The sequence below is a fragment of the Myotis myotis genome, unplaced genomic scaffold, assembly GCF_014108235.1.
Source record: "Myotis myotis isolate mMyoMyo1 unplaced genomic scaffold, mMyoMyo1.p scaffold_m19_p_1, whole genome shotgun sequence".
NCBI lineage: Eukaryota > Metazoa > Chordata > Mammalia > Chiroptera > Vespertilionidae > Myotis > Myotis myotis.
The window spans coordinates 55591648-55663736 of NW_023416313.1; the positions used below are offsets into that span (position 1 = coordinate 55591648).

The following is a 72089-nucleotide window of genomic DNA, read 5'->3' on the forward strand; positions in this document are numbered from 1 at the left end:
TGTTGAAAGTATCACAGATGTCCCCTTTGTTTGTTTTTTTCCCATTGACCCCCTCCCCCTCACATCTATCCCTCCCCCCAACATCCACCCCTCCCAGGCCTTCCCCACTCTATTGTCTGTGTCCATGGGCTATGCATACATGCATATTAATTACCCCCTCACCTTCCCTCTGAAACACAATGCCATTTAATACCTAGTTCATATTCAATTTTTACCAAATTTCCTAACAAATTATCTTTTAAAAATTGAGGTGAAACTTACATAACACAAAATTAACCATTTTAAAGGGTGCATTTATTTTATTTAGTGACATTTAGTACATTCACAATGTTTTACAAATGTCACTTTTATCAAGTTCTAAAGCATTTTATCACCCCCAAAAGGACATGCAGCATATTAGGCAGTCACCCCTCCAGTCACCAGCATCTACTAGATTTACTTATTCTGGATATTTTATGTAAACAGAATCAGCCAATATGTGACCTTTCATGTTTCCATAAATCATCTTCTAGCTATTTTTTTAGGAAGGAATTTAAAGAAGAATACAAATGAAAACTATTGGTGCAGTGTTTCTTTCCTTAATGATCATTTTGAAATGACAAGATTTCATTTTAATCTCACATCTGCCTGGGTACCCCTCTGTCTCCCACCCAGTTCCAACAAAGAAAAATATCCATGTGGAGAAACACACATTCTGCAACTCAGGCAAAGGGGCTGAGGATTTTGCCCACAACATTTTGTGGCTGTTAGAGATATTTGGAAAGGCTGCCAGGCTGAACTTAGGCCATGAACTAGTCTTCATAGTTACTGTGAAGATGTGGGCTAGTGGAGGGGGAAGTGGTGACACCCACTGGCTGTGATTATAGGCACTGCCCATTCAGGCTAGCCCAGATTGATGTGGGTGGGAGGGATATGTTTGCTTAAAAGGAAACATTGCTCTTCAGAACTAATTCTACATGACCATTCTGAATTATAATTCTATGTGATCAGTCTGAATTAGATATTCTCTTTGCTTCAGTTGCCAAAGGTATATTCTGAAATATTCTTGGCTCTATAAAAGAAAGCACATGTAAGAGCTATTGGAAGAACCACTTCCCCTCTCAACCTGCCTTCATCGTCCGTCTTCTGGTGCCTTCCCAATGTGACTTCCTGTGGTCAACAGCATTTTCAACTGAATCCTTTGGCTGAGCCCCAGCTCAGGATTCACCTGTATTATTTTCACTGGGCATGACAGCTTGAAAGAGTGGCAAGGGGTCCATGGGTTGGGTTAGCATTTAAAATTCTCCTGAGCAACACTCTATGGCTTTAAGTTGATATATGTGGTTTGTAGGCCCAGGGTATATAGCAAGAAAGGCAAATACCTGCTATCATCCCCCCGCCTCCTAGTTCCTCTGCCCATGATAGATGCTATTGGTTGGTTGCAGAATTCTTCCCCATTGAGCTTACACACTGGCCCAGGATATTTCTCAACAAAGGGTTGCAGGGAACCATAGCCAACATAAACTCTGAACATTGCAAATTAAAGTGTATCTCAACAGAAGGGCAAGAGTGTTTATGTTTACTGATTGAACTGCCATCTACAGCAAGTCTTCAAAATGCTAATCCTAGAGCTTGCTGTAGCAAAATTTATAGCAGAATTAATTATGTGAGGAGGTAGTGTATTAATTAATATTCAAAAGTAGCTGAGTAAATTTACATGCCCAAATGCTTCACCCCCTGAAGATCTGATACTGAAAGTGGTATGGTATATCCTTTCTAAAATAAAATTATTATAGGATCTTTTTATTTTTATTTATTAAAATTCTTTAAAATAAGTTTTTATTGTTGAAAGTATTATGTACGTCCTCCCCCCCGCCCCCCATTAACCTCTTCCAGTGCGTTTCCATTCTACCCCCTCTCCCAGGTCCTCACCACCCTATTGTCTGTGTCCACAGGTTATGTATATATGCATACAAGCTAATGCCAATAAACCAATGATTCTCCTTGTGAAAAAAAAATTTACTATAGGATCTTATTATCTGAGGTCTTTCTAAATAACAGTGCAGTGTTACATATCCTGAGAAGCATCGATCAGTGAAGGGGTGGGAGTGGAAAAACCCAAGTGCAAGGTGAAAGAGAAGTGTGGATGGATCTTTTAGGCCAGAATCAATGGAGACCACATTATTCTGCTTCTTGATACTTGTGCCCCAGCCACTAAAGTTTATAGGAGCCTGTTTCCTGATAACTGGAATTTTCATGGGAGCAAGAGCAAAAGTCTGTCACCTGAAGTTAAAAAAAAGTACGTTTTTAGTCTTCCCAGGAGTTCTTTTAGTGTTTCCAAGTTGTGTCTTGGCCTTAGTTGCTGTGTATTTGATATGTAGTTCATGAAGAAGAAATACAAATCTTAATCTGATTGAACCACAGTCTAAATGGACTTTTTTTTTTTGTGAAAAAGCAAAACACTGCTTATTTTTAATCTTTTTTTCTTTTTATTTACTGACATGTAATTTTTCTGCGTTTTACTTATTTTTATAGGCCATTTTTTGACAAAATAGGGTATAAGTAAAATATTTATCAGTAGTAATAACAGCAATAATAAGGTACTATTTTATGAATGCTTATTTTGGAGTCTGTTCTTAGTGCTTACCAATACTGTTTTATTCTGCCCACAGTTGTGTGAGGAAGGTATTTTTATTCCCATGTTATACAAGAGAGAAACTGAATCTCAGAGCAGTTAAGTACTTGGTAAGCAACTGATTAGAGATTTGAATGCAGATCCTTCTGACTTGAAAGCCCGAATCCTTTAACTGTTGCACTGGACTTCTCTATATGCAGAGCCATGAATGTTTGTCATTTTGTTTTCCTTCAAGTGCTTCCTGGATCAGTGTAAGCAGTGTGCTTATTTCTCTGAATCTTTTACTGAGAGATGAATCCCATTGGTTTCACCAAAATTAGTTTTTGATATATGCTCTGGCTCTGGTGTAAGACATTCTGTACTATGATTTCTAGATATTATTATGTTAAAATAAACTTAGGGCAGTAATTTATCTGATTCTACTATTTGCTAAAAAAGTTTACATCTAAGTTTTGCTTAATATAAAAAAAGGCCATAGTAAAAGCACTCAACCCTGACCTGACCAATGCCAGGAAGAGTAACAAAATAATTGGTGTATTTACATTTTCACATCGTCCACTAGCCACTTTGTTTTATATGGCCAGCAGATGTTGGGACTTAGAGCACCTGCTAAGACAAGTTGGTTCTTTATGGCTGAAGCCTGGTCCCGTGTCTGTGAGAGTTTATGTCCCCCCTGCTGGCTTGCTGGGGCCCAGTGATCTGTGCTCTTGGTTCATTAGTGCAGCCAGAGTCTGCGGTGGGTCTTGGATGCTCCTTTCAAGAGGATCTGCTGGGCCTGCTTTGATAGCGCAGCCAAGCAACTGCTGGTTGCAATGTCAAAAATGCCAGAGGCTTCTTTTCTGTGTAGAAAAATCATCTGAAAGCCCAACAGCAAGAGAAAAGCACACATTTTCTTGCCATAAAACCTAAAAACAAGTTTGGGAAAGAAGGCTGAGACAACACATGCTCCCTACTTTGGTCTGCTGTTGCCTAGATGAATGCACCTGCATTTGGAAAAACTGCCTCTTCACTTTGTCCCTCATTGAAGACAATTTGGAGACAGGCTTACAATGCCTTGTGAGAGATATGCCAACCTATTCAGTTTTCCTCCATTAGAAGCCGTGTTGGAGAAGCAAATAAGGCCACATCTACTTGTGAAAATGCAAAGAAAATCCAAGACAATATCTGAGTTGCAAGTGACCTTTCCCCACTTTGAATATTAGGGAAGATTGTTTAAATTTTCCACTTTACTTTTCATGTTTATATGAACATTCCCAACTAAAACTAATAATTTCATCCGAATGATCATATTCACTGTCTGTTTCCCTTTTCGCTTAAGAAGGCTTTACATGAAATGAAGAGATTTTGATTATATGGAGGTGAAGGACTACAGTGAACAAAATTCTAAGAATCCTCTAGACATTGTTTTATTTATAAAAGTCATGAAATTATAAGGTGTGCCCTTAAAATAATTACTAGGAAAAATTTCCCAATTGCGTTTCTCATGTGTTATAGTGTTTTGTGAGATACCTATTTCACTCCTGCCTTTCTACCACATGTGTTCAATGGTATTCGTGGCTAGGCGAGGTGGAGCTGGATAAAAACCTGTGAAAGGGAATGAAGTTGGTGACCCGACCCCTTCTTCCTCCAGACCGCTTAATTTTATCTGCTGAGGCAGTACAGGAGAAACATGTTTGAGCTTGGGGGGACTTCTATCCAAGGTGTAGCCTTTCAGATGAGCACGCCAGTTCTGCGGGACAACAGTGTCAGGAGCGTCTGAAACAGAGAGATCTAATCCTTTTAAAAATTTTATCTAGGGCTTCTGGCATATTCAAAGGAGCTGTTATTTTAAATTCGCCCACCATCTGCATGGCATCCTTCCACCCTACAAGATAAAAAGACGCTTCCACTTGGACAAAAGCTGCTGGTTAAAAGTGTTTCACTTGAGGTTTGTTTGTGTTTTTAAGTGGTAATAGCTTCTTTTCCCCCCTACCCCCACCCCCCTCAGTCTTTTAATCTAAGGGCTAGCCACATTTATGTAGCCCGTCTTTCCTATTCACTAATTCAAGATACAGAATGACAGGGAAGAGTCATATCGTAAAATACCACGAAAGCTTCTACTAGAAGAACCAGGGGGAAAGGAGAGTGAAAGAGACTTATGTTGTTGAATAGCACAAAGGTTCTTTCTGAGGTGGGCTTTCAGCCCCACCACCCATATATTTTCCAAGGACAGTTCTAGTTATAGCAGACCTTGCTAGGAATGGGCAGAAGTGGTCAAAATAATGTGTGACTGCAGGGGTGTTGAGGTAGTTTTTTTCTGAACTTGTGTTTGTAGGAGAGGAAACCCATGAAGATGTTTTAGTTTCTCCTTAAGACAACAGTAGATGATTTTGCAAAATGATCACTGAAACTTCCATTTGCAATGGGATACATAAATTATTAGCATATAGATTTTTGTATTTTTTGGAGGGCAGAGAAGATCTAAGCAGTGGTTAATTCTGTGTTACTACAGTTTCTCTAACAAATAAAAGCAAAACTAATTGCCTTGTTGGAAGCTTTTGGGGCCATGATTAAGGAATTAAGACACTGTTCTTGGAATGACAAGTTCTGGTTCCTAGGCCCTGCTTTGCCACTAACAATAAGTATGTCCAATGCTCAACTTATTCATTACAGAGGTATCACTAATGCATTATTTATTAGAGAAGCTATAGTATACAGCAGTAAAAACAAAAAAAATAAATAAAAACAACCTTGAAACAAAAATCCTAATTCCTTGCACAAACAATAAGTTGGAAAACATAATGGGCTTTGGACAATTTAAAATATATAAAAATCAAATGGCTAATAAACTTAAAATAAAATCAAGCTCCAGTAATTAAATAAAAGCAAATCAGCAAGCTACCATTAGTTTTACTTATCAATTAGGAAAGAGTTTCAAAAATAGTGATGACTATTGTTGTTGGGAGTGTGGCAGAAATTAATATTTATACAACTTTCTGGACTTGGCAATTTAAAGCCTTTTACCACTTAAACCAACAATTTCACTTTCAATATGTATTTCAAAGAAATAGGAATGTGCATAGAAATTTCTGTCTCATGAAAACAATGCTTCTAGTAATAAAATATTGAAAATAGTGCCATAATAGGGGACTAGTTAAATTATTGATTATATATTCAGATTCTGAAATACTATGTAGTTTTTAAGAATTATCTATAATAATAAAAGCATAATATGCTAATTAGACCAGACATCCTTCCGGACCTCCTTCTGATGAAGCCGCAGCGGGCAGGGGCTGAGGCAGAGGCAGCCGACGTGGCAGGGGGCCAAGTCCCTTGCACAAATTTCATGCACCAGGCCTCTAGTATGTAAAATAATATTCAATGCAGTGGAAAAGTTTGTACTACAGTATTATTTGAAAACAAAAGCAGGTTACAAGACAATATCTACAACATGATTCTAATTTTGTAAAAAAATATGCATAAGGTTGAGGGCATATGCTAGGGGTGGGAGTGGCTGGGGAGAGGTCAATGGGGACAAAAGGAGGCATATGTAATACTCTAAACAATAGAGAATTTAAATTAAATAATGCATAAGGAAATTATTAACATGTTAATAGTCACTAACTTTGGGGTACATGGATTACCCATAATTTTGCTTTACGTATTTGTGCTTTTATACATTTTCTAAATATTCTTCAACAAGCACATTATTTATCTTGTAATTTGAATAAGAATAAATAAATACTATGGAAAAATGGTCTTTACGTCTGGTTACCTTTGGCAAATCACTTAAACTTTCTGGACTTGAGATTCTAAAATGAGCCAATTGATTAGATGAGCTTGAGGTTAACTCTGTGAGTCTGAGTTACCAGGCTCTTCAGCAGTAGTAATGTCTTTGCCATTTTGGCTAACAGGTATTGAGGGAGAAGGTAAAAGGCATTATTTATTTTTAATTATTTGGCATATTTCCAAAACATTGAGTCAATTTAATGTAATTACCTTTTCATAATTATAATTTCAGAAGTGCTTCCACTTCAATTTCAACTAATCTTTTCGTCAGCTCCTTATATTCTCTGCCCGTGAGCTTGGGGGTGTACAGGATCGTAAACAAACATTTAGGCACATGGATTTCTGCTATTTAAAGAAAACCTGTGGCGAGTACTTATTTGAATCAAATTCTTTGGTAAATTAAGTAATAGCCACCAATGGTCATTCTGGAGTTCCCAGTTTCCCTGAATGGTTCTTGGCCACAAGCCACATGATTTTTTGGGGAAATTCAATGAGAGTAACAAGATGGTATCTGGAATGTGCAGCAAAACCAGTGGTTGTGCTGTTGTGCAGCAGGCTGTTCTGAGGCGGCTCTGTTTCACACGCTGTGGGCAGCTTTGAGGATTAATTACTGGAGTTGTTTTTTATTGTTGTTTTTTTCTTCTGAGACTCAAGCGTATTTTCATTTGCCTTTCTGTATTGCCTGTACCTCTTGAACCATTTTTGGTCTTAGTTCAGTGATGGCTATTATTCTGATGGGTAATGTAATATGTAAAATCTATGTTTCTATCCTGATTGTGACCATAAAATAACTTGTTTTCAATAGTATTAAGAGAGGATAAGGCCCTGCCTGGTTTGGCTCAGTGGATAGAGCATTGGCCTGCGGACTGAAGGGTCCCAGGTTCGATTCCAGTCAGGGGCATGTACTTTGGTTGTGGGCACATCCCCAGTAGGGGGTGTGCAGGAGGCAGCTGATCGATGTTTCTCTCTCATCGATGTTTCTAACTCTCAGTCCCTCTCCCTTCCTCTCTGTAAAAAAATCAATAAAATATATATATAAAAAAGAGAGAATAAGGATAAAATGAATTGTTTTGGGTTAGATTTTTCATTCTTCCTCGTATGCTGTCTGGATTAATTTTATTTTATATTCTGTTAGAAGATATATAGATACACACACACACACACACACAATTTTTATTAATTTTCAGTTAGCCACTTCAGTTTTCACCCTCCATGTTTCTGGACTATTGGTTCTTCAGTTCAAGGTAATATTCTCTGGCACAGAAACCAAGCATGTGTTCTGACATTTCCATTGAAGCATGGAAGAGTGGCTCCTGAGATGCCCTCTTAGAGCACAGGTCCCAGCTGGGGCCAAGGCTGCAAGACAAAACGGTAGCATTTTGATGGAACCAGCACTTCTGCTCTGCATAGTTCCAGGAGCTGAAACCAGTCATCAGCCTCCTACTCTCAGTTACCCCTGACTGACTCACTGGGACTGGGGTGGGGAGGAAGAAGTATAGGAAAATAAAAATCATGCTGTGCTGACTGCAGGATTCTCACAAATGGAATTACTGACTTTGAGGGTAGAATAATGTTAAGAACTATGAAATGTCTAAGATTTTGTTCTATGTACAAGCTAATGTGTTAGCCTGCCATAGTTTCATGGGATGTTGGAGGAGACGTGAGACTACTGGTTTAGAGACAAAAGACTTTACTACTTCAGCAAGCAAGTAGCATGGATTTCATGTTCTTGTTAGTTCCCCTTGACCCCCAAGTCCCATGGGCCATTTGGAGGGGTCCAGATGGATGTTGCTCATGCAATGAGTTTTTGTCACAGCCTAAGAACCCCAGATATTTTGTAATAAGTGCAATCAAACTGCCCAACGTTTGCCCTGTTATATCTTTACTAGTGGCCCTGTGCACGGATTTATGCACATTGAAAGGAAATTAATTAGAAGGTGGTCGGCATGGTGGGACTGGGTGAGATGGGCCAGATATGCACTGGAGCCAACATCCCACAGTTCCTCCCTGGCTGGCCGCACCTGGGGTGGCACCATGGCTCAAAGGGCATCTGTGAAGTAAGCCAGGTCCCTCCAGCAGTTGGGGTTCCTCGACCTGGCCTGTGGGGATAGGGCCAAAACCAGCTCTCCCAAGGTGTCCCTGAGTGCTAGAGGGCACTCCGCAAAGTTGCTGTCGTACAGGGAAAGTGTGCAGTAAACCAGATTCAGGGTCAACAGTGCCCCAGCAACAACATAACCCATGGCCAAAGGTGGAATCGTGCGGTCCCGCGGGGAATCAGACTCCCTCCTCTCTGGTTCTGGGTTGTGTCACCTGAGAACCGCCGCTGCCAAGTCACCGCAGCTCTGCAGCTCCTGCATTGAGCGTCTGCCCCCTATGGTCAGTGCACATCATATGTACCAGCCATTTGGAAGGTTGGATGGTCGGACAGTCGCTTAGCTTTTTACATATATAGATTCTACTGGGCAGTGGGTACACCTGCTCTCATAAGGTCTTTCAGTGTTTTTAGTGCTGCAGAAGTGCCATTCAATTGTTGCTAACAGTTTTCATTTAGAAGTAGAGGCATCACATGTAGATAAAACATTTTCCCCTTGTCCTCAGAAAAAGCTGTGAAGTTACCATGTACCATGCAGATTCTTCAAACTGAGATGTTAAATATTTTAGCTCAATAAATTGGGGGAATCTTTAGCAGGTAGTGAGTTTTCAAATTAGTGGAAATAGTTTTTACTATAATGTAAATTTCATTTGGTTGGTGCTTCACAACTTTCACAGTTCTTGAGAGATGGGTATGTGTATTTTCTCTAAATTTTTGGTGTCATGAGATGGTGAGACCAGACGAAACAAGGAGGAACTTGTATGCTGAGTTCTTCTGGAGAAAAATGTGGAATAGTTGGCTTGACTTTGGCTCAGTGCTACCTAACACACATAATCCTGACTTTGGGAAATGTTTGGCTAACTCGGTGATCATCTTAGATGGGCCATGAATGCCAGGCCAAATCTTCTGAGTGAAGATGGGGGTTTTCTCTGAAAAACATGGGTTGTCACTCTCAGTCATTCTTGGAGAGAAACTATGGCATCTTAGAAGTGGGGAGGGAAAGCAGTACTTTTTCTCAGAAACCAAGCGAGGAGGTAGGGCCAGGACTCTGGGGACAGAGACACCTAGACACTTCTTCTGGTGGCCCTTCCATGTGGAGAATCCGAAAGGAACCCACCCGGGTGTAAATCATTCTGTATTGAATCCCCCATTCCCTTTTAAAAAATTCTTTATTGTTTAAAGTATTACACATAGTATTACATATGTCTCCTTTTCCCCCATTGACCTCTCCTTGGCCACCCCCATCCTCCCCAGCACAAGCCCTCACACCCTAGTGTCTGTGTCCATTGGTTATGCTTATTTGCATGCATACAAGTCCTTTGGTTGATCTCCCCCCCACCCCCTTCCCTGCCTTCCCTCTGAAGTTTGATGGTCGGATCGATGCTTCTCTGTCTCTGGATCTATTTTTGTTCATCAGTTTATGTTGTTCATTATATTCCACAAATGAATGAGATCATGTGATATTTATTGAACCCTTATTAGCCATAAGCTTTCATTAAAATTCTGTGTAATGTTACCGCCTGAGTTTAGCTGGACGTTGGAAAGTTAAAGGAGGGGACTGTGTTCACTGTGAGGACGGAGGAGTAAAGGAGCATGTCTTCTTCACTCAGCCTTGATCCTCTCCTCTAAGCCTGACTTGTGGTGGCTATGCCACTTTAAAGGGATAAGGGGCCCAGGTATCTTCGAATGGTGGTCTGTGCTGGAACAGAGAACCATGGTTAGGAGCCCGATAGGGGTGTGGTCATGGGCTATGACCACAAAGACAGAACTTTTTTTAGGAACAGGTAGGCATCCTTGGGAATTCCCAGATACTCCTGAGTAAGGAAATCTGAATATCCTACATGGCAAGTTGGGGAATTAAATACTGGTCATTTCAGCATTAAAGGAAGTCAGAAACACCTGGATTATATAAATTGTGATATGGCCATGTGATGAGCTACCATACAATGATTTAAGTCATATTACTGTTCATTAAAGTATTGTAAAAAAGAGCCACACCAAAATGTTAACATTGATTATTTAAGAATGCAGGAGTTATAGATGATTACCCCCCACCACTCCCTTCTTCTACATTTTCTATGATTTGCACCATCTCAATTACCACATACATTTAAGAATCAGGGGGGAAAATATGCATTGTGGGAAGCAAAATTTAGTTCTGCTGGCCAAAGCAAAAGGGAAAACTTAGTGAGTTACAACATTTTTTCTTAATACTCAAGCTAGTGTTTCTAGCAGTTATTAAATACAGTCCTGAGGAGGTAGGCATTCTCTTTCCTGCCAGAGGAGGAGGCCTTGCACCTCTGGGTGCATGAGGCTACTGTTTGTGTCACACCCTAACTCTATGTGAGCATTCCGACTCCACCTCCTCCTAGCCCTCAGGGAAAGTTAGCTTCTTTTGTAGGCAAAGCAGCCACCCAGAAGCCCTAATGGCAGGCCTTACTACCAGCAAAATCTCACATGACAAATTCGTCCTTTGTGCTGATACAATTGGCTTGTCACCTCATTTTTACAGCTAATTAGCTCTTTAGTAAGCGATGGCTAGTGTCAGAGGTCATCTGATACCTGATTCTGATAAATTGACCGTAAATATTACCGTCCATCTGTATTTGCTGTTCAAAACACTGCCTAGTGACCAGATTTTAAACTCTTTTTGTGAGAGACCCTGCTTATTTTTGTTGGCAAGATAAAGTTTCCAGATAATGCTCATGAAACTTATCATCCCTGAAGTTATCTGAGGTTGCTACTCAATTAGCCTTTCCAATGGGTCGTGCTACCCACAGGGGTCGGGGTGGGGGGAAGCATTCACAGTTTCCAACTTTTCCCAGAGTTTCTTTTGTTTCCTCAGATAAATCAGAAAATCACTGAAGGAACCCTTGTTTTGATTCTGTCCTTCATTAGTATAACTTTTAGAAACATTGTATAGTTGTTTTTTTTAAAAAAACATTTGTATTGATTTTAGAGAGGAAGGGAGAAGGAGAGAGAGACAGAAACATCAATTATGAAAGGGAGCCACGAAATTGGCTGCCTCCTGCACGTCCCCCACTGGGGATTGAGCCCGTAACCCAGGCATGTGCCCCTGACCGAAATCGAACCCGGGACCCTTCAGTCCGCAGGATGAGCCAAACCAGCCAGGGCAACATTGTATTGTTTTTTAACAACAACGCTGGTAATGCTAAGTGCAGCCCCTACTATAGGCCAGGACTATGCTAAAAGGTTCATGTGCATTAAGCCCTTGCATTCTCACAATACTCTATCTAGAGATAGTTTTAATCCCTAAATAATGGATGAGAAAACTGAGGCTTGGAAAGGCTAAACTTTTTGCCCAATATCATACAGGTAATGAAGGATGGAGACTTTGCTCAAGTCTGCCTGACTCCTATGTCAGGTCTCTTCACCCTATGCCGTACAGCCATATGAAACTAGTTATTACCATCACTAGCTGGTTAATAAACTAATTCTGAAAATATCTCTGGGGTGAATTGTATGTTAATGGTCATTTGTTACAGGCCATTTACAGATCAGTAATATCCAGTGAATATGGAAGAGCAGCAACAAAAAGAGATTAGAGATGAACCTAAGGTCTTGGTTTCCAGGGGAGCCATGGGTTGTCTAGACTGAGGCTGGCAGTTGGAATTGAACTGGGACAAATCAGGTGAGCAGTGCTTCTTCTCTTGGTTCCACTTGGAAGCCCAGGGGTAGCATATGAGCTGTTCAAGTGTGGATAGGGAGCAAGGCAAAGGCAGTACAGTCAGCTCTCAGGTGGAGCTGCTGGAAAGCACGAGCTTTTTATATCAACAAGAGAGAAAAGAGCACAGATTCTGGTTGTGTTCCTGAAATGCCAGTGCACACATTTCTACACAACCAGGGCTCACTTGTTTCCAAACCCAAAATATTTTTTCAGAGAATTTAATAGATTTCTTCACTCCCCTCACCTACTACATCCCCACCTCCGACCTGAGGGACAGTGTGTAATACGGAAGGCTTCTGGGAAGGCATATTAAAAGGATTAAATCATCGATCACTAATGAGATGTCCCGGATATAGCAGCAAGTAGACAGAATCTAGGACTCTAGGCTAGTCCTGTTGTGCAGAGATGGTAATAGAAACCAAAGAATACAGAGACTGCCGTTTCCTTTCTGCTAGGTTGACCAGATACAGTAACAGCATTTGACAATAAGAAAGATATAAAAGGAGCAGACCAGAACGGGATGTACCTGACTGCTATGCAAATTCAGATTGTAGACTTAAAAACATGAGAGGTTAGGTATGCAAATGTGGGACAAAGCATAATCAATCAGCCAACCCCTAAGTGTATTGAATAGCCTTGAGTAATAGAGTCAGCACTGTGTGAGACGCCAAGTGATGACACAGTCTCTGACCTTAACTAGGAGGCAAAGGAGGTATAGAGCGAACACACAAGTGAGACCATATAGGCACAGGAATTTTAGAAGACAGCCTGGATTAGAGGAAAGAGAATTTGATTGGGAATCAAGAGACTTGTATGTTTTCTTCTTGGTTTAAACACTAATTAGCTGTGTGACCTTGAACAGGCAAATTTATCTCTCTGGGTCTTTCTCAGTTTCCTGTTTGTACAATGAGGGAGATGGCAATCCCAGAGGTCTTTCCAGAACTAATATTCTAATATAAGGGAGGAATTTCCATGGGCCTAAATCTATCTCCATGTCCCAGAAATAGGGGGTAAGAAATGGCCAGGCATGGACAATGAGAGTGTGTGTGTGTGTGTACACGCAGTTGCAGGTGTGGGGCTTGTGAGGAAGGGGCGTGGAGGCAGGAGAGGGATTGATTTAGCATTGTGTGAGGTAGAAATGGAGAGGTGGAGCACACTCAGATATGACAGCAAAGGCCAGTCCCTGTAAAACTCAATTTCTTGATGTGAAGCAACTGCACAGTTAATCAAACCAAAAAAAAAAAAAAACAAAAGAAACCAACAACACACAAGCCATCATTTTTTATTCCTCTCTTTCCCTTGCTAATCACATCTAAGTCCATCAAGAATATATACTCAGATCAATCGACTTCTCTCCCTCCCTATCACCACCAACTTAGTCCAGCTGCCAACACTCTCTCTTTTGAAAGAAAGCAACAGCCTTGTGCCTGGTCTCCCTGAATCTCTCTACTTTAGAGTTGGTCCCCTACGATGGGGCAAGAGCAATGTTTGCAAATTATCCATGGGCCCTGTCACTGCCCTGCCTAAATCCCTCTAATGAGTTTGAGTTGCACTTAGAATAAAGCCATTCTAACATCCCTCCCCCGCCCCCTCCCCCGCCCCTATCATCGCCATATCTACAAGGAACTACATGACCCAGCCCCATCCTTCATTGTCCTCATGTCTTCCACCTATTCACTTTCTCCCAACCTCATTGGCCTCCTTGCCTAGTTTTGGGCATTTCTAGCACACTTTTGCCTCAGATTTTTTGCATTTGCTCTTCCTTCTGCCTGGAATAGTCTTCACTGATAACTTCAGAGTTAGTTTTTTCCTATTATTCTCAGGTTGACGCTCAAAGGTCACTTCCCTAAGGAGCCTTCTTCAACCTCCTGTCAAAGATGGGCTGGTCTAATCATATTTTATCATGCTTTATTACAGCACCCAGTTTCATTGTCTCCATAGTATAAGTGGAAAATTATTTATGTTCTTATTGGCTTATTGTCTACTTCCCCCACTAACAAGTAAGCCCAAAGATAATAGGGACCTATTCTGCGTTGTTCAACTTTGTGTTTCTTGCCCTGTAACAGGCACCCAATGTTTGCTGAATGAATGAAAGAATGCGTAAGATAAATAGGAATAAAACACAGTGATATGGTACAGTGGTTTCAGGTACCATGGATCAGCTATCAGGCAGACCTGGATTCAAATTCCAGATTTGCCATTTTCTCGGCAGCCACATGACCTTGGGCAAGTTATATAATCTCTGTAAAGCTCAGGTGTTAAATGAGGAGGAAATGATGTCAACATCACTGGGCTGTGGAGTATATTACATGCAATAATAGCTTTAAAACACTAAGCTCAGTGCTTCATAGAATTAGCTTCTTGTTTCTTTTTACATTTTGCCTCCGGTCTTCCTTTCTTTAGCTCTAGATTTCATTTGAACAGAGAAGGAAAATGATATTAGCACAGAAAGGGATCCTCCCGCCCCTTTATTCCTTCCTCTTTCCCTTCCTTCCTCTGCCTCTTACTCCCTCTTGTTCTCTCTTTCTTCCTCTCACCTTTCCATATCTTTTATTTGTTTATATAGAAGTATATTTATTTACTAGAGGTCCAGTGCATGAATTTGTGCACCTTGAAAGGAACTGTGGGCCACGAGGCTGCAGTGGGCAGAGGGGCGGGTCTTGGCCCATCCTCCGTGCCCCTACCCACCTCTCCCAATGAGGCCCCCAATCCCCTGTCTGCCGGAAGCCCTGCTTCCGCTGCAGTTGCTCCCACGTGCTGATGGTGCCGGCCCCGCTCGCACTTACTGATGGCACAGAGTGATTGGGGCTGGCACCAGCAGTGGGTGCGAGCAGGGCTGGCGCTGTCAGTGGGTGCGAGTGGTGGCTGCTGCCCCGATCGCCCCTCAGGAGCAGGGGGAGGTGGAGAAGCCCTCAGGGGGGATTGGGGCTGGCAGCTGCCGCTCGCACCTGCTGACTGAGCCGAGCGATCAGGACCTGCTCCAGCACTGACTGCGGGCATGAGTGGGGGCGGCACTGGCAGTGGGGGTGAGCAGTGGCTGCCAGCCCTGATCACCCCACAGGAGCAGGGAGAGGTGGAGAAGCCCTGAGGGGTGATCAGGACCAGAACTGGGTGCTGGCAGCAGGTGTGAGCACCCAGCAGGACTGTTGTGCGTGGGAGCAAAGAATTTTCAGTAACCACCAGAGGCTTGCCCTGATGACAGTGACCATCGTCCCACCTTGGTCTGGCGTCCCCGCTCACCAGCTCCACCATCCCGCCACAGCCAATGCCCACCATGTTCCATGCTCTGCCACCTGCTGCTCATGCCCACCATGTTTTGAGCATGACCCCTGGTGGTCAGTGCATATCATAGTGACCGGTTGTTCGGTTGTTTGGTTGTTCTGCTGTTCAGTCTATTTGCATATTAGGGTTGAATATATATAGATAGCCAATTGCTAACAGCATTCAGTAGATAAATGCACGTGTAATATAACTCGTTTTGGTATTGTTCTTAAAATTTTATTTGTAAGAAAGCATATAATTAAATAATGTTAACTATTAAATCTGACATTCAAATAGATAAAATAATGTTTATATATTAATAATAACCATTTATATAGTACTTTGAATAATAAATGGTATTCAGTAGCATTATTTAATCTGATTTTATTTGATGTATTCTCACATTATACACAGAAAACCAAAAGCTCAGGGTAGTGGGTGGAATTGTGTAACCCACTGTGTCCAAGTCCTAATCTTTGGTATCTGTGAATGTGACCTTATCTGGAAGGTAATTACATTGCAGATGTAATTAAGTTAAGGATCTGGAGGAGAAATCATCCTGGATATAGAATGGGCCCTAAGTCCAATGACTAATGTCCTCATAAGAGAAAGGAGGGGGAGCTTTGAGATACAGAGACATGCAGGGAAGCAGGCCATGTGAAGACAGAGGCAGAGATTAGAGTGATGTATTTACAAGCCAAGGAATGCAAGGATTGCCCACAGCCACCAGAGGCTAGGAGAATGGCATGCAATAACTTTCCTCAGATCTTCCAGAAGGAACCAACCCCATGGACCTTGGTTTTGCACTTTTGGCCTCCAGAACCATAGAGAAGAAATTTCTGTTGCTCTAAGCCACCATGTTTGTGGAAATTTGTTAGAGCAGCCCTGGAAAACTAATATATTCAGCGAATTTACGAAGGTTCATTATTGAGACCAGAGACCATCCATAATGCTAGTTGGCAAATATGTATAAGACTCATGGATTTATGAAGATTCTCCCAGGTTGGAGGCTGGTCTTACTCTCATCTTAACAAGTGCTAACAAATCAAATCTTCCTTGACAATATACTTTGAATGTATGTACTTCTATCTCTACAGCTGCCACCCTGGTCCATTTGATGACCTCTTTTACATGGACTCTGAAAAAAGCTTCTAACTGGCACTCCTGCTTCCACTGATGCCTCCCTCCAGTCCACTCTTTGCAGAGCAGCAAGAATGGATTGATTGTCTTGAACCCTCAATGGATAATTTTATTCTAAGTGCAGTGATAGTCATGGCCTCACACCTTCAATGGCTTCCCATTGAAATTAGAGTAAAATAACCTCTTTCTACTGTGAACTCCAAAGCACGTAATGACCTGGTGCAGGCCTTCTCTCCAAATCCATCTGAAGCACCCTACCCTTGCTTACTCTGCTTCAGCCTTTCCTATAGGTTATTTAACATGAGGGAGAGGAGACCACATCTGTCTTGTTCATCTTTGTATTTTCACTGCCTAGTAGAGTGCCTGGCACTTAATTGATAATCAAAAGATAGTTGCTGATTTAGTAGATGAATAAATAGATGGTGTAAGGAGGTCTCCACTCCTTTGTGGGTCTCCTTTTGATAGGGCCCTAGAGTCTTTTTGATATTAGTGCATTCATTTTAGCTGATATTTTTCCTAGGATTCATGTGCTTTCTATAGATTGCCATTGTCATAGTTCTTTTACTTGCATAGCCAACCTAGGAATTGAGCTAGTTGTAATGGTAAAAAGGATATAGCTCATTAAAATGGGAATTGATAAATCTTCTTATTTCTCCAAAAGCTGTCTCTTTTTATTTTCATATTTCAGTTGTCTTGTCCATGGCCTATAAATGGGTTATTTTCTGTTTGGCAGACTTCCCTGACCCCCTGCACACACCCCCCCCCCCACACACACACACACTCCTCCTTTTTTGCTTTGCTCACTGCCTCTGTGGGCTGACCATCATAGACAAATTTACCCTGGCCTCCAAGTCAGCTAGCTTCTGTTCTGTTTGGCCAATGGGAGACTGGAAAGCTGGAAGAGAGAGGGGAGTCAGGGTATTTCTTCCCCATTCCATCTATGCTCTATTCATGGTCTCTGGCAGTGGCTGCATCCCTCTAGGACTATAGCTTCTGTGTGGCTGCTCCTCCTCCTGGTCCTTGAGCTCTGGTGATACTGTTTCTTCTTCTTTCACTTTCAGGAATGAACTATAGGTGGTAACAACTTCCTGATACTGTGGGTTTCTGGGTGCCTCATCACCCATTGGTGGTTCCCTGAACTCTCTACAAACTTCATAAATAGTTTCTTCATTAAAATCTCTTGAAACATCTGTAGGTTCTGTTTTCTGCTGGAACCTGGATTTTAACACTTTATTAACTCTTAGGGCAAAAGAATAAGGGTCTTGAGTTGGACAATATCTACTTGTTGGCTCATGACCAGTTTTCAAGTTGAATTAATTGAATAACCTTAGCTTCCCTGTCATAGAAGAAGCCCAGAATCTGTTTGATATGTTGCCTTTATGTACTGTGGCAGAGACTGTTAACACTCATCCAATATCCATGGGTTGCAGTAGGTTGGGGACTTGTGATGGGATTCTGACCCATGGGAGGTAGGTGTCATTGATGTGTATCAGTGTCTGGGAGGGCCTTTTAAGATTTTCTATCTTCCCACTTATTCTTCCTTGACCAGAGCAACCTCGCAGGTCAATGTTCAGGTGGTCCAGCTACAAGATGGAAGAGGGATGCTCAATATGTTATAGACTTTGCATGACTGACAAGCATACCTTTATGGGCTTAGTCACAGATTTTGGGGTTATATTTGTTACTTCAGCACTTATTAGCCTATTTTGCCATACATGTACCATGCAGATTTATTAATCCCTAATATCTTATGTTTTTTAGGGCCTAAATTAGCAATAAAAAACACCCAACCTCTTACTCCTTCTCCCTGACACCAGGATCATAGTAGACATTGTGGCCAAGCAGGGCACTCTTCAAGGTGAGCCCAGAGTGTCTTCTGAATCATTATCTACACAGGACTCGAAGCTGACACTGGCAACCAATAGACAACACCTAATTCTAGTCCAGTGATGGCAAACCTTTTGAGCTCGGCTTGTCAGCATTTTGAAAAACCCTAACTTAACTCTGGTGCCGTGTCACATATAGAAATTTTTTGATATTTGCAACCATAGTAAAACAAAGATTTATATTTTTGATATTTATTTTATATATTTAAATGCCATTTAACAAAGAAAAATCAACCAAAAAAATGAGTTCGCGTGTCACCTCTGACACGCGTGTCATAGGTTTGCTATCACTGTTCTAGTCCCTATTCTACAGGGTAAGCCTTTCTGTGTGCTAGGTCCAACCACTTACTAAAATGTAATTTGACAATTTTTTGTTGTTTATTTTTGTAACGGGAAACAGCATTTTTATGGTTCATCCATTTTAATTCAAGTTGTTGGTAAATTTTTGAGTGCCACTTCTAAAATATTCATAAATAGATCCCTTATTCTAGGATTAAATAGCAAACCATAAGGAAATGCCCTTTAGAAAAGTTAAAAATATTCCACATAAAACACATTTTAGTAAATTTTCGTTCCTGATATAAATCTGGATATGGAAACAGTTTTGTTTTTTCATTTATAGAACTCCTTAGTCCCACTATAAAAACAACTTAAAATTAAAAAGGCTGGCTTGCAATTCACAAAATCTCTTGTGAACTCAAGTGAGAAGAAAATGAGTAAAGAACTTAGAAAGAATCTCAGGATACAAATACTCTTTAAGTCTAGTCTTGCCTTTGTACTTGATATAGGTACAGTAGGGATTATAGTTCTTTTGTTTTAAAAATATATATATTTTATTGATTTTTTACAGAGAGGAAGGGAGAGAGATAGAGCGTTAGAAACATCGATGAGAGAGAAACATCGATTAGCTGCCTCCTGCACATCTCCTACTGGGGATGTGCCCGCAACCCAGGTACATGCCCTTGACCGGAATTGAACCCGGGACCCTTCAGTCCACAGGCCGACGCTCTGTCCACTGAGCCAAACCGGTTTCGGCTAGGGATTGTAGTTCTTAATTATTTCTAGGACTAATTGAACTTGCCCTTAGAATACATTTTCAGAAGATAGGTCCACTTTCTATAATAACAGAAATACTAAAGGATTCTCTAATTTTGTGGTGTTCCTTAGTTACCCTTTTTTTTAGTATTAAAAATATCTTTTATAGTACTTAAAATTTATTCTTATTTCATTTTTTTAGTATTATAACAAGGGAAAAGTTGACCGACCTTAGGATGATCATGATCAATAGAATCTTTAGAGCAGAGACTGGCATAATTTTGTGGAGTGTTTGGAAGGGCAGAGATGTGGCTCTGGGCTGCCCTCATCAACCAGACTGTTTTGTTTCACTTATTTGATATTCATAAGTTCACTGACCCTAATGGGTTATGCAGCTTGCTTGTATTATAGACAAAAGTTAAAATTATCTTAGTCAAGGTTTCCTTGAGTTTCAGAGTTCATCTGTTTAATACCCACAAAAATGACAGTACATCTGGTCATTTGAAGTTCCAGCCTTTGAAAGAATTTATTGTAAGCATGGAACTTGTCTTTAAGGACCCCACACTGAACATGTGTTCAAGAATGAAGACAAAAAAAAAAAAGGATGAAGACTAGACTATCTTGGATAATCTTCAGACACTAGAAAACAAAATCAAAGAAACTATATTTGATTATCTTGTCACTCAAGAGTTCCTGTTCAGGCATTCCCTTTGCATCACTTTCTCCTGATAACAAACTAGATTTGGAATTGTGCCCCATCTATAGATTCTGATCACTCTTGTCATCTGATATCACTGATGAATCACTTTGCTTTTTGCTGTAATTTTCTTCCAGGTTTCTTCCCACTTGACATCTACACCCACACACTTTTACCCTTCTCTGCCATAGTCTGTGCCACTGGTTGCCTTCTTACTGAGGTTTTCTAATCTTCAACCAGACACATACATTATGTTTGAATAGATCACAGTGCCTGGTAAAATCCAGAAAGTTAGTAGGAGTTCAAGTATGGAATCACATAATCCTAAGTTCCTAATAGCAAAAATGTGGCCTTCACCGACCCTGAGTGCAAGATATCATTTCATAAGAACTAACTATTCCAGCCTAGGATGAGTCAGGATGAGACATTAAAAGTAAATTATTGTTTTTGTTTACCCTTCCCAACTGGTTTCTCCATCCTTGATCTGTGATGGACATAGCTATTAAAAGTGATTTCCTATCACATGATCTCACTCATATGTGGAATCTAATGAACACAATAAATTAATGAACAAAATAGGTCCAGAGACATAGAAGCATGGCACAGACTGTGGAATCTCAGAGGGAAGGTGGAGGTGGATGGGTGGGTGGGAAGAGATCAACTAGAGAGCTTGTATGCATATATGCATAACCTACGGACACAGACAATAGGGTGGTGAAGGCCTGGGGCAGGAGAAGAGGGAGGGCAAGAAGCGGTCACTGGGGGAAAAAGGAGGACATATGTAATATTTTAAACAATAAAAATTGGATTTTTAAAGAAAGGTAATTTCCCCAGGTTCATGGATTAGCTATCATTCCTTATTAGGAACTTCACAGTCATTTGTGGGTGAAGACTGGCCTCTTGCAGCAATGATTTCAGTTAACATTTAGATTGACTCAACTATCATATCCTGGTGTCACCACTTTGCTACCTAACTCTGTGACTTCCTTAAGTTTCTGAATATCTCTATGCCTTAATTTCCTCATTTACAACATTTGGGATGATACCAGTTTTAATACTTAGGACTGTCATGAGGGTTAAGTGAGATAACCTGTATGACACACTGAGCATAGCGCCTGGTACGTAGTGGGCATCAATAAAAGTTAGCTATTGTTAGTAGAAGTTGGTAGAGTTGAAAAACTTTCTTAAAATACATCAGTGGACCCCTCAGGCCAGATCTCTAGACAGAATATCCAGATCTTGTAACCACAGCTGCTTAATTCAACTCCAGAAGTAAAACAGCTGTCCAATAGCTCTCTGAGACACTGGAGAAATGGGGGTAGTCATTATCAGCTACACGTTTCCTCCCACTTAAGAAAAGAAGAAAAATTAGAAACCAGTGTTTCAAAATCATTACGATGTAGCACAATGAGTTATTATTTTGGAAACGATGGGTTTATCACCTACGAAAACCATTCTGCCTCTTTCTTGGCTTATTGCAAAGGGAGGATGTGCCCACTTGACTATTTACTTATTGCTCCCACCCTTCATGCATGAATTGCCTAGAATCCGCCCTCCGAAACTTCCCGGATCCCTCCGAGTTACACAGGCTAGAGGAGAACATTTTTTCATGCTGAATAAGATGGAGAAAAGATCAATGACTGTCACATGGCAGATCCTCTTTTGGAGCTCTCCCGTGCTCTGTGTATTTTTAGTGATAGTATTAAAAATGGGATTTCATGTTTAGCTTCTGGTCTCTGTTGCCTTTGTATTTAATTCTTCTCTATTGGATAATTGGTTACCCCGTATCCTGTATGGGAGGCTAGCGTGCCCTTTCTCAATCTGCTGCTGGGGGGCGGGGGGATGGAGTAGTGAGGAAAGCTTGGGTGTTGGGATGTTGAACTGGCAAACCTGGGTCCAACATTTTGTTTTAACCCTTATAGGCTGTGTGACTTTAAGTAACTGACAACTCCTTGAAGCATCAGTTTCCTCATATACGAAGGTAGGTACTTCCTATTCTTTTGGGAAATTAGATGTCATGTATGTGGTATATTATATAAATAATTATTGCTCAATAAATATTAATTTCCTTTGCTTTCCTCCATGTAAACATTATTCTCCTTGTCTCTCGCTACTTCTAGAGCCTAGGGAATCCCAGAGAATCCTTTTTATGTGCTTTTTGTCATCACTGGTAGATGAACTAGAGGTTAAAAAAAAAAGAGCAACAACTAATGAGCCTCATTCATTTGTACCCTCCATCTAATTCTGGATGCCAGTGACATTGTATGAGATATGACCAGTTCTTGGAATTCCACTCCTCCACCCTTCGGACATTTACAATTCTATTGCATGTGGCGTGTGTGTGTGCGTGTCCAAATAGGAGCTCATTCACTGTGTCCTGTGTGGAGGCTTAATTCAAAAGAAAGAAGGTTAGACTTTGCCATCCAGTCACAAAGGCACACATACAGGGGATGATGGAAGAACGTCTACAAAGCATCAGACAAATAAGGACAAATTACTTAATACAAATCAAGCTTCACATAAGTGCTTTAAGGTATTTAGAGTAGGAGACATTAGCATTGATTCAGTGACATTTATTGAGCAGTTTTTATGTAGCTGGCACTGTGCTTGGAGCAGGAGATTAAAATAAAAATGAATAAGACATGGTCTATGCTCTCATAAAACTCTTCGTCTGTTGAGAGAGGCAGGCATATAACCAAATAAACAGGGCAGGCACACTCAGGAGCACTAATATGACACACAGAAAAAAAGTGGTCTCTGAGCTACTGTTCAAAGGACAGTAAGGTTTGGTTAGGCCAGGGACGGCAAGCTCCAACTCCTAGAGCAACAGGAACAAAATGTAAATGCAAAACACAAAACAGCAATTCAGTATAAGACATTCAATGTTCTTGGCACTTTATTTGTATTAACTCATTGAATTTTCACGATTGTTATTATTATTATCATTATCTCTCTTTTACTGTTGAGGAAACTGAGGCACAAGAAAATTGAGCAACTGGTCTAAGGTCACGTCGCCCTGAAGTAGCATGGCCAGGACTCAAACATACACAGTCTAGATCTGGTGTCCACGGTATTCATTACACTTTCTGCTTTTCCATTAAAAAAAAAAAAACAATCGTGTAAGTGTTATGCAGCCTCAGTGTTCAAGAGATATTAGGGAGTGATGGAGACTCCAACCAATTTTTCTTTTTTCAGAAATAATAGCTAGATAGTCCTTTTTCCCCCTAGAGGAGCCAGAAATCAAACTCCCCTCAAACCTCTCTTAATTATTCAAAATTTTCACTGTTGGAAAATAATTTAATTTAAAAATGAAGCCTTCTATGGACCAAACAAAACATGACCATAAGCTGAAAATAGCTCACCTACCACCAGGTTGACACCTCTAGATTAGGCAGACAAAGAAGGTAGGGAGGATAATTATATGCAAAGAGAACAGGTTACACAAGGCACGAAAGACATCATGAACAATGTGGGCGCCTAGAATAGAACACCAAGAACGCATGCGGCTGGTAAGGCCTTGGTACACATAGTAAGGCGACTATTGTACCCAATTTGCAAAAGGATGCCGGTGAAGAATTTGATTCCTGTGGCATTGTTCAAGTTCAAGGTGGGTTAATCAAGGAAGGGTGACAGCACACCCCTCTAACCTTGTTTCTCCCTTAGCTTCACCTGGCATCAAATGTTCCAGTCACCCTATCTGCAGCTCCTAAGAGCACAAGAAGGACCCACTTTTCTCTGACTTTGTTCACTTCTGCCTGGAATATTCTCCATCCAGCTGGAGAACAAATACTCACCTAGGAAGGTTTAACTCAAAGGGGTTATTCTTTCTAAAGCTTGTCCTGATTTTCCTGGTCTCTGTCCCCTTGCTGCTTCCCAATCCAAATGTGCAGAATTGACCACTCCCTCCTTTGAGCCTTCACTGTGTATTTAGTACTGTGTGTTTAGTACTGTGTGTTTGTCATGGCACCTGCAACATTTTATTGTACTTCTTTTCTGATAGATCTGTGTCCCTTACTAGTGTAAGGTACTAATGTAAAATACTTTCAGGCCGAGGAATATCTTATTATTGTCTGTATTTCTAGAGTATATCCACAGTGTTGGATATGTAATAGACACCAGAATGTTTGACGAATGGATAAATACTTTCTGAGATTATGGAGTACTAAAGTGGATTTTGAACACAGCAAAGGTTCTGAATGTATCATCTCTTAAATATAAAATGTAACAACATACAGTGGATTTTGATCTGAGGGGATGTTTTGGTTATTTTATATTACCTTTTGGGTTCAAACATTCATTCTGTTTCTCTTTCAACATATCAACAAATCTCACAAAACATTCTTTTTCAAAGTTGCCTCTGTGAGATAGCTATTGCTGTATAACAAAGCACCCCCACATTCAGTGCTTGAAACAACAGCAACCATTAGTGCTCATGAGTCAGCTGTGTTGTCCCATTGATTTGGGCGGGGCTCAGCTGGGCTCATTCATACAGCTGTGGGCAGCTGGACTCCATCTGTCTCGGTGCCAGATCCTCCTGACCTCATTAGCTTTATGGTCTCATTGCATTCATAATTCTATTACTAAAAATATGAATCATAGACTAGGACCACCTATGGCAATGACTATTATTTCCTCAAAAGGTGGATCATTTTTTTATGCTTTGATTTATTCATCAAACAAATAGTAGTACAAGGCCAACTCTGTGCCAGACATTGTGTATATTACGAGGAATAGAGAACTAATGCAAGATAAAGTCCCTGACCTAGAGAAGACAGAGTCAAGTGAGGGAGAAAATGTGCAATATAGAAATTATAGTCCCAGAGTGAACGATAGAAGTATAACAATAGAGGAGTTATGAGGTGTAGAGGAGGCAGTGATTACCTATGTCGGGGAGGAGGTTAGTGGCAGAGCAGGTGAGAAAAGGCTTCTTAGAGGATGGGATGACTGAACTCTTATCTGGATATGCAATTACTTAGTAGTTGTGTGTAGATACCTCGGCCAGGATTATTAAGATTAGTTGCATGTAATATACCTTTAAAGTATTGATCTTTCCTAGGTATAATATTAGTTTGTTATTTGAATTATGGAAATGATAAGCCAGCATGCTTTCCTCTGCTAGCCATTTCTCAGTGCCTGGCAGTATAGAGCAGTGCTTAAGAGTGTGGGACCTAGACCCAGATTGTCTGCGTTTGAATCTCAGCTCCAGTCTTTATTAATTGTGCCTCAGTTTTCTCTCCTGTAAAATGGGGGTGGCAGATTGAAGATTCAATGCATTAATACCTCTAAGGATAGGGATTTAACACATAGTAACTGCTCATTAATTGTTAGTTATTTTAAAGGACTTTCCCCAGATTTTTTCTCTTTTCTCCTTCATAAGGTGCAGATAAAAATTGACCAACCTGATAGAGTTGTTGTGATGATTTAATGAAATTAAATATATGGACATCACTTCGAATAGTGCCTAGCACATTGAAAGTACATTGTATGTGTTCATTATTGTTATTCTGTTTGTATCATGTATAACTATTAAAAGAATTGAAGTCATCTATTCTTAGTTTCTGGGGGTTCAAAAACACTTCCTTCTTATTATATAGTCTTCTCTGTCACCAGGCAGTGACCATAATTTACTTATGTACTTTCCTTTGGAAGCATGGTGGATGGTGGGAGGGTTAAGATATCCTGAGAAAAACTCCAAGGCAGTGTTTGGTTGGTGAGGGCTTTACATGATTCTGACGTAGCCCTGTGCCAGGAAAACAGGTCCTCAGGTAGACCTCTTATGACACACCTGCACACACATCCTCTCCCCTGCGGATGGGCACATCCCGCGATGGCCCCCACTGCATCTTCTTGTACCACTTGCCTTTTGATTATGCAGAGAAGTAGCTGATCCCAAGATTGTAGTGTTTACTGTCTCCGACAGGAGACAGCAGTCGGGTAGAAAGATGCTAACAAAAGTAATCAATAGAGCAAAGAAAGATGAACCGCTGAAAAGAATATAATGAGATGGTAGAAGTCACCTCAAATATATTGTGGTTACATAATTATAGAATTTTTCTGGCTAAATGTAAAGTTAGTTGAATAATAGGTAGAACATTTACAAACAATATCTGGCACATCATGAAAACTGACTAACTCTTAGATGAACGGAAGAAGGAATGAATAAACAATAAGGTTATGGAAATGCTTACTAACATTGATTACATGCTATCAAAGAAACCCAATTATGCTTTGATTATTCTACTAAGAGTGAAGAGATTTTTCAGCACTGTGGAATATCTGTCAGAGTTGTTTCCCTAAATACTTCATGAATTTTATAATGTTGTGGTGGCCTGATGGAATTTGTAATTTGAAGACCATAGACATGGGACAAAGGGAGCAGGCTGAAATCATATTCTTGAATTAAGAATCTGAGCATTACGTATGCAAGGTCTAATAGAATTGAAATGTCAATCCATGGCAAAGCCTTGCAGAGTCATTTGTCACTGTGTTTGATTATGCTACAAGGCCTTAGATTCGAAGGCTCTGCAGTAGAAAGAGTACTGGGTTCATGCCCAGCATGTATCAGGGATGCTATTCACACAGACTACAATATGGATGGTCTTCATGGAATCATGCAGAAAGGTGGCTTTGCTTGGATTCATATCCTTGCTTTCCTACCTACTAGCTGTGTGACATGAAGCTTCCTCTTTATTTTATTTTTAATATATTTTATTGATTTTTTACAGAGAGGAAAGGAGAGGGATAGAGAGTTAGAAACATCAATGAGAGAGAAACATTGATCAGCTGCCTCCTGCACACTCCCTACTGGAGATGTGCCCGCAACCAAGGTACATGCCCTTGACCAGAATTGAACCCGGGACCCTTGACTCCTCAGGCCGATGCTCTATCCACTGAGCCAAACTGGCCAGGGCTGAAGCTTCCTCTTTAGTATGAGCACTAAATTAGAAGTCACCGTGGTATGCACTGTGTCTAGAATAGTGTCTTGCTCATATTTGATGATGTTTCCATATTGCCACATGTTAATTAAGTGTAGGAAGGCACAGACTCTGGGTCTGGATTAGTACAGACATTTTATCATCTGGATCTTCTACTTTATCTAAGAGGTAGCTTTGCTTAGTGTAAGGAGTAAGCCGATAAACTCTAGGCTCAGCCCTCCTTGGTTCAAATTCTTGTTTCTGCCACTTAACTAGTTATGTGACTTTGGACTTTGGGTGAGTTAAATAACCTATTCCTACTTCTTACTCTAGCATCTTCTGTAAAATGTGGTAATAGCAGCACCTACCTCATAGAAGTGTTAGGAGGATTAAATGAATTAAATTGTGATGTACTTGGAAGGGTCTCTGATATATATTTAGTACCATATAGATACCTGTTAAAATAAAATTTGATGGGTATTCAGAGAGCTGTAGAACATTGAAAGAAATGTGTGAATTTACTGTGTGGGACTGCTTTTCCCTAACCAAATAAGCTCCTTATATTAGATCATCAGGACATGGAATTTAAATTATTTTGCCAGTTTTTGATAGAAATTTTCATCCTGTCAAAGAAAATGGTGGGTAGAATTATGGTTTCAGTTTGTAAATAGAAGACAAAAATAAAAATAAGTAACCCAGGGCACTGAGGATATATTTTTTACTTGACTTCAGAGAGAGGACGGGGGAGAGAGTGAGAGAAGCATAGGTGTCAGAGAAACATCAATTGGTTGCTTCCCATACACACCCTGACTGGGGACCTGCAACCTAGGTTGTGACCAGGAGTCAAACCCACAACCTTTTGGTGTAGGAACGATGCTCCAACCAACTGAGCCACCCAGCCAGCGCTATTTATTACTTTGAATAGAGGTGTAGAGGGCTGAGTAAATCATATTCCTCATTATCATCATTGGTCTTTGCAAAGGCCATCTCTGGAATATATGTGTGTAGGCATGAATGCAGGTGTTTACATGTGTATGTATATATGTATGTGTGAATCTATGTATTTATTACCTTTTACTTCTGATAACTCTCTCTTTCTCCTTTCCCGTTGGGCAAACATGCTAATGCATTTAATGTATATATTTTTGTTTAAAAGTGTATTGTTGCTCTGTATTTATATTTTTAATTTACGCAGAAGTTATTGTGCAATATATATTTCATTGTGTTGCTTAATTTCCTTCAGTTATTACTTGCCTTTAGGAATGATCCATGTTACTGTATGTATATCATGCTTTGAAGTGTCCCAAGTACTCCATGGGGTTCTCCATCACATTTTGCCTGTTTACTCACCAGTTGATGAACACCTGGATTATTTCCAACTTCCTGTCACCACAATGAAGCTATTATTCTATTATTTTTAGTGTATAATACAGTTAGTGAGCGTTCTCATGACAATCTGATTTTTTTTCTTTATTGATACAATAGAAGCCCTCTTTTCTAAAATGTCAGGGATGCTACTTGGTTAGTTAATTGAAAAAATTATTGGAGCTGGGATTTGTAAAAGTCATACATAATTTAAAGATTTTATTTTAACTTTAAATATTTAAGAGTACTTTCGTTAGTCATTTTAAAAAGTAGACTATAGGCTTTTCTTTTGTTGAATGTATGTATATACTTTATTGTTTTAAAATTCATTTTTATTTTCTCTATTAAAAACATTTGTTTTTTTTCTAGCTTTATTGAGATATACTAGTAATTGACATATAACTTGTGTAAGTTTAAGGTGTACAAATGTTGATTTGATACATTTATAGATTGTGGATTGATTATCAGCATAGCATTAATACCTCCATCCCCTCACTTAGTTGTGTGTGTGTGTGTGAAAAACATTTAAGAGCTCCATTCTTAGGAACTTTCAAGTATATAATATAGTATTATTAACTATAATCACCATGCTGATATTAGTCCCCCAGAACTTACTCATCTTGTAACTGTAAGTTTGTACCTTTGACTAACATCTCCAGTCCCCCACCCCCTGCCCCTGCAATACAGAATGAAACAAATGGAATTCTACAAACATGACTGTATTTTGTTTTAATTTGGAGAGGTCCTAGCTGTTATCCTAGTTTTGGGGTCTCAGACTTTCTTTACATCAGTTACATAGGGGATTAGGCCTAGAAGTCAAATGTTAATATTTTCAATAAGCATAAAACTGTGCTTGGAACTTTAAAGGGACAATAGGTTGGAAAGTATATTATATTTTGCAAAGAGTTATGGAAGACAGTTTAAGTGTGATTTATTTTAAAAAATATTTAATTGAGATATAACGTTGTATAAATTTAAGATGTAAAACATGTTGATTTAATACACTTAAACACGGAGAAATGATTACTACCATATAGTTAGTGTGACTAACCCATGTCATCTTAAACACTTTGGTATTGAACACTGTACGTAAATTATTTCTCTGGGCTATTTCATTTTAAAGAAGAACCCAATTTCTTCTTACTTCATTCTCAGTTGAAACTTAAAGAGTTTTTTCTTTTGCTTTCCTAACAAAAGAGAGAACTGCTCATCTTCTCTGTAATGAAAATTTTACACTTAAAACAGAGGCTGCTAAAATATTTTTTACACAGAATTCTTTTGCACAGAATTGAAAGCTGCTTGGACTACTTTGGTTTTGGAGAGTGTACAAGAAAACTGCAATTAGAATGGGTGTTTATACAAAATTCTAATAAACAAAGAGAACATTAATGAATGGATAGCTGGATGTATGTACTCACATTCTTATTTATTCATTCGTTCAACAAGTATTTACTATCATCCACTATGTCACTATGATTAAAAATATCGATAATATTACTGTCCTCATGGAGCTTACATTTTAATAAGGTGAGAGCGAAAAAAATTGAAGGGAGCTAATATATGAGCAAATATAGAAATTATAATATAATAAGGTCTAGAAAGGAAATAAACAGGGTGTGAACATAAGGAATAACAGGGAAGACTTGTCTGGGATGGTTTCTCTGAAGAAACAAAATTTGTGTTGGGGCTTGAGAGAGAAGGCACCAGCTGGGACCAGGGAAGACCACACTCACAGAGGGAGTCTCAGTTCTATGTGCTCTTGGACGTCTGTCAATCACTTCAAAGAAGTTCTGAGACATATGACATCTTTGTAGTTACCCTGTTTAAAAAAACCAGTTGACATAACTCCTAAATATCAAGGCAACTTAGGTTTTATATAAACACTGTTAATACCTTCCCTCACTACGACCTACCCACCTTTCCAAAAAACAGGTTTAACAGAAAGGTTTTCATGTCCATTTTTCTCTAAACGAATCTTGTGTGTAATGCCTATAATGTTGGAGCTCACTTAAAAAAATGTAGTCTGATAAAGAAAAAACAAAAGGAAGCATAGAGGAATAAAGTATGACTCACCTGTTTAAAAATCGTAATAATTCATTCTCAGGAGATTATGGCCAGTGTCCTAGATTATTCTCTTCTGTTGATTCTCTTATTTTTTCTCTTTCCACCTCCATTTGGCTATTACACTGCTCATTAGCATTTGTATTAAGCAATTCTGAGGAGGGAAGAATCAATCAACTAAAGGAGCTTCAATTTAAGGCTTGGTGGGTGAGAAGTTGAATCTATTTGCTAAAATCAGATTATTTTTGGATTCTCTGTGGATTTCCTTTATCCATGTTATTTCTGTCTCCAATAGCATAGACTAACACAAGCTGATTATATTGTGTAACAGAAACACACAGGTACAGTTTTTTTGGACTGCAGACATATTAAACTAAAACTTCTAAGTGACAGTTATTTGAGTGATTAAAATTTGAAGAGTGTTGTGAGGTGATGCTGGTGATAAAAACAGATTATTATTAAAAGACATGTTGTATAGCCATAGGGTCTATAGCCATAGGGTCTGATACCTCCAGTAAGAAAGTCTTCACATCTTAAAAGTAGCTGACCCTGCATCTTATTCCTGATAATGTCTTTTAACCCTTGCAAGCTGGGTTCTTGTTAGTGAAGGTTTAGGGCAACAGAAACCATACATTTGAAAAATTCACCATAAAGTGAATAAAGCTCAAGCACAACCCTAAATCATGGCCGTCACACTGAATGTTTGTAAATCTTGTAAAAGCCTCTATATATTCTTTTTTTCATGCCTGAAGCTATTTGGTTTTGAATGGCCATTGGCCTACTGTGTTCCCAACAGGGTTGAGGATCTGTACACATTTGGGACGCTTGAGGAAATGAGGGACTAAAGACCAGGATCCATGAGTAGGTCAGAAAAGGACATGGGGAGATTCTGTGTCCTTGGTGAAGATGGATTTGTGCTGAACTTGCAAAATGTACGAGTTCAGTGTCATCTGTTTTCAGTATTTCCTGAACAATTGATTTATTCCACATTATTAATGAACTTTGCAGCAGTTCCACTTGTCAGAGCCTACTCTGTAGGGGTCAATAATGAGAGGAAACCTGATGTTAGTGAATCCAGCTTAAGTGATTCTGTCATGCTAACGATTCAATATATCAGGACAAATGTCAGCTCCTTCCAATATGTTAATTCTTCTGAGCCTATTTGCATAAACTACAGTCAATGAAATACAAGCTCCCCCTCTAAGATAGTTAATGGAGATTTGTAAAGGATTTTTAATTTACTTTTTTTTTTTGTATCCTTCCACATAAATTCTTGTTAAAAAAGGGATGTGGAAGCAAGAATCACAGATTGGGCAGAGAGTGGATGGAAAGTATTACAAAAGCTAAAATATATAGGAATATCAAAATCCATTGGTATAAATGTTCCTTAAAAATTATGTTTATTTACATTCACTGCTTTCAAGAGGAGCAATTACTTTCTAAAGAAACTTGGGAACAAAGCATTTTCTTGCGTTTTGAGCTGACTTTTCACTTTCTCTAGTCTTGTGAAGTAAATTACCAGTTCATTAGTTTTCCCAAAGGATATTAAATCTGGGTTTCCTATCTTTCCTCCTAACCCATGTTATCTCCCTGGGACCACTGACATGTGACAGCAATGTTTATTTTAGAATCACCACTTCCTTTATTCTCAAGTTCAAGGTGAGTATAAATCATAATTTAAAATTAACATTAAGAAATCAGAATTTCTTTTTTCTGGGATGAAATACATGGTTATCAAATTTAGCTAATGAAATAACTTTCTTTCTTTTTCCCTTTCTTTCCTTCTTTTCTTTCTTTCTTTCTTTCTTTCTTTCTTTCTTTCTTTCTTTCTTTCTTTCTTCTTTCTTTCCTTCCTTCCTTCCTTCCTTCCTTCCTTCCTTCCTTCCTTCCTTCCTTCCTTCCTTCTCTCTCTCTCTCTCTCTCTCTCTCTCTCTCTCTCTCTCTCTCTCTCTCCCTCTCTCCCTCCCTCTCTCTCCTCTTCTTTCTTCCTTCCTGTCTTTATTTCTTACAAACTTCAAGATTTCTATTTACTTGGAGTTCTTTTATTACGTTTTATCAGCTGGTTGGCACCTAGGATTTATTAGCTTTCTGTATCTATGTATATTATTAGTAACTGTAATATTCATTCAGATTTCAGACATTTCTCTTGTGTACTAATTTCCTTGACTTTTTATTTTCACTGTAGCTGAAAATTTACTTTTTCACCCATGGCCATTCATATAGACTACTTTATTTATGTAACCCTGGTAAAGATAAAAACAAACAAACAAATAAGATAGAACTAGAATTTTATGTTTACTTTTACTTAAGTAGTTTCCTGCCTCCCTGGCAGTCCCTGAGGTAGTTTTCAGTCTCACTTAAGGTGAGATGACAATATGTAGCTAATGGGAGTGAGCACCATCAGTCACCAAAGAGCAATAGCAGCAATATGGATTGCCTTTTACATTTTTGCTTCATTGCTTACCTGTCATCAGCCTGTTGACCTGTCCATTTGTCTGTGTGTTTTTTTAAAGGTGAGTTTAATAAAGTTATCCAAACCATTTCCCTTATCTAAGTTGCTATGCTTCATCTTCTCTCCCCCACACCCATTTAATTTTAAATACGCAGAGCCCAGTACTTTGAAAATTGGTATAATGAATTGTCCAGACCATAGTTTACTCATCATTTGCCCTAATACATCAATTGGAATTAATTTTCGTGTGTTCACCACCTATGGTGAGGGGGTGTTTTATTATGATATTTATTGTATTTGAAATAGAGGACTGTGTTCCAGGATTAGGGTTCCAGTGAGTAAGTGAGCCATGACCATGCTTACCGTTTCTAAAGGTAGCCTCTGATGTGTGAATAAGGGAAACATTTTGCTGAGTAACTTTAGAGAGTTGACTTATCCTGTGTATTTACCTTCGTGAGTCAGCTAGATTTTAAACTTTATGAGAACAAAGACTGATTTTCCTTTGTTTCATCATGATAATGAACACAGTGCTATGCAATGTTAAATGATGTCTATGTATCTTGTAGAATTTTCTAAAGCAGCTATTTTTAGCCTTTTTTTTATCATGACACACATAAATTATTAAATTCTGCAGCACACCAAAAAAGATATTATATTTTTTGCTGATCTCACAAAAAAATGGTAAAATTTTGATTGATTTACCAATAATAATAATAATAATAATAATAATAATTACCTGTCCTCTTTGCTCCAAAGTGAGGTTGTAAGTTTAAAAAAAATTTTTTATTGGGTTTTAGCGAGGGAAGAAGGAAGAGGGAGAGAGAGAGAGAAACATTGCCGTGAAAGTGAAACATCCGATCGGCCACCTCCTGCATGTCCCCTACCAGGGGTTGAGCCTGCAACCCAGGCATTTGCCCAGATCAGGAATCCAACCAGCAACCTTTCAGTGCACAGCTTGATGCCCATCCAACCAAGCCACACCGTCCAAGGCCAAAGTGATTTTTTACAAAATCAGTTACCTATACTTGTATGTAATGATTTCCGGTACCAAGAATTAACCAATCAGATGCAATCTTATTAATGCAATGTGACCAATAAGATATAGCTCTGTTATATGATCTGTGTATTTATGGTTCGAGGCAGGGAATTAATGCCAGGGGGCTATCATTGTGTTGGCTGTTGTAATTTATTTTATAGAGGTCATATGCTCCTGACTAGATAGTCAGGTATTACAAGTTTGAAAAATTCTTGCAGCACACTGATTGAAAAACACTGTTCCAAAGGATAATGGACTTCCTTTGCTATGTTGCTTTGTAAAATAAATTGAAAAGTAAAAAAAAAATTCTCAAATTGGAATTGGTGTTTATCAGTCTGACCAGAAAACTCTGCCTATTTGAAAGTTAAATCTTACTTCTAGCATTAGCTGAGTCTGTCCTCTAATAAGTTTTAAGGAATAAATAATCTGGGTGCTTACTTTCACCTGCCCTCCCCTGTCAGGACTTCAGGATTCCCCCTGCCCAAGGTTTCCTTCAAGGGTAGGCTTATTCCCTACCCCTGGCCCCCATTATATCCTGGCAGTGCCTGATTCTCTGAGTGTTGAGAAATCAACTCACTCCTTTGATACCTAGATCCAGGCTAATATTCTACCATGCTCACTGAGAGGATATAGGGCTTCCTCTGTTCCCTTGATGCCAATGATCATGTATAAGGGGCCTTGTGGAGACAATGTGTGTGTGTGTGTGTGTGTGTGTGTGTGTGTGTGTGTTCTCTCCTGTTACCTCATGTGGTACATACAATAGGAAGACAACTTGATTAGAAAACAAAGGAGGGAGTTTTGTGTCTTCTCTTTAACACTTATTACTAATGCTTGACTTGGTAAAATGTCTTTATCATCATCTCCTTGATCATTGAATTTCCTCATCTTCCAAATGCAGGATCAAGTGAGGGAGCACCTGGGAAGATGCTCTGCAAACTGAAGTATCTTCCAAAGGAAGGCCCCACCTCGCTCTATACCTTTGCTTCTCGCCTTTGTCTTTCCTCCTCTTTTACCTACTCTCTGCCCCCTTCTCTTCCTTCCTTTCTTCTTTCCCTTTCTTACATTCTGTTCATTTCTCCCATCATTTTTTTCTTCCCCTACACACTTTCTCAGCCAACCTTCCTACCTTCTTATAGCCCTTCAATCTTTCTCACTCACCCCTCTCACCACCACATTTCAGTTGTTAAAGAATAAGCAGTTCCCTAGAATACCTACACAATGAAGTTGGGGGGAGGAAACAGACAAGGGAAAATATGGAGCAAATAAGACAATAACAAGGGAAAAGTTAATGTGACATTGGACAGAAGGAATTAGAGAAATATGAATGGATAAAATATTCTCATTGTCTTTGAAGAAGAAAGCAGACATTCTTCAGGAAAGACAATGCTTTTCCTAGTAATTAGGTCTGAAGCAATTTCTTACATGAATCTTCTTATGGTAGACACACAAATCTTCTCAATAAGATCCTTACAATGAAGGTAGAGGTGGTTTTCTAGATGTTTATAGTGTGCTTTACATAAGCTGAGGATACAGAGCAAGAAGCTCAGCTCTGTTCAGAGCCAGAGCATATTCTCATATTTTGGTGGCTTACCATTCTTGATGAAAATATTTCCCCCCAGGAACAAAATGCAGCCTGAGTTTTGAGTAATAGTAATAACTACTTAATAGTATATAGTAACCCCCGGTTGACTTGTTCTCAGATCCCTCCTGATCAGATGGGAGCCAATCTCTTATAAAGTCTCCTCAGATATTACTTGAAGCACCAGGTCACTCTCACATGTATTTACACACAGTTCATGGACTATAATGTCCACATGACACCTGCTGAGTTCTCGCTCTCTTGTTCTAGCTTCTATTCTCAAGACTTTGTCCTTGAAACTACTTGAGAGTTTGTCCTTTGCCATTTCTACATGAATCTTCTCATGGGCCATTTCTTACATGAATCTTCAGTGCTCTGCATGAGCTTCCTTGACAGTGTCATGGCTAATAGTGCTCCCAAAGGTGACATGTTTATTCAGTATTCCCAAAGGGGCCAAGCACCAAGAGATTTTAGGTGACTCTAGCTCCTGGAATCCTCAATGTGTCAGAGCTCTGGGTTTAACAATGAAGTGCAGAGAGTATCTCTCTCATCTACTGTTAGTTACAATTCCTCACCACGGTACCAATCAGGACTGCTTGTGTCTTGTCTTAAAGAGTCTATAGCAAAAGCAGATCCTTTCATTTCTTACTTCATACTCTTTCCATAGGGGCATTAGTGATTCACAGGGCTGGGTCAGGAGACATGCATGTTTTCTCCTTTCCTCTGAAATGTAGACTCTTTCCTCAACCTCTACTTAAAAATAATCTCATTCATATGAATGCCTGAGGGCACCCACTTCATCAGTTCATTGCATGTTCCCACACATGTCAAAGCCCCCACGATGAACTCAATTTAAGAGCCAAATGGAATCCAGTTAAATTTTCTAGAATAAATATGAGTCTTTTGATTCAATTGACTTGAATAATCAAATTGAATAAAATAATCATGAAGAATAAATAGTCTCCAAATAGTGCTCCATACATATGACTTTTTATACCATTAAAATATATTATTATTTATGGAGGAAATTCCAGGCTAGAAAAAAGAAAGCTTGCTCCCTGAAAATCTAGTGGGCAATGTCGTGGGAAACATGGTGCTGGCATCAGTGATGACGTCTCTGGCTTCAGGTAACAGGACACTCTGGCTCAACTTGCCCAATTTAACAAGGAACATAGGGAGAAGAGAGTTCCAGGTGTAGAAGTTCTCTAGGGTGCTGATTTTCTCCTCTTGGATTCTCTCGGCTCTGCCCTCTGCCATTTGTTGGCTTCATTCTCAGGCAAGATCACAGTATTTATTCCAGGGGTCACATCCAAAGATGACAATATCCAGCAGCAAGAGAGCATGTCATTCTTTATCTCTTTGTCTTTTTCTCTCAGTCTGAGTGAGAACACTTCTCCCTGCCACTGCCACTTTTCTAATTAACTCACACGTCCATTCTCAAACCAAGCACTTGCAAGGGGAACAGTACTAGCTGAATTGGCTTAGATGAATCCCATGGGGTAAAAGAGATATTGGGAGAAGCATCCAGCCGTGGGCAAACTATGGCCCGCGGGCGGATCCGGCCCGTTTGAAATGAATAAAACTAAAAAAAAAAAAAGACCGTACCCTTTTATGTAATGATGTTTACTTTGAATTTATATTAGTTCACACAAACACTCCATCCATGCTTTTGTTCCGGCCCTCCGGTCCAGTTTAAGAACCCATTGTGGCCCTTGAGTCAGAAAGTTTGCCCACCCCTGGATTAGACCATCAAACCTCAGAGGGAAGGTAGGGGAGGGTGGGGGTAAGGGGGAGAGATCAACCAAAGGACTTGTACGCATGCATATAAACCTAATCAATGGGCACAGATACCAGGGGGTGGTGAGGGCATGAGTGTGTGTGTGGGGGACAATGGGGTGATAAGGACACATATGTAATACCTTAATTAATAAAGAGAGAAAAAAATTTAAAAAAATATTGGGGAGTTGACCATCAGGACCACCCCAGTGCTTTTGAAAATGCATTACGTCAATTGTCTGTGGACAATGGTTAGGTGCTCCTGGCCCTTGCCTGTTTGGTTCTGCTCTGATGGACACCTACAGGTACTCATTGTGTCATAAGCCCAAAGCATATAGGTAGCTGCAAACTTCAGCTATATGTCTTTGGGCTCTCTTATTCCTCCTATAAGATATTCAGACAGAAAATTAATCAAGTAAAATGTCATCTCTCTACTGTTTAATATCTTTATCTCTAGCTCCCAACACTCTTGTGACCTTTGGCCATGCTTGTCTAATTACCTACTGGATATTTACACAGAAACATCTGTGGTGGATGTGGGAGTTTGACACTGTCTCCAATTACCTTCTCTTGAGCCTTCCTAAAGTGCAGTCTAGGAAACTAAAAAATTAAAACCAACACACGGCATTTCCCAGATTCCCTTACAGCTAGGCTTCTGGGTTCACAATAGGTTTCTGCCTCCTGGATGCACTCTTGTGAGACTGGGAAGGCAGAAATGAAGCAAGGCCACGCTCCACCTTCTTTGCATTGTGCTGGTTCCAGGCCAGGCCATGGGCACTTGCTCTGTGCCTATGGAGAGCAGCTACAGTGACAGCATCAGCTTCGTGGTTCTGGACCACAGTTATGGTGGTGGGTCTTGACATCAAGAATTACTGTGGCAGTCTCCCGAATCTCCATCATCCTGACCATGGCAAAGGCAACATCTCCCGGGCAGACTGGCTCAGAGGTGTTCCTCTGGCAGTTATTTCTAGAGGCCTAACCTGAAATCCTCTCCTTTAATGCTCCCAATTATTTTTCAGCATTGAATTCCCTGTTTTAAATAATTTTTCTGTTTAAATGAACTTGTTTTCTGGAAGAAACCTGACTGATACAACATTTTATTGTCACTTCAAACTCAATTTGTTTAAAAGGAAACAATATTCACTTCTACCTAGCCCTAATGTTCTGATATTCTTAATCATTGTTATCCACAGTTATCTCTTCCTCTCTATTTTCTTTTTCTTTCCTAGCCAGTCACCTCCTTCAAAATGTATCTTTTTATTTGTAACTTTCTTTCTAGTCCACATGCTAGTATCAAGACCCGACATAACCATCTCTTAGGCCTAGGATATTTAAATCAGCTCTTGGCTATTTTTCTCATTTTCTCTCTACTTTTCAATTGATCTCCCAAAAATGTCAAATTTATCTTCATAAAATATTGTTTTTTTGTCATATCACTGCTCTTCATTGCAGCAAATCTTAAATTATTTTTCTAAACTCCTAGCCTTGGATCCAGTGTTCTCTAAAATCTTACCTCAGCTTAAATTTTTCAAGTGTATCTTCTGGTGTGTAGGGATCCTGCAGTGTGAGAGATGTTGTGTTATGTGCTAACTGGCACTTTCATCAAATCATCCCTCTAAGGTAAATAGAATTACCCCTATTTTCCAGGTGAACAAACTGCAACCTAGGTAAATGACGTAGCTTTTTCAGTATAACACAACAAACTAATGGCAGACCCAGAATACAAACCTATACTGATTGGTCCCAATGCTCAGCATGATATGAATATGTACCATCTTTCCCACCGTCTCAGTGGTCTGAGTGTCTCTGGAACATGCACTTTCCCACTCTTGGACCAATCCTCTTACATTACTTTCTCTCTTGTCTAAATGTGTTCCCTTTACACCTGTTTATTTTACTAAGTTTCAAATCTCAGTACAAATTTTCTTTCCAATGAAGGCTGGTATAAACTTCAGATAATTTCTGAAATTCAACTCATTTATTTTCTGGCATTTGGTCTTATGAAATCTCATATTGGGGACGGTGTTATTTTTACTTACCATGTTTTACTTTTTATGTGTAAGTCTTGATGACATGCTAGCCTTCTACAACCTTTGTTCACTTAAGGCATGTAGAAATTGCACTGAACTTGGAACTTAGGGCTTATAGGGCTCTTAAGAATTCATCTAGTTCATCCCTCTTGTTTTTAAAAAGGGTCTTCCTAGAACTAGTTTAGATTATTATAATAACTCTAAAGAAGAGAATTTCTACAACTCAGACTCACTGCAGTAGGTCACTGTCAAAAATGTCTTTCTTGGATATAAATTAGTAATTCATTGAAGAAGACATACAAATGCTCAATGAATATGTGGGAAAAATTTCACACTAAGTGGTAGATAAAGAAATTAAAATTAAAATCACAGTGAAATGTCATTCTTCATGTATCACAATGTGATTGGTAAATAGAATGATTATAGCCAGTGCTGGTGAGGGAGTGGTATGCTCATGTGTTGCTAGTGGGAGTAACTTGGTTCAAACTTTCTGGAGGGCAATTTGGTAGTAGATAAAAAATAAAAAGCACACACCACTTTATAATTGTGTATCCACTTACTAAGAGGTTCTCTTTTCAGAAATCCCCTCCTTGGTGCACCTCCATCCCCCAGTTTTCAAAAATTGCAAGAATATGCTTACAAGGGTGTTATTGAAGCATTATTTATAAATATCAAAAATTGGAGACAATGTAACTATGGAATTGGTTAACTAAATTTTAGCATATTCATGTAAGGTGATACTATGTAGCCTTTAAAATATTGTGGATAGTCAATAATTTAGAGGGATGTTCACATTAAATTGCTATAAAAAAGCAAACTTGTAAAATGATATGTAGAGTATAGAAGAAAAGAATATATTTTTTATGCATAGAAAACAAAGACAGAGAGGATCTATACCAACATGATAATAGTGGTTATTTCGGGGTGAAGAGATAATGGGAGCTTGTAATTGTATTTTTTTTTCTTATTTATGGTTTTAACTTTTTAAAGAGTAAACACACATTAATTTTATAATAAGAAGCAAGTTGTTAAAATTATGTTTACATATGATCTCAATTATTTTTGCCTTTTCTTTAATTTTAATGAAATGGAGTGTAGTTGATGAACATTTTCCATATAAAACATCGACATAATTTGAGACCTTTTTATAGTTCCTTCTTACATGTGGCCAGTGAAAATCAATACAGGTTTTAAATTTTTTATCCTAATTTGCATCTTGCTTGTCTTTCATAGATTCTCTTTCAGTATTGTACTACTGTACCAAAAACTTCCTTTTGAGTCATTAACCTCTCTGCCTCATATTTTAGGTTTCTTTGATATAAATATGGGAACGAGGGAAGATCCTTTTCCTAAGCTGAGATTTCTATTGTGCACTGAGGTTGGGGTAATCAGTGGTGTACTGTGGAATAAAAGGCAGTCCCATTTCTGGGTATTTGTCTGAAGAGATCCAAAACAATAATTCTAAAAGATATATGCATCCCTATGTTCACTGCAGCATTACTTCCAATGTCCAAGATATGGAAGCAACCAAAGTGCCCATCAATAGACAATTGGATGAAGAAGATGTAGTACATATGTATAAGGAAATATTAGTCATAGAAAAAATGAAAGCTTACCATTTGTGACAATGTGGATGGACCTAGAGAGTATTATGCTAAGTGAAATAAGTCAGACAGACAGAGGATGACAAATACCATGTGATTTCACTTATATATGGAATCTAAAAAACAAAATGAACAAACAGAAATGAACTCATGGATAAAAAGAACAAACTGTTGGTTGCCAGGTGGGAGGGGACTTGTGGGACTGGGTGAAAAAGTGAAGGGATTAAGAAGTAAATTTGGCCCGAGCTGGTTTGGCTCAGTGGATAGAATGTTGGTGTGAGGACTGAAGGGTCCCAGGCTCAGTTCCTCTCAAGGGCACATGCCTGGGTTGCAGGCTCGATCCCCAGTGGGGGGCACGTAGGAGGCAGCTGATCAATGGTCTTTCTCATCACTGATGTTTCTATCTCTCTCTCTCTCTCCCTTTTCCTTCCTCTCTGAAATCAATAATATATATATGTAAAGTACAAATGGGCAGTTACAAAATAGTCATGGATATATAAAGTACAGCTTAGGGAATATAGTGAATAATATTGTAATAACTATGTATGGTGTCAGGTGGGTACTAGACTTATCAGGGGGACCACTTCATAAGTTATATAAATGTCTAACCATTATGTGCTACACTTAAAATTAATATAATATTGAATGTCAACTGTAATTGAAGCATTAAAAAAGACATTAGGAATTTAGAATTTGAATACCTGGTTTAGGATCCTAGCTGAGGGTTTTCCTAGTGATATAAACTTGTAAGGAATCTTTAAATGCACTCAAACTTAATTTTCTTATTTGTAAAAAAGTAATAGTGCACACATTCAGATATACCTAATTGAAGTCAAAGAGCTGGGTTAATAGCTAAAGGAGATAACATCTTTGAAGGAAGGAGCTTTATGAATCCCACTAGAGGCTCGGTGCACAAATTTGTGCATGGGTGGGGTCCCTAGGCCTGGCCGGCAATCAGGGCTGATCAAGGCTGTCTCACCCAGTCCTGATCAGGGCCAGGTTGATCAGGGCCTGCCGGCTGGGGGAAGGGAAGGTGGGAGGGACCGTGGGAGGTTGGCTGGCTGGCCACAGGGGAGGGACTAGGGGAGTTTGGATGACCGTGGGAGATTGGCTGTGGGGGCACACTGTCCACCAGGGGGCAGCCCCTGCATTAAGCATCTGCCCCCTGGTGGTCAGTGTGCATCATAGCGACTGGTCAATTGGTCATTCCAGTCATTCTGGTCATTCGGTCATAATGGTTGCTTAGGCTTTTATATATGTAGACTAGAGGCCTGGTGCAGGAAATTCATGCACTGGTGTGTGTGTGGGGGGTGTTCCTCAGCCTAGCTTGAGCCTCTCACAGTCCAGGACCCCTTGGGGGATGTCCGGGACCCCTCGCTCCTTACCACCCACCTGCTCGCTGCTCCTTGTCACTTGGGTTGCTGCTCTTTAGTGCTACTGCAGAGGTGGGAGAGGCTCCCACCACTGCTACTGCGCTCACTAGCCGTGAGCCTGGCTTCTGGCTCCTGCATTGAGCATCTGCCCCCTGATGATCAGTGTGCATCAAAGAGACCAGTTGTTCTGGTTGTTCCTCCATAATGGTCGCTTAGGCTTTTATTATATAGACTAGAGGCCCAGTGCATGAAATTCATGTATGGGGGTGGGGGCCTCTCAGCCCGGCCTGCACCCTCTCGTAATCCGGGACCTTTAGGGGGATGTCCAGCTGCCAGTTTAGGCCTGAGCCTGCTGTGGATAGGGCCTAAACCGGCATCTGGACATCCCTCTCGCAATCTGGGACTGCTGGCTCCACACTGTTTGCCTGCCTGCCTGATTGCCCCAACCACTCGCCTGCCTGCCTGATCACCCCTAACTACTCCCCTGCCTTCCTAATTGCCCCTAACTACTCACCTGCCTGCCTCATCACCCTGGTCTCTGGTTGTTCTGATCGTTCCACCATTTCGGTTGCTGGGATTTTATGATATAGATGGTACTGTGATACAAGTCTAAGTTGTATTTGTTCTCTTGTCAAGTAGATTGGCAAAGGCATTGGGAGAAGGAGATGCCTCAGAGAACCAGCAAAGCCTCCATCACCCTGAAGACAGAGAATTATGGGTAAATGGTGTTAGTATACACTACAGTTTGGTTCATCATGGCTTCCTATTCACTTCAACTGCTTTTGCCCTTCCTTCCATCTGACTTCATATCATTAAAAATGCAATTAAATATTCCAAGAGGAAACTTTCACTTTTAAAACAGCATATATTGGCACAGCTTTCTTTCTTTCTTTCTTTCTTTCTTTCTTTCTTTCTTTCTTTCTTTCTTTCTTTTTTTTTTTACCATCTCTGAAAATTGACAGGTGACCAAATCATTTTACCTCTGGTAGCAGAGATATATGGGACTATATGCTTCTATATGCCAGAAAGACATAACCCAATTTTGTAGAGGCAAGGAAAGAAAGGAATGGTGGTAAATTTCTACATAAATGGCTCATGTTGGCATGAGACCATCTATAATCCTCTTATTTGTCATATAAATGAATGGAGATTCAGGGAGTTGGTGTCACTTTTCATCACAAAGTTCACGGCAGAATCAAGGCTCAAGCCCAGGTCTTCAGAAAAAAGTTCAGTGCATCATATCATATTTGTTTCCTTGCCTCTGTTTCTGGGACTCACCAAAACCTTCAAGACCAGGGTATATAAATTTGCTATCTTGCACTTTACTCAAAAATGTCACCAGTCCTTCTATGAGTATGATTGTGTGTGGGAATAAGTGGGACTGTAAAACAGTCTTAAATTGGCAGATTTTCCGATATTCCTGAGGGATAATATCATCATGTGATCAAAGCATTCCTTGGGTTCTGTTGGTTGCTTTTAATGCTCAGTAATAAATTATATATCCTGTTCATTTTTCTTTGTGGTGGGTGGATATATCTGATTCTGTTTATTCAGTCAGTGGTCTTACCTTACGTTAGGAAGATGAGTCTTGGATTGCCATCTTGAATTTTTCTTCTTGATTATGCTCCAACTGTCACTTCAGATTTTATAGTAATTAATGCAAAAGGGGCTTTCTTTCCTTTTTTGGATTGCAGATGTGAGTGTGTTAAAGTTTCCAGGGACAGCAAAGATAAGTGGATGCGGCTTTGTTTCCTCTTGCTTCCTCCACATATGAAACCATTCTGATAGATCTGCAGGAAGAGATGTAGTCGCAGATGGCAGAGGTCAGTGTCTTGTGTATTCAATGTAGTCAATAATAAAGTCAGGACTTATGCTAACTGAATGTTAATAAGGAAGCACAAGGACCTTGCAAAGTCATTATGTCTGGTCATTTGCTTCGTAATATTACTCCACCAGGCTCAGGAGACCCATGCAAGGAGATTTTTAAACAAGTATCAAGAAAAGGCCAGAAAAATAAGGAAATGATTAGAATGCTATATAGATTATAAGGTTCATGTGATATACTACAGCTCAGCAGAAGGAGAATTTTAAAATGTAGTTTCAGAGTAGCAGAGGGAATAGTATCATTTCTTACTGAAGGAAATCTAGTCTTTATCCAAATCAAAATGGCATGTTTTTCTTGTCTAAGTAGTATGGTTCCTTCTAAATATAATATTGCTTCTACATGTCCTTTGAACCAAACGAGTTACATAAAATTGGTAATATTTTTCAAGGAAGAATATTTATGCATCACTGCATTTGGATAAGTAGGTGGGGAGAAACTAAGACTGGGCGACTGGTACAGGAAATGCATATAAATGTAAACCAGCTTCTATCTCCCATTCTTTGCATTTTCCTCTTCAACATTTTTTTCATAGCATGAAGATTAACGCTGTATCTATGCATTTAGTCCAGGCTTAAGTTTTACCCTTTGCCTCCTTTCTAATCCTTTGTTCTTTATCCTCAGTGAATAGTTATGCCCATGAAGCCAAGAAGAAAGCCACAATGGCACAAATTAGACACGCACACGTGAAAAAGAATAAACTTGTTACTATGCAATAATAAGACCCAGAGGGATGCATTATCAGTTACACTGTCCATGAGGAGAAAACTTCCCAGTTTCTCAGGTGAGGCAGGAGTATGATGATATCTTTTCTTCGTATTTATTTGTAAGCCCCAGGAGACATTTATTTCATCAGAGGCCCTCCTAATTAATGTTAAGACAGAATCATACAAATTTTAAAATTAATGTTTATTGCTGAAAGTATTATAGATGTCCCCCTTTCTTCCCCCATTGACCCCCTCCACCCCATACCCACCGCTCTCGGGCTTCCACCACACTATTGTCTATGTCCATGGGCTATGCATATATGCTATAGGTTCCCCAGTTAATCTCTCCTCACCCCACCCCTGCCTTCCCTCTGAGATTCGTCAGTCTGTTCCATACTTCTTTGTTTCTGGATCTATTTTGTTCATCAATTTATTTTGTTCATTAGATTCTACATATGAGTGAGATCATGTGATACTTGTCTTTCTCTGACTGGCTTATTTCACTTAGCATAATACTCTTCAAGTCCCTCCATGCTATCTCAAAGGGTAAGAGATCCATAGTATTCCATGATGTAAATGTACTACAGCTTTTTTACCCACTCATCTACTGATGGGCACTTGAGCTGTTTCCAGATCTTAGCTATTGTAAATTGTGCTGCTATGAACATAGCATATAGGAATGCATATATTCTTTCTGATTGGTGTTTCGGGTTTCTTAGGATATATTCATAGAAGTGGGATCACTGGGTCAAATGGCAGTTCCATTCAATGCAATCCTTATTAAAATACCAATGGAATATTTCACAGATCTAGAACAAACACTCCAAAAATTCATATGGGACCAAAAAAAGACCCCAAATAGGGGTCTTTATTATTTTTTTGTTTTCTGTTCAGTTGCTGTGCAGCTTTATTTTTTTTTTTAAATTTATCTTTATTGTTGAAAGTATTACAGATATCCCTTTTCCCCCTCATTGAACCCCTTTGCCCCACCCCACCTCCAGGCCTTCACCACACTATTTGTTATAGTAACTATCTAAAATATAGACTTTAATACTTTTCAGCTTACATAACTTTCTATTCTCTTTTTGTTTTATTGTTTGCTTCATATCATATAGTGTTAAAAAGCATGCTGGCTTGAATTCTGAGGTTTTTTTTTTAATATTTTCCCTATACCCATTTTTATCTAGATCATTTTTTTCTTTGTATCTATTGCTCTGAATTCTGCTTAATTTTGATTATATTCTCAGTAGTTCCCAGTATGAGACCCTGTTTGCAGGAATCCTTATCTGGTCAGGTTCCTGTGTGGGCAGTGGCTAGACAACTCCAGTTTCTTGTAGGTTGTTTCTTGGGCCCCTTGTACAAATGTACTATTTGACTGGGCAAAACCACCCCGGTCACTACTCTTAAGTCGACCTGCCATGATTTTCAGTAATACTTGCTGGCTGTTTCAGGTTCTTCTCTTCTCAGCCCACAGGCCTCTATTGTTTTCCTCTGCTTCTTCCTGCACTGAAATTGGTAACATGTGCATCTTGTGGCTGTTGGTGGTTTGTCCCATTTACTTGAATGTTGGATTCATGTCACCTCATTTTGTTGTAAGTGTAGTCCATGAGTTTTTAATTTTACTATTTAGGTGCTCTGGCTTTTTTAATGGGAGAGTTGGACACATTCTAAGCCTTGGCTGCTATCGCCATGACCACCTCTGCTGAACACTTGCTCTCCCCTCAATTCCTTTAAAGAATACATTTTTTGAAAATCCTTATAAACTTCTCTGCTGGAAGAACTAGTTCTTCACAACTGTCTTGCTTCAGGTTGAGCAAAGTATCTAGGCTTCTGTTAGGATTTGGCTGAAGTAAAAGGTTGTTGTTAGACCATGCAGGTCTTCCAATTGTTTTCCAGCCTGTTTATTCTGGGTGGAGTCCACGGGGGCTGACTTTATATTTCCTTTGGAACTACATCTTAAGATCTTTTCCTGCCAAGTGCTATATGTCTATTGTGGACACTTAATACATGTTGCTTAATTGGCTAGCTGTTGAGGTCTTGGATTTCCTTCTCATTATTTAGAACTTAAAGATAAATTTTAGATGTATTTAAGCTGGAAGTTTAGTTTTAATACAAATTCAAGATTTTATATACATATATGTATATATATATAATCTTGAATTTGTATATATATATGTATATATATATATAAATGTATATATATATATATTTGAATATATATATATATATATATATATATATATATATATATATATAAATAAAAGCCTGAGCAACCATAATGACTGAATGACCAAACGATCAGTCACTATGACATGCACTGACCATCAGGGGGCAGATGCTCAATATAGGAGCTGCCTCCTGGTGATCAGTGTGCTCCCATAACCAACCTCCCATGGCCCCTCCCCCCTGGCTGGCCAGCCCCGATTGCCCGATCCAGGCCTGCTGGCCAACCTCCCACAGTCCCACCCCCCCCACCCCCCCCATGCACAAATTTGTGCACCAGGCCTCTAGTATATCCTATATAATAAAAGGGTAATATGCAAATAGATTGAAATTCAGAACAACCAGTCAAAGTGTAATATGCTAATGATATGCTAAAGCTGCTCAACTGCTTGCTATGCCATGCACTGACCACCAGAGGGCAGATGCTCCAACCAATAGGTTAGCTTGCTGCTGGGGTCCAGCTGATTGGAACTGAGTGAGGTGGGCTAGACACACCCTGGAGCCCTCTTGTGGTCCTTCCCTGGCCTGATCGTGCACCGGTGGGGTCCTTCAGCCTGGCCTGCACCCTCTCACAATCTGGAATCCCTCAGGGGATGTCGGAGAGACATTTTCAGCCTGATTCCGCAGGCCACTCCCCTTGGGAGGGCGCCAGAGGCAGGATTCATGGCTGGCAAGAGCTGCTGCAGCAGTGCGAGCCTCTTCCAATTGGTACTGATTGGATGTGAGCCCGCAGCAGGCACAATGCGGCTGGGATGAGTGGGAGCGGCAGGTAGGAACTGCAGGTGGCGTTGGACTACAGGTTTCGGCCCAATCCCTGCAGACCATCCAGAGGGACCCCACCAGTGCAAGAATTCGTGCGCCGGGCCTCTAGTATATATGTAATCATATCATATCATATCATATCATATCATATCATATCATATCCCTATTAACTTTGTAAAATTCAATGTCGAAGCATCTTTACAAATCCTCTAACATAGACTTTTCGCCTAGGCCAGTGGTCGGCAAACTGCAGCTCGGCAAACCATGGCTCACGAGCCACATGCGGCTCTTTGGCCCCTTGAGTGTGGCTCTTCCACAAAAAACCGGCTCTTCCACAAAATACCAACTTCTGCGCATGAGCCACGAAGTTTCAATTGCATTGTATGTGCATGCCCGCACGTGGTATTTTGTGGAAGAGCCACACTCAAGGGGCCAAAGAACCGCATGTGGCTTGAGAGCCACAATTTGCCGACCACGGGCCTAGGCTCTATGGCATTTTGTGCCAGGTAATTCTTTATCATGGGGGCCGTCCTGTGCAATGCAGGATATTTGGTAATATCCCTGGTCTCTACCCACTAGATGTCAGTAGCACCCCCAGTTGTTACAAACAAAATTGTCTCCAGACATTGCCAAATGTGGGAGGGTAGGGAAGATGGGGGTGGGATGAGAAGGGCTCCCTGCTGAGAACCATTGGTTTGACACATCTATCACTATAGTTGCAGAACAGACCGAGAGAGGAACAATCATTTATATAAGGTCACAGAGCTATGTCAAAGCTGATTTCTAGACTCTCCTGGAAGACATTATTATAAAACATAATTATGCCTAATTATGGTTCATTTTTTGAAACTGAATGTTTAAAAGATTTTAGAAATCAGGACAAAGAAGTTTTTTGGGGACCAAATTATTATTTAGATTATTTCTGTTGTGGATATTTATTGCAAGAAGTGCTTATGGTTGGCTCTTGGAAAGAGCACTAAAATATCACAGGCAGGTATTTGGATTTTGCAGAAATTTGAAAAATAGTTGTTTGGGAAATAGGATCCTGTGGGTGTTTTGTTTTCTTGTAAGAGGATTATTTTGAGAGTGCCTTCTTTTTGGGGCTATTCTTTAATAGAGTTGCCGAAAAAGAAAAAAAAATACTGGTAAGTACTCACCATCTCTAAAGACTGCTAGAAAAGTAGCCAAACCTGTGAAGGAACAGCAAAACCAACATCTTTTTACTAGTGGGAAAAATCCTAAACCAATTTGGTAATGTCTTTCTCTATCACCATCTACTGAAGATTTCTGACAACATTGTTCCAAATTCTGTACTATCTTTAAAATTTGGCAGAAATGAGAAATAGAAGAGTGTGTGTGTGTGTGTGTGTGTGTGTGTGTGTGTGTAGGAAGGGAGAGATGAAAACATGCACATTAATAAGTTCAAAATAGGTTTATTATTAAATATTTTTATGGTAACCTCAATGACTCTTTTTGGTGTTTTATTGAATATTGCTGTTTTCTTTCTCATGTCTTTTTCAAAACTATAAGTTTTAGATATATTAGAAGAAGAATGTGGAGAAGACTTTCAAAAAAGTTTTCTGCAATTAAGCTGACTTGTAATTTCATGTATACTGTTCAGAGATTATAGAATGGTATAGATACACAAAATGTCTTTTTTTAAAATTCAGCAAAGTTTCTCTATAATGCGATCCATGGGTGTCAGGCAATGGTATTTTCTCCTAGGTAAGGTCCCTTAAAAAGATACCTTTTCATTACTTTAGAAATTAACCACTTTCCCCTCTTGGGAATCCAATGTAAATGCTCCTTATGTTATGTTTCACTTAGTGGCAAATTGTGATTGAATAATTTAGAGGGAAAGGAATTGAAAGAGAGGACCAATAACATTTGATGAGCCCACAAAAACATATACTCTCCTGTAACACTTAAAATAACTCTGGGAGTAGGTGTTCTTATCTCCATTTTCCAAATCAGGAATTTTCTAATATATTAATAATATCCTATAAGTGAAGCTCTTATATTTGCTATAGACATTGACTGTGTATTAGGTTATTACCTCAAAGAGTTGTTGTAAGAACTGAATAAGATAATGCACCAAAACATCAGACCCCATGCAGACACTCCATCAGTGCTTAGTTCCTTCTCTTCACTGTCGACCCCTTTCCTGAACCAGCTCCTGCTGTTCATGTACCCATCCTTGGCACCTGTCAATGGCTGGCATTTGCTTGAGACAAAATCTTTAGCAGCTATTCTTGTTATGCTGGGATCAGGTCGCTCCGTCCCAAGCGTATAAATATCTGTTCATTGAAGTAATCAGTGACATCTGAGGTAGCTCCAGTTCTAAAGCCTTCTATATGAAATCAGGTTAACAGATATGATTCCAAGGACTCAAAGCACTAGACATTTCCTTGAATATTTCAGGAGGCAATAGAAGGACCATTTTGGAGGGAAAAAAGGTGGTAGGGAGGGGAAATATTACAGAACCATTTTCCCCTTGGTGAGGGTATTCTTCATTAATATTCGTGGATCCCATTCAGAGCTTTGGGGCTGAGAGACTAAGTCTTTCCCAATATTCAAGGCAAATTCTGTGTTCAGGTGCTCTTGTAGATCTCCCATTGAGTTATAAAAACTGATTTTATTTCATTGAACTTGTCATGCAGCTCTATCCTGGTGAATATATGTCAGAGCGAGAAGCAATTTACTGCACTTTCCTTTTTTATTTTTTATTTCAAGCCTATTTCCCCCATGCATTTGGGAGACAGATGAATCTAAGTTTTTCAATATGTACAGTTCTGTGCATTTTAACAAACTTTATGCCTTCCTGCTTTCCAGTATCATAACTGCTGCATGCATAATAATGAAGAATTGCGAACAGGGGAAAGAGAAAAGCTCTTATATGGCAATTATGCTTGAGAAAGGGAATTTAGCTTTCATCAAGTTTACTAATAATCCTGAATCTTCATATGGAAATGTGACTCATTTCTCTAAGATGCCTACCATGTACATTTCAGAATATTAAAAGGAAAAAAAAGACAGCATATATTTTCTCCCCTACATTCCTCCCCCACCTTCATTGCAAACAGTTTAACACAAAACTGTTGATATTGACAAACTTCAGGGCTGGGTTAATGAGGGTTGATTTTCTATGGAGAAGAAAAGTGAAGAAGGAATAGAATTCTTGTATCTTCATTTTCTGAAAGGAAAGTTATCAAGGCTTTTTGATAAGTTATAATGTTTTTACTTATAAGTTATAATCTATTTGAGGAAGCATTTTGGGAATCATAAAGTGCTGATCAAATATTAGTATATCCAGCCTAAGGTTGATTATTTTTAATACAATTTGAGTTTTGTCCAGGGCTCACACCTTGTACCTGTGGGGTACAGAAAATTTACTTGATTCAACTCATTAAAACTCTAATGTTCTCCTGCCCTTCACACACACACATTGAAAACAAAACAACAAAACACAGTCACAACCCAAGGGCTGTCTCTCACATGCTCAGAAACAAATTTGTCAAGGACGATCTCCAGCTGTTCTTCGATGCCTTTGTTCTTCTCCAAGGTCTCTTTCTCTCCTATTTGCTTTTGAGCTTCTCTGTGGCAGGGATATACTTGATTTGTGTTTGTATTCTCACAATCATCTAGCATATTAGCTGGCTCATCCTAGGTGAGCAGTAAATAACTGTTAAACTGAATTAATGGATTCTGCTTTGTCACCCAATATACTAGCAATGTCATCTGGACATATTATCAGCAGCCTGTCAATACCCTCATCTTAGAGTAGTCCTCCCTTCCCCATGGTTTCACTTTTTGTGGCTTCAATTACCCATGATCAGCTGTGATCCAAAAATATTAAATGGTAAATTCCAGAAACAAACAATTCATAAGTTTTAAATTGTGCACCATTATAAGGAGCACAATGAAATCTCCAGCTGACTTGCTCTGTCCAGCAGGCACATGAATCATTTCTTTGCCTAGCACCGTGGTCTAGCATATCCACACTGTGTGCGCCACCTGCCCCTTAGTCACTTAGTAGCCATCTCTGTTAAACAGATCGACTGTCACAGTATCACGGTGCTTGTGTACAATTCACCTTTGTTTTACCTAATAATGGCCCCATAGCGCCAGGGTAGTGATGCTGGCAATTCAGATATCCCAAAGAGAAGTCATGATATTTCTCTAAGAGAAAAAGTATGTATGTAAAGGAAAAAAACATAGTTTATAGAGTTCGGTATTATGCTTGGTTTCAGGCATCCACTGGGTCTTAGAACATATTTTCCCATGAATAAGAGGGGTACTAAGGTAGTTAACGATGTAAAGATTCTTCCATGGAATTTAATCTTGCTTAGAATAGAACAGCGATTTTCAACCTTTTTCATCTCATGGCGCACATAAACTAATTACTAAAATTCTGCAACACATAAAAAATATACTTTTGCCTATCTGACAAAATATATAGGTATATATATGATTGATTCACACCAAATGGCTATTGTATTGGCTGTTGTCATTTTTTAATTTGACAGTCTAAGGCAGTGGTTGGCAAACTCATTAGTCAACAGAGCCAAATATCAACAGTACAACTATTGAAATTTCTTTTGAGAGCCAAATTTTTTAAACTCAAACTATATAGGTAGGTACATTGTTATTAACTTAATTAGAGTACTCCTAAACTGGCCTTTGCTAAAAACGTCCTCAATCTGAGGGGTCAACCTCAGTGAACATACCCCCACTTCTTCTAATGCCACTTCTTCAAAATTGACTCACCCAGGCTGAAAACCGATTTCTGCGCATGGGCCATGAAGTTTCAATCGCACTGTACGTGCGCGCCTGCACGTGGTATTTTGTGGAAGAGCCACACTCAAGGGGGCAAAGAGCCACATGTGGCTCACAAACCGCAGTTTGCCGACCACTGGTCTAAGGGGAAAGAGGTCAGTGCCCCTGACTAAATAGTCAGGTATTGCATGTTTTAAAAATTCTTGCAGCACACCAGTTGAAAATCACTGGACTAGAGCCTTAAGAATGTATGAGCAATAATGTTCCTTACAGCTTCACTTTGTATCATTTTTGTTAATGTGGATAGTGTGTGAATCCAGCCTTGGTGTGAATCCAGACCTTGCTGCCTGGCTGTGGTGTTGCCTTTGTGAAGTCACTTAACTTTCAGGGCCTCAATTGAAATTGCTCATAAATGTATGTTGAAAGAACTAATAAATTAATGATCTCTAAACATTTTTATTATCCCTAAACTGGGGAGAACATACGTACCTAACAGTGCTGTTAATATACCCTATCTGGCAAACTCAGGAAGGTGGGAAATTATTCAGATGTTTTACAAACATACTTTTGCACATTCATTTGCCATTTCTACATACTTGTAATCTTCTGAAGTATCTATTTACACATATTTTTAATTTCTGGGAAGAGTTAACCTGATATTATTTTATATTAATACTAGATGCCTGATACATGAAATTTGTGCAAGAGTAGGCCTTCACAGCCCCGGCTGCCTCAGCTCTCACAGCCCTGGCTTTATCCAGAAGGTCGTCTGAACCGTGTTCCGCTGTTTGGCTGTTCAGTCGATTTGCATATTATGCTTTTATTATTATAGGTTAACTAGAACCCCAGGACAAGAAATTGCGCGGCCCCACCCACCTGCGTGACCTTGCCATGCTCGCAGCCCTACCCACCCACGCACATCCTGCCCACCCATGCCAATCTTTGGTCGTTATGGTGTTAGGACCATGGGCTTTTTTATATATATAGATATGGTCCCATATGTTCCTAAAACGTATTGTTTAATTTAACGTTCACAGAAACTATCTGATGTTGTTATCATACACATTTTAGAGACTATAAACCCCGAGTCTCAGAGAGAATTTGATTTACCCGAATTTGTGGCAGTAACCAAAGTATGACTAGAATCTAGATCTTCTGACTTAAAATCTGGTAGGCTTTGCCCTTGTCCGGTTGTTCTCTTAGTGATCAGTATTTCTAAAACAAACCATTTATTTTTCTCTGCATCCTAGTTCTTTTTGATGAAACAAAGAGCAAAGGAAACTGAAGTTCCAAATTATGTGTAGCTTTTATGCTAATACATTTAGTTACTTCTTTGATCTTGATAGTGTGTTTGTGGGTGGAATAAGGAAGAAGAGAAATGAGGAAAGAGGCCATTAAGCTTGACAGGTATGTTTGTGTTTGCAGCTGCTGCAAGGAGACCCCGTTCACTGGCGGACTAACTAGCCTCATGGTCACTAAATATGTTAGGTCTTAAGAGAACCACAGCCTCTCTTGTGGGTGTTTCAGGACTTGCTAGAACATGAGAAAAATTGAGAAGAAACGTGAAAGCCCTAGTCAATCTAGGATTCTTCAACCTAAAGCAAAGCCACTGCCCTCTTTTTTTCTTTCTTTTTCTTTATAGTTCCTATTTTTTATCTTTTTGTTTTTTTTAAAAAAAAATCTTTATTGTTGAAAGTATTACTTATACATACTCCCCTTCCCTCCACTGACCCCTTCTAGCCCTCCCATCCCCCGCCCCAGCCCGACAGCATCCTGTTGTCTGGGTCCATGGGTTATACATATGTGCATAAAAGTTCTTTGGTTGATCTCTTCTCCTCCACCCCACCACCCCTGCCTTCCCTCTAAGATTTGACAGTCTGTTTCATGCTTCTATGTCACTGGATCTATTTTGTTCAACAGTCTATTTTATTCATTAGATTCCACATATGAGTCAGATCATGTGATACTTGCCTTTCTCTGACTGGCTTATTTCACTTAGCACTATACCCCCTAAGTCCCTCCATGCTGTCTCAAAGAGTAAGAGACCTTCTTTTTAATGGCTGCATATTATTCCATGGTGTAAATGTACCACAGCTTTTTTATCCACTCATCTACTGATGTGCCCTTGAACTGCCTGCTTTTTAATGTTAGACATATTTATACCCAACAGGCTCAGTAATAAGTTTAGCTGTGGTGGGGCTGGGGGAAGATGGGGTGACAGAAAATACTGATCGTTTCAAGCAGTAGAATAGAATATAGGTTAAAAGTGTGGAATCTGGAGCTAACTGAGCACCTACTATGTGCAAGGTACTGGGGATATATTAGTGGAAGAAAATCCCTGCTCTCATGGAGCTTACATTTTAGGGGGAAGAAACAAAAAATAGAATAAATAAGTAATATAGCATATTAGAAGATTTTAAGTGCTGTGGAGAAACATTGGTCAGGGAAGGGGACAGGGAGTGCTTTTTATTCTTCTTTGGTCCATCCTGGTAAGTTTTCATGATTCAACTTTTTAATGTGTCAACTTCTAATTCCTGGGTTGCCTTGGTTCTCCTCTACCAACTCTATCCCACTCATGTTTGTTTGTTTTCCAGGCAAGAGCAGGTCTCATAGTTTGCATCTGGTGTGGACAGAGACAGTATTCACCAGCATGGCATGAATTTAGGAGTGAATAAAGAAAATAAATAAAAAGAAAAAGAATTATTTAGAGGTAAGCAGGCATTAAAACCTGTATTAAAATTAGGCTTTTGTTCTTAATTTTTGTTTGCTATTTCCTGCATGTCATATATCAATAACATTGAATTGGATTGTGATTTATTCACCAAATTCTGCTAGGTAGGCACTGGGGGTCTAGAGAGGGAAGAAACAGTTGTAGAGAACCTTACCGCCCCATGGAGTGATATTTATATTTTCCATGCATATCTTTCCTCTTTTCTAAAGAGGTTTAGGCATCTGTCATTAGAATGGAGTAAACACTGCACCCCACGTGAAAGGAAGCCAGGCCTCAGGAAAGGATGGGGCTGACCCACCTCAGTGACAAGGGTCAAACAGTCCACAGCCTCCCGTTTCCCAGCAGTTCTGGCCAAAGTGGAGAACACCTACCAATTTATAGAGGAGGTGAAGGATTCCTTTAATCTAATTTCTCAGGGAAATTCTTCATGTTGGAGAGTCAATGAGGAAACAGAAAATAGTAGAGTGGGGAAGTTCCTCGTTAATAGCTTTTGGAACAAATGCAGATTTTTGTTGTTGTTGGGTGTGCTTAGTGTGGCTAGGAATCTTCCTCCATCGTTAGATTTCTGAGGAAGAGGTCAAAGGACAGGGCTTTGGAAACCTGGGCGAAGCCACATGGAGCTACAGGATCCCTTTGCAAAGACAGGCAAAAACCTGGGGCCTTTGAAGAAAGTGGGAGAGGTAATTTTCTCCACCATTCCTAAGGACTAACCTCTACTCTTGGCCCTTAATGTCAATTTTGACCATGCTTTCAAGTTAGAAGTACATGTTACACACCAACTAACACACACACACACATACACTCCTGAGGCAAAAATTCCCTCAACTTTCCAGACTAATATTTTATCATATTATGAATGAGACACTGATTTTTAAAATTGTGTTCAATTCTACCTTTCAATTGCTGCTGTACCAATTAAAAATTAATTTCAGCCCTGGCTGGTGTTGTTCAGTGGTTGGAACATTAGCCAGGCACCAAACGGTCACGTGTTGGATTCCTGGTCAAGAGTATGTACCCGGGTTGCAGGTTCTATCCCCAGCCCCAATTGGGCAGTTGCAGGAGGCAACCAATTGATGTGTCTCTCCCACATCAATGTTCCCTTCCTCCCTCCCTCCTTCCCTCCCTCCCTCCTTCCTTTCCACTCTCTTTAAAAATCAATGGAAAAATATCCTTGGGTGAGGATTAACAAGAAAAATTAATTTCAGATTCCACAAATTGCTTAGAGTCTGTAGTTTGAAAAATAATACTTTAGCCCTAACCGGCTTGACTCAGTGGGTAGAGCATCGGCCTGCAGACTGAAGGGTCCCAGGTTCGATTCTGGTCAAGGGCATGTACCTTGGTTGCGGGCACATCCCCAGTGGAGAGTGTGCAGGAGGCGGCTGAATTGATGTTTCTAACTCTCTATCCCTCTACCTTCCTCTCTGTAAAAAATCAATAAAATACATTAAAAAGAAAAGAAAAATACTTTAAATCATTTGTTTTCAATGAGGAGAACATTTCAAACTTTACCCACAGGTATATCCCTAAATGATTTGCTGTGTTAGGAGGTAAAATCTCCCTAAATGATTCTCATGATCCCCTCCCCATCCAAAGTGACAGATGCCAGAAAAACAGAAAAAAGGGAGAAGAAGGAAAGATCATTTCCTAAGGCTCAGAGCAGAGCTTGTTTCCCATATCCTGGGGGTGTCACATCCTAATAGAAGACATTCTGGGTTCCAATTAAGACATGAGCTTTTGGACTACCACAACTTCCCGGAGACAAGCTGTAGGGGCTTAAAAAATATTTTTTTCCTCCCACCTTCTGAGTTCTTCTGGCTGAGCCAATAAGCAAATTAACATGAGATAGATTAACAGGAGAAAATGTCTAAAGTTTATTTAATGGATGCCCATTCGAGGGTGCCATAATGAGACCCAAAATACATTGGGTAGTTGGGTTTATATGCTATTTTGGAGCTAAGGAGAAAGGGGAATTGTGATTTGGGACTTCTTAGGGCCAGAAGGCAATTCACATGGAGGTAAAAAAGTAATTGTTTGGAAATAAATGTTTGCTGGGCCATTTAAAAAATTATTTTTCATCAGAAATACTATTACAGGTGTAGTGTCAGGTTAGTGGCAGTCCATTAGTCCATTGTGTGTGGGGTCCACATGACTGTGGGCCATTTGGGCAAATGCAGGGGCGTGTGTCCCAAGCAACAAGAGTCCCAAGGGTCCCCAAAGCACAAGAGCACAAGAGGAACCAAGAGCAAACTCCTTTGTGTAGGGGATTAACTATCCCAAATTTAGAGACCCTGTGGTGGCCACACCCATTCTGGCCAAGGACCTTTGTTCTCAGGTGTGAGAGATAGCAAGCACCTTCCCTATGCCATCCCAAAGTTACTGGGCAGCTGTCTGTCTCCCCTTTGTTGGACCCCTGGTGAGTGTGAAGTTACAGCTTCCTGGTGAAGCTGAGCAAATGACATGCCTATAATGGCTGGCTTCCCTCTTTGCTCCTTTCCTGTTATTATAAGTAGGTTAATTTCAGTGGTATCAACTTGAGTAAAATAAATCCTATTTTCACATGAACTTTCAAGAAACTGGGAAATTAAAATATGCTTAAGACTTTGAACATTTGCATTTACTTTCTAGATTGGAACAAATGCATATGTAATAAAGAAAAAAGTTCAACAAGTACAGTTGATTTATGCCAGGGCTAGCTAGGTCCCAAACATAGAATTCCTAAAAACAAAAGTTTGAGTTTATGATTTAGCTCATCTATGTTAGGCAAAATTTAGAAAAATTTGAGATAAGGTAAACAAGTCTCTCTCAATAGAGAAGTGGATTTTGCTAGTGGTAAAGCAGGGGAAGGTCATTCCAGGCAGAGGGCCAGTGTGAGCCAAGGCACATGTTGGAAGGCTCAGGGTATGTGGGACCTGAAGGAGAAGAGGCGGAAAGAGGTTGCAGGGCAGGTTACCAAAAGCCTTAGCTCAGTGGTTCTCAACCTTCCTAATGCCGTGACCCTTTAATACAGTTCCTCATGTTGTGGTGACCCCCAATTTCATTGTTACAAATTGAACATAATTAAAGCATAATGGTTAATCACAAAAACAATATGAAATTATATATGTGTTTTCCGATGGTCTTAGGTGACCCATGTGAAAGGGTCGTTTGACCCCCAGAGGGGTCATGACCCACAGGTTGAGAACCACTGCCTTACCTGAATGTTAAAGGTTTAGACTGGTCCAGGAGCAGTGGAGGGACAACAATGCTGAAGCAGAGGTGAAATGCACTCTTGGTGTTGAAATGCTAATGGTGCTGATTGCTGTGGGCCCTGAGTCTCCTGGGGAAGTAAACAACACACTTTCTGCAGAGCCTGAGGGGGTACTGGGGACAGTGTAGGAAGTGCTGACTGGTTGCTGGAGGGTATGGGAAAAGGAGCCAACTAGTTTTGAGTAAGGATATCAAATGGAGTCTAGCTAAAGATGAAAAATTATTGATTTGTCATATAGCTAATTTGCACAGTCATACCAACCTTTTGTGGCAACATTCAACAATCAAGGTGAAGTCAGTTGATATTATTGATAACTGATCATTTCATAGACACATGTTTTTTGATTCTCCCCTACCCCCCCCCAGTCCACCAAATGCCTGTCACTCATCTTTGATTAAGATTTATGATAAAGGCCAAACATATGCTGATGTGTCCTGAAGGGGTGGAGGTGGAAATATTTACCATGAATAGACATTATGCCTTTTTGACAAGAGACAAATGTTTCATTCAAATGCTGCATTTCGCATATTGGAAACTGTAATGAATTCTTGTGCACCTCTCTGCCTAGTTCACAATGTCAGGCCCAGGCATTGAAACACCCCAGGCTTTCCTCACAAAATTAAATTTAATGTTACACCCTCCAGTAGAATGGTGCATAAATCAAGCATTTGATTTGCATGGACTATAGCAAGCAGCTCCCTTCTGGACAAATATAAACCCAACTCTGAATATTATGTCAGGGACAGGAACAAAGCAATCTAGGACTTCCAATAAAAGTCTGGTACCAAGTGTAATTCATGTTGGTATTACACTGCTCTGTGTCAAGCCTGTTATTAAAACTCTTGTTTTAACCTCCTTTTTTCATTTCAAAAGAAAATGTTTTTCTTGACCTTCCTGTATTCAGAAAACCAGTGCACAGTCAAACCAGTACTATTTATAAACTGGTGTCTACTAGTGACAACCATGGGCATATTTATTTCCTTTTTCCACCTACCCCTGTCCAACATAGAATATGGGAAGGGGTACATATGAGTAATCAAATGGAAAGAAACCAAACAAAGGGCATGGAATAAAATACACCAGGGGAGATTCGGTAACATGGATATTCACTAATGTTTACCTCTGGCCACAGTCCCAAGAGAATGCTAAGAACAGTTTCGGAGAGACAAGTTTAAAAAATGACTCAATAGCCAAAATTAATGTACATTTGGATGCAGAACATGCATTCAATTCAAGAAAAGTGATCCTAAATATGCGTCATTTGGTCTTGTTTCTGGCCTCCGGCATATGCCGGGTTATGCATTTTCCTTACTCATATTTTCCCCATCACAGGGTATCTGAACCATTTTTTACTAAAAGTAAAATTACTGTGATCTGAAATTGAGTAAGGCCCTAAGATAGGAAGCATTTTTAGAAATGCAAAATGAGTCCACGCTAACTTCCCAGAGCACATCAATAGATCACAGACTTGCACATATTCTACACTACATCAAGGCTCGTCTTGTTTTTTCTGGAATGCTGTAGACACAGTACGAACAGAGCCTGCTCCTAAAGCCAAGTGCATTTCCAAGAAGGCACAGCTGTCTGGAACACATAACCAGGTGAAGATGTGAGCCTGAGAGCTATGCTGATGATTTGGTATCTGCAGTGTAATTTCTCCCAGCTGTCCATGAACAGCTGTTAGAATTTAGAATGCTTCAAGTTCTGAATAGGTGAAAGGAGGTGTCTGAAAAAATAAATTTATGATGGTTTAAGGACAGTAAATTAGGATTCATCCCCACTCATTTGTGAATGGATTATGTCAGTAAATATTTATTAAATGGATACAATATACCAGTCACAATGAATTGAACTAGACTTCAGACTAGATTCTAATATATATATATATATATATATATATATATATATATATATATATATATTCTAATTCTATAACATATAATTATAGAATTATTGTATAAGGTAAAAGTGTCATAAGAGTAATAGATACAGTTCTATGGGCTATGAGAAAAGGATGCATTATTTCCAGTCGGAAAACATTAAGGAAGACAGCAGGCAGGATTTGGTCATGCAAGGTAAACTGGGGCAGGAAAGGAATACCAAGTGAGGGTGCAGGAGGGGAGCATGGCCAAATGCTTAGAAAGGGGAAGTCCCATGCAGAGACCCTGAGTAATGAATAGTGACCAATCCCACCTTACTGAACTGCTGAGTGAATGAAGACGAGTAGAAGGAAATAAGATGGAAAGGTAGATGGGATTGGGGATGGCCACTAAACAGTGGCCTCTGTAGTTTAGACTTTTAAAATTAAGCAATATGGAGCCATTAAAGGTTTTTGAGCAGGGAAATTACATGATCTAATCTATGCTTTTGGAAGATTAATGTCGTCATAGCATATAAAGTAGATTAAAGAGCAGAAAGATACGGTATTAAGGAGACAGACTGGTTAGCCCTAGAGAGAAGTAATGAAGGCCTAAACCAGGCGAGTAGCAGTGGGGATAGACAGGAAGTGACAGAGTATTATACAGAAAAAATCCACAAGATGTGGCAGCAGATTGGTGAGCCAGAGGAGAGGGCTGATGGGGTTTGGGAAAGATTGCCCCAAAATATGGCACTTTAGCATATGGAGTATTTAAGCTGAGTTTGAGAAAATGGCAGAAGCAAGAAGGTCACTTTGACCTTCCCACTCTTCTCTCCTGAAACAGGCCATAAACCCTCAGGGGAGAGAGGCCTTCTCTACAGGAACAACCTTATCTCCGAATACAAAGGGATGCCAAGAAGAATCCTCACAAACAGGCCTTGCTAAAATTTTCCCAATTACTGTACTTAACTTCATACTCCTGAACCTCTCATATTCCTCCATAGCTGTGCACGCCTCATCAAACCTAGTATGAAATACTCCGGCCTGTTCTTTGGGTCTTTATTTCCTTATGAAGCCTCCCATGTCAAGTAAAGCTTATATTAAATATATGTGTATGCTTTTCTCCTGTCAAGTTTACTTTTCCGACCCAGCCAGGGATCTTACCAGGATCATGGGTAACTTTCTGAGGTTTTGATTGGGTGAACAGAAAAATGACAGAAGTTAACATTAAAACCTCAAGAAAACCCTTACATTATTTTTTCCTTTTTCTTGAAAAGATCAATGCTTTTATAAGACATAATGTGATGCAGATGCTTGATATCTTTTACCTGAGCTCCAAATGTAATGTAAAGACACCGGCTATTGTAACCTCTCTATTCTACACAGTAATTGGGATAAAGCTGAATGATATGCTGAGTTGGAAGAAGAGGAGACATAAAGTGTTTCTAAATGGTTCCTGTGGCTATAAAAGCAGCATCAGCGTTATTGGCATCTATCATTCTGATGATTTCACTAATATTTTTAGAAGTCGTTACAGAGAGCCAGAGTTTAGTATATCCTAAATAGAGAAAATAGATAATTTCAGGCACACTGACCTCATTGATCACAATTTAAAGATTCGTATTGGAATAGAACAGCATCTAGTCTAACCCAAGTTTATTTTAAAAGTACAGTCAGTCCCCTTCATGGATAAGGTGTTTTCTAATTGACTGAAACACTAAGCCAGCCTGTCAATACTCATACGGAGAAAACCAGTGCATCCCCCCCCCCCCCCCCACGTCATCTCTCAGGCCAAGTGATTAACTGTGCATCGGTCATTTAGCATAATAAATGTGCAGTCTGAGCGATTGAGTGTTGCCACGGGACTTCTGCTGTGGAAATACATGCTCTCTTACCTTGGCATGCTTAGAGCAGACTCAAAGCATTTCCTTCAAAAGTGTTAACGAACAAACAGCACTTATTTAGTTTTGAACTAGTCTTGATGAAGTTGATCCTTCCCACCAGGCAATATGCTGCCTAGTATCACTACCCTCGGAATGTAAAATGAGTCCCTTTTAATAGGAAACAAAAGTGATTCTTTGGTGCTCATTAGGGTTCCATTTCCTAAAAGTTGACACGTACCAGCTTTAAAGAGTGTGACTTCTAGTTTGGGAGGAATCATGTGAACCCCAGTAACAGAGACTTTGGAAAGAATGAAGACTCCATTTTGAAAATGTCTTCTCTGTTCCTGGAAACCAGAGAAAAAAGAAAAACAGATGCTGCAATTGCAAAATCTATTTATTACTGAACAAATGCTACAAAGGCCCTTATTCGCTCCTAAGATTCCTCAACCTATTAAGGAAATGGTTTATATTTAATTTGTCTTCCAGGTTTCTGATTTTGTAAATTTATTAAAACAATGAAATAGCTAGTATAATCCAGTTATTAATTCTCATTAATGCCTCTGCCTAGATTATTTGATCTTGGTTATTGCTTCTGTGAAAGAGGCATGGTTTCATATAAAACAAAGCAACTCTTTGATCAAATTAGGTGATATAATTTGGAGCAGGGCATATTGAAATCAATGTCCTCACATCTCCACTCGTCATCTCCAGAAATTTGTCTGACCTGCTATAAATAGTTGTGGTTCTTGAGCTATTTAAGCCTGATTAAGGTATTTGTTATGCATTTGACAGAACACAATAGTGCACGATGTCAATTCTCAACTGTCATCATCATGATTAAAAAGCGTAGACGAGAGTGACCCTTATGTGGAACAAGTTGTAATAAATAATAAGGATGCCACGAAGCTCTAATCCAATCACAGAGTTTAGCCAAACTGACTAAAAACTGTAGCAAGATCTTTAACCAAAAAGATACTAGATTCTCTTATTAACAAAAATTACTTTCTGATGTCCACCGATGTTATATCCTCAATTGTTAGGGGCTCTTGCTATGAATACAAATAAGAAGAATGCAATTTACTTTGAAGAAGCACCCCACACGACCTCCTTGTTAAAGGTTGGCTTATTGGAAGTTTTTAATTTGAAAAATAATTTAAGTTGAGGGAGGCAGTCCAATCAAAATTCCTGCCAATGGAAGGCTTCGGCATGAGAAGAAATGACTAAACCAGTATACTGCTGGGTTGAAAAAATATTACGGGCATTTTTTTAACAGGCTTGACAAGTGTTCATTGGCCCTTTGCTTGTCAGTCTTAAGAAGGAGCCAAGTGACAGCAATTAAAGCCAGCCTCTCCTCTTGAGAGCCTCAGAGAGTGTCAGTATGATGTCAAACAACCAGTCTGGCCAACTTATTCATTAAATTGTCTGAGAAACGCTCCCTCTGCTGAGGCCCACTTTTTAACAATGATGAATTGAACAACAACAGCAACAACATCAAGAGGGACAACTGCAGTTAAAACAACATCAATTCAATTGCAACTTTTTTTAAGAGTCTACCATGACCCAGGCACTGTGTTATAAGCTTTGCATGGATCATCTTTTTTACTCCAAACATCACCAACAGAGGTTGATTCTGTTATTACCTCTGTGTTACAAAAGAGGAAGAAAATAAAGTAATGTGTTGGCTAATATGTGGTGGATTTGGGCCTCAGATTCTGGCAGTCTGACTTTCATTCTTTTTTTTTTTTTTTTCTGCTTTATTGATTTTTTAGTAGGCAGACTTTTTTCTTCATTGTTTTTGGTGCTGATTAAATATGGTTTGCTTTATTATTTTTTTATTTTTATTTTTTGCATATTACCCTTTATTAGATAGGATGTGTCCTTATCCCCACATTCCCCCCCATACTCTCCCCCCTCATGCCCTCATGCCCTCATGCCCTCATCTCCCTGTTGTCTGTGTCCATTTGTTAGGCCTATATGCTTGCATATAAGTGCTTTGGTTGATCTCTCCCCCTTACCCTCACCCTCCCCTACCTTTCCTCTGAGGTTTGACAGTCTGATCGATGCTTCTCTGTCTCTGGATCTGTTTTCATTATATTCCATAAATGAGTGAGATCATGTGATATTTATCTTTCTCTGACTGGCTTATTTCACTTAGCATAATGCTTTCCAGTTCCATCCATGCTGTTGCAAATGGTAAGAACTCCTTTTTTACTGCAGCATAGTATTCCATTGTATAGATGTCTGACTTTCATTCTTGTTCTCCCATTTATTATATTATGGTCCCTCCTTAAATGTAAATTAGGTACACAGATTTTGAAAAATAACTCTTGTTTTAATTGTGGAAGAAACTTCTCTTTTTTTTTCTTAAGATATTCCTAATGTTATTTTGTATATATAATAATTATCATCCATTCATTTAAAAATATTTATTAAGCCTGTGCTATATGCCTGGTACTGTTAAGTTTAAGGGGATAAAAGATAAGATATGGCCTCTGACTTTAGAAAATCCTTTGATGTCTACTGGGTTAATTTAAACAAGGTGCAACAAATTTCATTGTAATTAGCTAATTATCCTATATAATAAAAGGCTAATATGCAAATTGTCCCCTGGACCAGGCGTTTGACCAGGGGGTGGGGCCAGCTGGCCAACCGGCCATGGCCCCTCCCCCCGGCCAGCCAGCCCGATTGGCCCCCGACCGAGGCAAGCTGGCCAGACCCCACCCGTGCACGAATTCATGCACCGGGCCTCTAGTTAATAATAAAGAAGAAGCAAAGGGAAAACCAGGCATTATAAGCATGGCCATTTGGGCAGCTTCACCAGGAAGCTACAACTTTGCATTCCCCAGGGAACCATTGGCTCATTCCCTGCAGATAGATCACTGGGGGGACAGGTCCAACAAAGGGGAGATAGATGAATATGCAGTTGGGATGACATAGAGAAGATGCTTGTCAGTCAAACCTGGGGACAGAGATCATTAGCTAGAGTAGGTGGGTCAACTGCAAGCTTGCCAAATTTTGGGGATATGTAATCCCCTAAACAAAGGAGTTCACTCTCTTGTTGCTGTTGGCCCTTGGCTCTTGGCTCTCTTACGTTCTCCCATATGGCCAATGGCCATGCAGACTCCACATGCTATGGAGTAATGGACTGCAGCGGGAAACACAAGCTAAGCTAGTCTGATGTTGGACTGGACTTGGCTCCAACATGGAAAGGAAACTTTGGACACTGGTTCTGATTTTAACTCTGCTGAAGCCCCATAACACTTCTTCTATGACTGGACTCACTCGTTCTCCTGTGTGAGTCTCAGAAAATTCTTTTTCTTGGGATATCACAAGAATTCCATTCCAATGAGCAACTGGTGGGGATGAGGACCTCTCCCCACCAGTAACACAACTATATTCATACATCTATCTTTTATGCATAATCATAGTCTTCATGGTCAATGTGATAATACCCCACATTTATATGGAGCTTGCTCATAATAAAATGTATTCAAATATATTGTTTCATCTATGTCTTACAACTTCTTAGGAGGTAAGCAGGGTCAGTTTATAGTAGTATCACTAATTTGTGGTTGAGGAGCTGATATTCACAAGGGGGAAGTTCCCTGCACTTGGGTTTCCTGGATCTAACTCCTATTAATGAGCTCAAGCCCATCCCAATAACATCTACAGAGGCCTCTCCTATTTTGTCTTTGCTGCTACATATCAAAAGAGGTATGAATTTTGCTTTATAGGTAATAGTCTTTGCCTTAAAGACATTTTATTATATTAGTTTATTTCAGATAGGCCTGACAGAAGTTGGTCTTTCTTATAAAGATGTTTAGCTGTAGTAGTAGGCCCATTTCCACTCACGATTCTGGCTGCCCGCTGTGTGAGCAAATGAGATAAGTACAAAATATTCCTACACCACTGGCTCCATGCTCTCCTCATATTCAATCATGAAGACTAATGAATCAGAGATGATTGCAGTGGTAAAAATCCCAATGCAGATTTTTGCTGTCTTTACTAATGAGAGAAAAATATAGTAGACCATTGGCCTAAAGGCTCCACATGCGATTCCTTTGTAACTTAGAGTGCATTAAAAAAGCTTCAGTCAGCAAGATAAGTTAATTTTTTTATGACCTTTATAAACTCTTTTAGCCTGTATCTCAGGAGCTTTTCTTAAAGATTAAATTTTTAAAAATCCTTTTAGCTCAGGCCGACACAGCATCTGAGTCTTTTTTGCCACAAAGGCTACATCCAAAATCTATAAAGAAATTCTGTTCATGACAATTATTGTCAAAGGAATGATTAGGTAACATGTCATTTTTTAGTTTTTACTGTTCTTGCCTCTACAATCATAATCCAATAGAGCTCACTTCTTCTTAATGTAAAAGTTGTATAAAGGATGCATCATTCCAGGTTGAGTTTGCCTACATTTGCAAATTCTTGAAAAAGCAAATTGAATTGTCATTGGTAGCACCTCTTTCACATGACGACCATTGAGTTAAAGTGGGGGGAGGGGTGGCACAGATATTAAAATTTCCATAAAGGAAAATAATCCTCACCCTTCTATTAATATATCATTGAGTCCATGGGCTTTCGTAGATCTTATGGCACAATTACCCAAAGGTGATAGGTGTAATTTTGCAGGGGGAGGAATGTTAAAGTAATGTGAAGGCTCTTCATTAGTGGCATCACAGATCTATCACATGAAACACATAGCTCCTTCTAACCTCTTTGGTTGTAGGGTATCAGTTTTATTTAAACGCTGTGTTTTTGACTGGCTGGATTGGAGACTGCAAGAGTCATCATCCTGGGCATCTGTCACTACTTCTATTACATCCAACCTGCTGACCCAGAAAATCTGTGGTTGACACAATTGATTTCTCTATAAGATTCATTCAGCATTTATTTTGTTTTTGACATACACCTACAAGGTTCTACAAAACTCAGTTCTTACATCTCTGTGTCAGAGAAACATAGCCCTTTATAAAGGTTGCATATCCTGAGGGGCTGTAACAAAGTATGAATCTTGCATAGAATAATTTACTGAAGTAATTGGGCTTATTAAGATATATATCCCTGGCCAGGTATCTCCATCTCTTTCTCCTCTTTCTCTCTAAAAATCAGTTATATATATATATATATATATACACACACACACACACACCTTGGTGACTATGCCACTAAGGACATGAATACCAGCTTCATTAGAGTTTTGCCTTTGGAAATAACATCATCATCTACAACAAATAATAATGATGATGATAGAGAGAAAATAAAAATTAAAAATAAAATAAAGAGAAAAGGCTCGAGTCACAGGCTTACTTCTGCCCCATCAAACTTTATTCTGGATCAACTCTTAATCTCTGTCCCATGTTATGTTTTCTCTTTCCCTCCTGGAATCCCTTCTCCTAGGTCCCAGAAAGCAGCTTGGTTTCAAGCTAAGATATACAACCGCATGCTTTAAATAGATGCTTGACAGTTATCTATTACTTTTCATCTGTATATCTATGCTACTTCATTATATAGAAAGGTTACATGATTTTTTTTCAAAGTGCCAGATTCAAAATTCAGCCTCAGTTGTTTATCTTATAAATACATTGACATCTTCCTGTGTGCAATAAAATCTAATGATCTGGCTTAATCATGCATCGTCCTATGAGTTTTGCTAAGAAATGACCTATGGGTAGGAACAGGGAGGTCTGTATAAATTGCAGTAATGGTTTTTGCTTACTGAATGCACATATCTAAGCAGATTAAATTTATTTCCTTTTATCTCATTAGCTGAGACTTTTTAGCTTGGCCTGAGCCTCAGGTCTACTTAATATTTAAGGTATTCCATTGTTTTTCTAGTAATCAATAACAATGTTTTATTTCTATTTTAGTAAATTAATGGGTAAATGCAGGGACCACATTTTCTAGAGAAATCCTCTTTTTGGTTTGGCATAGAACACTATAAAATGCTTTGTTAACCATATACATGACCAAGGAGAGAGTTCTTAAATGAACATCCTTTGTAAATTTGTTCTGATTCTACTAATTATTCTATCTAGGGCACAACAAGAAGTGAGGGAGTGTAATGATTTTTGTGAGGAAACAGCATCACTGGGTCTATCGAAGACGAAACACTTCCAGGGATCTTGAAGCTGACTTTTACTGTAGTGCCACCATGAAAGATCTGAAGATCATTATTTACTAGAAAAAAAGGAACAAGGCAGAAATCGATTACTACGACACTAGATTTATGTTTCCATTGCTCTCTATATACATCCCTATTTGTCCTAACTTCATGGGGAAGATATTTAATACATAATGGAAGGAGGCTGTTGCTTTTGATTTATTTTTTGTTTATTATTTTTGGCATTCCATGGAGAAATTCTGGAAATCAATACTTACTGTGTGTGTGTGTGTGTGTGTGTGTGTGTGTGTGTGTGTGTGTGTGTCTTGAGTATTCTCGGCACAGTGTAGGTTTAAGGTTCTGACGGGCTATGGAAACTTCCTCTACTTGCTGAGTTCTCTTTTAATAAGCAAATGATATTATGCACCCATACAAGAGAGTTTCTTTTCTTTCTTTGTATGTTTTATGTGACATTATGAGAACAGATACAAAGGCTAATTTAGCCATAATTATAATAAGATTTTTTTTTAGTATTTAAATTTATAGACTATCTGCCCTTCTCTAGAGCCAATAAAACGACTCTCACTAATCCCAGTTAACTCTTTCTTAGCAATTTATTAGGAAATTAAAATATATCTTAGGTCCATGTGATAGATGAAGGCACAAATACAGAGATGTTATGGACTTTTAAATTTATTTTGAGTGAATAAGGATGGTTGGTGATGTATATAAGGCAAGATGGATTCTATCTTTAAATATTTTATAACTAAGCATTTGGGCTTTTAAAAAATATATAGGAAGAGAGTCAGTCAACACTAATTTATCAAAACCATGTGAACAGAAAACTATATAAAGGAAGGGATGTGTTTTTGTGGTTTACGAATTTTTAAAGTTGGATAGAAATCCAGAAGGACTGACTGCTTGCAAAGAGAATGAAAATGACAAGACTGTTCAATGTATAATAGAATAGGATGGACAGAGCTGGAATACTTTTGAAAAACCCAATGAAGAATATATGTATTTAAACTAGATTGTTAGTTTTGCAAACACTGGTGTGACATGGTGTTTAAGGCCTGACCTGAGAAGTAGTTATGTCAAGCATTGGCACTGTAATTTTACAAATGAGGAAACAAATTCAGAGATGTCCCATAATAGTATTAACAGAGACATAAAACACAGATTTGGGGGTAAAAATTGATAACCTTCTGATAAATAAATTCCCTTTGGGATTCATTGAATGTCACATGTAAAGGAACAGGCTCCTTAATGAAACTCACACCCAGCTCCTCCATGTCTTCAGCAGATATGAGAACTGGAAGGAGAATTCAGGTACAGAGTGGCTGCTTACCAAATGGCCCTGACTTGACCTTGAGTTTTGCCTTCTCATGGATTTGACCTTCTCATGGATCTGCTTAGACTTTCTCATGGAGTCTTCTCATGTTGAACCTCTCTGCCTCCTCTAGGTCAAGGTCCCCTATAAAATCATCCACTCAAGCATGAACAACCCTTATATTTGGTTACCTCTAACCAAGATGATAAAGTCTTGGTTTTCAAAATTAGGCTTGCTAAATACTAAAGACAGAAGGAAAATAGAGAGAATTTAAGAAGTTTATTTGAAAAAGAAAGGGTTTTGGCCATATCATAGCAAACTTGTTTCCAAGTCTTAGATTCTGCCTCAATATATACTTCGCCTTCTAAGAAAACTACCTCTATTCATAGAGGGCAGGTGAACCTTTACTTAAAATTTTCTTAAAAAATTGATTTCTAGCTGCTGACTTATTTTCACCTGGTGGCCCCATTATTTCCACTAATCCAGGACTGGTTCTTGGCAATATTGTCCGTATTTTGTGGTCCTGTGTTCACCATCCAAAGTCAAGGCTCTTTCCATCACCATTTATCCCCTTTTTCCCTCTTCTACCTCCTCCCCACTTTCACTCTTGTAATCACCATACTGTTGTCTGTGTGTATGAGTTTATTTTCTTAATGCCTTTAGCTTTTTCTCCCAGCTCCCAAACCCCCTCCCCTCTGACAGCTGTCAGTCTGTTTTCTGCATCTATGAGTTTGCTTTTATTTTGTTTGCTTATTTTGTTCATTAGATTTGACATATAAGTGAAATCATATGGTACTTGTCTTTCTCTGTTGGGCTTATTTCACTAAGCATAATACTCTCTAGGTCCATCCATGCTGTCGCAAAAGATAAGATTTCTTTTATTTTTTACAGCTGAGTAGTATTCAGTTGTGTAAATGTACCACAGCTCTTTAACCCACTTTCTACTGATGGGCATTTGGGCTGCTTCTAAATCGTGGCTATTGTAAATAACACTGCAATGAATATAGGAGTGCATATATTCTTTCAAATTAGTGTTTCTGGTTTCTTCGGATATATTCCCAGCAGTGGAAATTCTGAGTCATGAGGCAGTTTCATATTTTATTTTTTGAGGGAACTCCGTACTGTTTTCCATAGTGGCTGCACAAATCTGCGTTCCCACCAACAATGCACAAGGGTTCCCTTTTCTCAACATCCTCACCAACATTTTTTTTGTTTGTTGATTTATTAATGACAGCCATTCTGACAGGTGTGAGGTAATATTTCATTGTGGTTTTAACTTTAATTTCTCTGATGATTAGTGATTCCGAGCATCTTTTCATATGTCTATTGGCCATCTGTATGTCCTCTTTGGAGAAGTGTCTATTTAGGTCCTTTGCCTATTTAAAAATTAAAATTTTTTTTCTTGATGTTGAGTTGTACAAGTTCTCTATATAATTTGGATATTAACTCCTTATAAGATGTATCATGGGCGAATATGTTCCCCATTCAGTGGGCTGTCTTATTTTTTTTATGGTTTCCTTAGCTGTGCAAACTTTTTAGTTTGATATAGTCCCATTTGTTTACTTTTTCTTTTGTTTCTCTTGCCTGAGGGAAACAAATATTGCTATGAGAAATATCCGAGATTTCACTGCCTATGTTTTCTCCTAGGATTTTTATGGTTTCGAGTCTTACATTTAAGTCTTTAATTCATTTTGAGGTTTTTCTTGTATATTGTGTGAGAAGGTGGTCTAATTTTATTTTTTTGCATGCTGTCCTCACACCATTTATTGAATAGACTGTTTACCCTATTGCATGTTATTGCCTCCTTTGTCAAATATTAATTGACCATAAAGGCGTAGGTTTATTTCTGGGCTCTCTATTCTATTCCATTGATCTATATGTCTGTTTTTATGCAATACTATGCTGTCTTGATTTCTATGGCCTTGTAGTATAGTTTGATATCAGGTAGTATGATTCCTCTAACTTTGTTCTTCTTTCTCAAGATTGCTGTTGCTATTTGGGGTCTTTATGGTTCCATATAAATTTTTGGAATATTTGTTCTAGTTCTATGAAATATGCCAATGGTATCTTCATAGGAATCTATAGATTGCTTGGGGTAGTATGAACATTTTAATGATATTAACTCTTCCTATCCGTGAACATGGTATATAGTTTCACCTATTTAATTCTTCTAAATTTCTCCAGTGTGTTTTACATCCTTGGTTAATTACTGCTAG

General features: G+C 39.3%; 1 long non-coding RNA gene across 1 annotated transcript; it reads left to right on the forward strand.

Annotated features, from left to right (window-relative positions):
* Nucleotides 1-4414: 4414 nt before the first annotated feature.
* On the forward strand, nt 4415-55387 carry LOC118654121. Its single transcript, XR_004966974.1, has 6 exons — nt 4415-4541; nt 22104-22162; nt 43011-43089; nt 44066-44194; nt 44878-45037; nt 55316-55387. It is a non-coding gene; the product is annotated as an uncharacterized LOC118654121 (long non-coding RNA).
* The last annotated feature ends 16702 nt before the right edge of the window (nt 55388-72089 follow it).